Source organism: Anguilla rostrata, chromosome 8 (genome assembly GCF_018555375.3).
Source record: "Anguilla rostrata isolate EN2019 chromosome 8, ASM1855537v3, whole genome shotgun sequence".
Taxonomy (NCBI): Eukaryota; Metazoa; Chordata; class Actinopteri; order Anguilliformes; family Anguillidae; genus Anguilla; species Anguilla rostrata.
In genome coordinates this window covers 39,923,375-39,995,463 of record NC_057940.1, presented here as the reverse complement: position 1 = coordinate 39,995,463, position 72,089 = coordinate 39,923,375, and the positions used below count along the sequence as shown (strand labels likewise).

Here is a 72,089-nt window from a genome sequence, read left to right as displayed (position 1 = left end):
TGTGATGGACTTGCCTGGAAGAGAGAACAAGTGTATTTTCCCCCAAGGCACATGAGGGTGGTTCAAGGACCAAAAAATTCATCAAGGATCATAGCTGGAGAATTGTAGAAGTATTTGTTCATATTAATTGAGGGTGCCAGTAATTTAGGAGAACACTTTACTTGTCTAATGAAACTAGCAATAATCCAAAGTAATCGGGATAGATTACACCTTTTGAGTAATCCATCAGATTGTGTCATTAATGATTATGTCATGTGCTTTGTAATAGGTACCATATTAATCTCTCACTCGTCAACTTGAACTCTTACAGTACATTGAAAGGTAAAAGACAAAGTCACTAGTTGAATTACGGGGGCTGTGTCAGGTTTGGAATGTTTAATTGTAGTTCAGTGATACCTTTGTGCAGTAACACTTGAACTTGTTGCTGTAAACTGCCAGAATGTGTCACGTGTTTGTTTGAAGTCCTTTGAAATGGCACTGTGGCTGAGACCTGGAGTTTGTACAGTCCGTTTCAGTTTCTGTTTAAGTACCTCCAGTGACAAGAGGCCTCAAGAGTTAGCTTCCCTGATCATCCACTATCAGGGTGGATCGGAGGCCAGTCCCGCAGAGATAGTGGATTGGCGTGATGAAAGCGAAGATGCAGAAGTTTTGTGCCAACTGCAGCTATTGGCCAAGTTCACCCTCTTTATCAGTCAAAGCAAACAATCCTTTCCATTCAGTGAATCTCAAAACCTGAAAGGGGCCCTGCCATAATCAATAGTGCCCTATGTCAACTCGGAGATGCACCGAATCGCTCTGTCCTCATTCTGTTTTTCATTCATTATCCCAGACACACTCACACCCTCGTCCCCCAGCTGCATTAGCTTGATAAATAATGATATCTCATTTTCTGTGGTTAGATATTTAATAATGCATTTTCTCTGCCCACAAGTTTCCTACCTTTTCACATCTCAGTTAATACATTACGCTTTGCTCATATCTTCCTACTAAGCTGTGATATCTTTTTTTCTTTGATCTGATATTGGTCATAGGCCTGTCCTTCATCTGAATTGGATTGCATTTCTGCCAGAATAATTGCATTGCATCTTCACTTGTATAATATGATTGTTTTGATGTTGTATTGATTCTTGTTCATTTGTGCATTTAGTGCATTTTTAGGGGGCCAAATCCAAGTGGTATAATAATAATAATAATAATAATAATAATAATAATAATAATAATTATTATTAGTGTGGTTACCTTTGGCAATCACACTACTATTATCTCACATATTCTATTTTATTCCACCCATTCATTTGGACCACTACTCCTCCCAGAGATGTCGCACCACATACACATGCAATATGTCAAATAGAGCGGCTTCATCGGGAGTGGTGTGCTACTACTTTGTGGAAAGTTTCAGTGCACGGTTTCTGAAAAATTCAACTTTTTGTGGGCAATTTGAACCAACTGAAAAACAAACCAAGTCAAAAAAAAAAAATTACCAAAAGAAACATTAAGTTGAACGAACTCAAAAAAAAAACTAAAAATTAAGTTGAAAAAACTCAAAAAATAAAAAATTTAGTTGAAATTCAACTCAAATTTGTTGAGTTGGTTCAACTCAAATTTTTTAAATTATTATTTGTTTTTCAGTTGGTTCAAATTGCCCACAAAAAGTTAAATTTTTCAGAAACTGTGCACTGAAACTTTCCACAAAGTAGTAGTAGCAAACTCAATTTTTTTTGAGTTGGTTCAACTTATTTTTTTCAGTTGGTTCAACTTATTTCTTTGATTTATTTTGAGTTGGTTCAACTTAATTTTTCGAGTTGGTTCAACTTAAATTTTTGATTTATTTTGAGTTGGTTCAACTCAATTTTTTTGAGTTTGTTCAACTTAATTTTTTGAGTTGGTTCAACTTAATTTTTTGATTTATTTTGAGTTGGTTCAACTTAATTTTTTGAGTTGGTTCAACTCAATTTTTTGAGTTGGTTCAACTCAATTTTTTTGAGTTGGTTCAACTCAATTTTTTGAGTTGGTTCAACTCAATTTTTTGAGTTGGTTCAACTCAATTTTTTTGAGTTGGTTCAACTCAATTTTTTTGAGTTGGTTCAACTTAATTTTTTTGAGTTGGTTCAACTCAATTTTTTGAGTTGGTTCAACTTAATTTTTTGAGTTGGTTCAACTTAATTTTTTGATTTATTTTGAGTTGGTTCAACTCAATTTTTTGAGTTGGTTGAACTCAATTTTTTGAGTTGGTTGAACTCAATTTTTTGAGTTCAACCAACTTAATTTCAACTTAATTTTTTGATTTATTTTGAGTTGGTTCAACTTAATTTTTTGAGTTGGTTGAACTCAATTTTTTGAGTTGGTTCAACTTAATTTTTTGAGTTTGTTCAACTTAATTTTTTGAGTTGGTTCAACTTAATTTTTTGATTTATTTTTAGTTGGTTGAACTCAATTTTTTGAGTTGGTTCAACTCAATTTTTTTGAGTTGGTTCAACTCAATTTTTTTGAGTTGGTTCAACTCAATTTTTTGAGTTGGTTCAACTCAATTTTTTTGAGTTGGTTCAACTCAATTTTTTGGAGTTGTTCAACTCATTTTTGAGTTGGTTCAACTTAATTTTTGATTTATTTTGAGTTGGTTCAACTTAATTTTTTTGAGTTGGTTCAACTCAATTTTTTTGAGTTGGTTCAACTCAATTTTTTGAGTTGGTTCAACTCAATTTTTTGAGTTGGTTCAACTCAATTTTTTGAGTTGGTTCAACTTAATTTTTTGATTTATTTTGAGTTGGTTCAACTTAATTTTTTTGAGTTGGTTCAACTTAATTTTTTGATTTATTTTGAGTTGGTTCAACTTAATTTTTTGATTTATTTTGAGTTTTTTTAGTTGGTTAATTTTTTGAGTTGGTTCAACTTAATTTTTTTGATTTATTTTGAGTTGGTTCAACTTAATTTTTTTTGAGTTGGTTGAACTCAATTTTTTGAGTTGGTTGAACTCAATTTTTTTTGAGTTGGTTCAACTCAATTTTTTTGAGTTGGTTCAACTCAATTTTTTTGAGTTGGTTCAACTTAATTTTTTGAGTTGGTTCAACTTAATTTTTTGATTTATTTTGAGTTTTTTTAGTTGGTTGAACTCAATTTTTTTGAGTTGGTTGAACTCAATTTTTTTGAGTTGGTTGAACTCAATTTTTTCATTCTTTTTTAGTTGGTTCAACTTAATTTTTTGAGTTCGTTCAACTCAACTAATAAATTAAGTTGAACCAACTTTCAACTTACAACATTCTAGCAACTGCCTAGACCACCATATCAACTACCTAGCACACGATTTCTGAAACACGTTGTCTTCTTCCAAAATAGTAACACTGAATATTTCTCTAAGAATAATGTTTACATTTTGTATAAAGCTCTGTTCAGCACAAAGTTGACTTCACATTGGGGGCAACCACACTTCACTATTTCTGCTGGAATTGTCTAGTTATTATTAATTATTAATTATTATTATTATCGCCACAAGATCCTGCTCTACAATATATATATACTCAATGAAAATACTGGAACACATACACACACACATATGTAGTATATGTATACATATACATAATATCTATACCATAAAGTACCTTTGGGTAAAATATAGAGCAATCAGCACTATATAACAGATAACACTCTGAAAATTGAATAATCAAAGGGCTTTTTGTAGAATTTTTACTATACATGCTGTGTGAGGCAACAGTAATGTTTATTTTAGGAAATTACTCTCACATTGATAATAGGATAAAAGTGTGAAAAATGAATTACTGCTCGTGGGAGGCTGATAAAAGTTTTTAGATTGCTGAGATATCGCAAGCCAAATTCATCAATGGAACTGAGCATTAAAGGGATAATGTTAGGCTCTCTGTGGCATTATTAATGTTATCAATCACTATCCGATATAAGCACTCTCCCATTGTAGCTGTGGGTGTTTGAGGTCTGAATCACCAAATATTTTTAGAATACCTTAAGATATACAAACAAAGAGCTTCCATCCTGTTGATAACACATATTTTTGATCCGGAGTACTATTTTTTAACAAACACACTTGCTTCTCCCATGGAGAGATAAAAGAGTACAGATTGTATGAGGCAATAAGGTGATAACATTTCATGAACCAAAAACTGAGATTAGACTGACAGCAGACAGAAAAACACATTTTTGTACCTGAATGAACTCTTCCCAAATGTCACAAAAATTCTTCTCTCCTTAAAGATAAAAAACTATACGTGACTCATTGCTCTCCGTCAACACATATATGCCTTTGACATGATTGTCTATATTTCAGTACATTATGCTAATTTCCGAGGCAAAATGACTTTTCCAAAAATATAGGTGATATTCAAACCTTTAAGAGTACTATTTCTCTGCTTGATGATAAATAAAAGCAACTGGGCAGCTTTCTGACTTTTCAGATTGGAAAACAGATAGAATAGATGAGTAAATTTGACTGTCTTTCGTGGTTTGTCAGAAGTAAGAAGTTTGGAGTGTTGTGGGCAGATAGGCCCAGAATACCACAGCCATGCTGAGAGGCAGGTAGGGGGTTGGGTTTGGGGAGGTGGGGGGTGCAGTGCAGTGACGCACCAAATACTGAATTTAGGCCAGTACCACTACACTGGGAATAACTCAGATCTAGGCTATAATAAATTAATGCTAAGTGCCCTGTTGGCCAGGCAAGTTTCTTTTGGATGAAGGCAGGCAGTCCGTGGTTGCAGCGTATTTTTTTTTAACATTCGCAGCCAATATTGACAACGGTCAAACAGAATATGAGAAGGATAGCTTTGGGCCACACGCAATGGCTAGTTTTCCTCATGTCCCTGCCCTGTTTCATCTCAACTTCAGGGACCATCCTAGTCGGCATTAAATATTTATCCATATGGGTGCTCCAGGGGTAAAAGGAGGAGGGCTTCACCATGAAATGTTGTGGTTGACATCAACTGATATGAACTTCAAGAAGAAGAAAAACTAATAGATGAGAAATTGGGTGCATTGCGTTATCTCTGTGGGGAAAACCAGGATACTGCAATGAGCCTCATCTTTACCATTGGAAGGCAGGAAAGCAAACAGAGGAGGAGTAAACAACCTGAAAATGAATGTTATGATTGTCACTGGACGCAGGTAACAAGCAAAAATCCCTGACAGATGCCTTATATAAAAGCATGCAAACAAAATTGCCAGTTAAATGGAATGGGGGGTGGGGGTGTGATTCACATGGGACTATATTAAAGGGTCTAGAGGAAAAACTGTGGCCTGTGAACTGGACATAACTCTTGCAGGAACAAGACTTGACATAATTCAAATGTTGTGTGCAGGTCTAATCAGAATGACCGTGGGATAAATTAACATCACCTTGCAATTTTGATGAAAGATATTACTTCCTCACCCCCCCCCCCAAAAAAAAAAAATCTTAATTTGTCTTCTTCACTGCTCATCTATCCTGTTATCTTGCTTATTTATTTGCTGTGATACACTGGCAGATATGTCTAGAACTGCATGGTACCAGCTGATACCACATGATTAATTTCTCTGTGAAGATCTTTATGGTTTCATACTTTACAAAATGATAGTTTATGGTAGCTGCCCTTTACTTCAGATCCATTATCAAATTTACTTTACCATTGATTATATATGTATTCCTGAATCCGTACCAACCTTATTTTTTGAAGGCCTAGAGCAGTGGTGGCCAACCTTGGAGGGCCACACAATACTTGTTACTCAGTAAGTAAGGTTGGGCCTAAACTGACAGCTGGTTTTCAGTGGGAAAGCCTACCCAGTGGCTCTCTGGGATGGGGGTGGATCACCACTGAACTACACTCCTCTTTTTGCTTTTGAAATAAAGATGAAATTGACCAAAAAGGCTTACAGTAACTAATTCAAATATTTAACAGTTTTAGTGAATGTGATACTAATGGCTGTTGGGTTGGTAAAAAGTAATGATTGTAATAAGACAGATGTGCATCTGATCACTGACCAATCAGAGCGCAACTATCTCTAATTGCAACTTGTATGTTTATGTAAATGGGAAACAACAGAAAATTCTTGTATGTGCTTTATCAACAGTGCAACATGCTACTAACTGCTGACAGCAGAATGCTTGCTCTCTTAGGAGTATGGGTACACGTATTATGATGTTAAGCACATCATTTTTAATGAGTATTACTACCCATTCAGAAGAGGTAGTTTTGGACAGGATGAAGTAATTTTGTTTGTTTAATATGTGCATTTAAAACACGTGGAAACACAAAAGCTTGCAGCCATGTCTCACATTCAAAAGTATTTTTGCATGAACACTCAAAAACTGAACTATTCCTAAGGATAAAATATTAGCCAGGAAAATGAGGAACCTGTCTCCAGCAAATAGAACATGATAATACGATCAGTCAAATCTTATCCCGTGTTATTACTGAACACAGTGTGGGCGTTGCTGCGGCTTGTTTCTCAGAGGAGCTTATGACAATGTCTGGACAAAATTCCAGGATTTGAAAGGACAGCTCATATCAGATGCTGCGGACGTCCAGGCTTTGCTGTGAATCCTGGAGGAGGATCAGAGCGCAGCACTGAGTCCCAGCAGACCACCCCGAGACTGGACTCCTCACTTCAGTTTCACTGCCTGTCGTGCTTGTTGATTACAGTCGCAAATACCCTACCATTGCTGAGCACCTGGCAAGTACAGCACAACACTAATGGAGAGGTATGGCTGTGCTGAATTGCAGTGTAGTAGCAATACATTACATTACATTACATTACAGGCATTTGGCAGACGCCATATGCATACAACACCCTGTTTAAACCACCTCAAATCACATTTGGCTTGAAGTCCTGGTTTGACTCTTTTTAACTTGTCGATAGTCAATTCCAAAATCCATCGGTAAAAAATAGGCAGAAGGAGAGATGCCAAAATGGGTACTTCCCCCAAAACAAAATGCTTAGATTTCATGTAGTATCGTTTGCACGTGTTTCATTAAAACCGGAAATTGGGTTTTATTGTTGATGCCCGTTCAACTCAATGCTGTTAATGACTGGTGTTTGTTTACCACTCTATAAACATAAAAGGAAATACTTCCGGCTACTCTTCCAGCAGTTGTCAAGAAACAAGCATGCATGTGTTCTTGGCTGTGTGTTTTTAGTCTGAACATAACTATAGACAATTGCATATATCCAGGAGACCCAAACAAAAAGCCAATATTTTCCACCATACTGAAGGGCACCTTGAGATCACAGCACACAAATAAAGGCTATTGTTCTTATGTCATGAGTTTCCTGAGTCGTGAGTTAGTTTCTTGTGTCAACAGTGATTGCCCAAATATAATAATGTAGGATTGCTGATCTACCGTCATGCTTCTACTGTCCATAGCCAGTCCTTATCCATGATGAGCATATAAACCTAAACTGACCCTTGATCAGCACTCCTTATGCTTTATAGCGCTATTGCACTTTGACAGGGATGGGCATTTTTAATCGCCTTCACAAACATTTCCCATTATATGCTGCATATGCTGCTCTATTGTATCCTTAGGGTGCTACAGAACATTTTGCCATTACCATGGAAACGTCATAACAGTCACTGTTGTCAAATTTTCTATTTTACACTTATCTAGAAATATGTGCACTCTGTGGGTGGGATGAAGGGAATTTGAATGTGAGAAAAACCTGGCTAAATATAGCAACTGCATAGATCCAGACAGCAGTAATTAGAAAAGAAGGTGGATTTTCAAATGTACCCAAAAGACATTCAATTATGAAACTTTTCTGTTCCTAGGCTTGTTCATTTGCAAGAGAGAACCTTGCTACCATGTGGACCTGCATGGCACGTTGTGGATCTGTATCTAAAGAGGATAATTAAAACCACAGACTTCCAGAACTGCCCTTCACTGTATTCATCCATCCATCCATCCATTATCTATACCAGCTTATTCATGGCCAGGGTCATGGAAGGTGCTGGAGCCTATCCCAGGACAGTTTGCCAGTCCATTGCAGGGCCACCATTCACCATTTACTACCCCAGTTTAAATTTTAAACAATCTGAAAAGTTACATATATTGGACAATCTAAATTCTTAAATATGAAATTGTCTCCTTGTTCAGACATTTAGAGGAATCTGTGTTGATTTGTGCTGTTGTTTATTTTTGCTTTCTGCTTCTTGCTCATCTGTGGAATTATCTTTTTGCAATTTTGTCATCATTCCAGAATAATTTTTACATGATGCAGTCTGAAAAGCTTTCCGTGGGTGCTGTGCTTTGTGAAATTAGACAGTGTGTTTATTCACAGATGAAACAAGAAACAAGAGAGAAGGGAAAAATGTTACTTGGACAGACCAGTGAACAGTTACAAGTGAAAAGACAGCTGCTTGCATGGCATGCTCTACAGTGCTTCATTTCCAAAGGCTGGGCTCCGAAGCTATGTATCTCTTAAATTTAAATAAAAAACTGCTAATCTAAGTCTATCAGAGCCTACAGGAAACAATTAGACAGGAGAAATCACTACACTGTATAATCCCTTACTATAAAGGGGTCAGTACTGACTGAATAAGTATTAAAATATTAAAAACAGACTATGACTTGAAACATTTATTGGAAACCTGTGTCTGTGTCTGTCAATATATTTATCAGGTTATTTAAGCTAATTAAAATCCAATAGTTTCTTTAACAAGGGAAGTATTAAAGGCACTCTCTAGCACAGTGGTAACAAACCCTGATCCTGGAGATCGACCAGTTGGTTTTCATTCCAGCCCTAACAAAGCACACCTAATTCAAAAGCTAGCGATCTCATTGAGCTGCTAATTAGTAGTCAGATGTGCCAAATTATGGCTGAAATGAAAACCTGCAGGACGGTAGATCTCCAGGAACAGGGTTGGTTACCACTGCGCAAGCAAGTTAGCACAAGATTTACTGCCATTTGAACATAACGACTGTGGCATTTGTGTGCATCTTTCTGGTTCTGGTACTCAATAGTACTGTTTGCACTCTGTTGTACAATCTATAAAACATAAATTTTGCATTAGACTATGGATAAATATATAGATCCAGAGAGTGTTTTCAGCAGCTAAATACATTCGAATTTAAACAGCAGACTTTGAATGCCACTAAAGTTGATCAGGCACTAAAGTTGTGCTGTACAAAAGGTGGGCTTAGCTTCAATGAGGTTGATTTGGACCGATGATTCTATGTGGCCCTACACTGGTTCATATTGACTGTTACATTTTCCTATAATACTTTTCAGTTATTGCTTATACTGTGTAAACGACCATGTGTGTCCCATAACAAAATTCCCATAAGAGTATTTGAAACGGTATTATTGATTGACACATTTGACAACATGACTCCCCGAAAGCATTCTCTGTTCCCCACTGAAGAGGAACCAATCTGAGGCCTGCATATGAATATGCTAGATGTGGTGGGCTTAGGGCTAAATGTGAGAAAATGCATCATTTTTGGAGGCTTGCAATTTTTTAAAGGAATGTAATGTTGCAGCCGGTAGCTGTTCCAATACAGCGCAGCTCACTAGTAGACAGGACAGCTGAATGCTCACATACTGTGGATGCAGTCATGTATCAAACATATGAAATTGCCATGATTTATGGGTCTAAGAATCTATGTATGATGACATTACAAGTTTGATGTGTATGCCAAATGTGTAGCCTAGTGGTAGGGAGTTTGATTGGCAATGGTGGAGTTGCTGGTTTGAGCCCCTGGTGGACATGTAGGGACACTGACTTGGGTCTGGAGAGATGAAGTTAGGTCCCTACAAGAATGAACACTGCCATTGGGCCCTTAACCCAACCAACTGCTCCTGGGGATTTGTCTCTGTTCTCTTTCTCTCTCTCGCTCTCTCTCTGACTCTCCAAAAATATACATATATTTCTTATTGAATCCTGGAAGATTATTTTTGGTGAAGACAAAATATTCCCATGTATTTGGAATATGCACTGTAGAATGTGATACAAATATTTTTGAAAGCAACTTCCTCTCCTCTCCCACATACAGTTTTAAAAATATTTTCCTTACTGATTACAAACTATTACTTCTACTCTCCTTATGACAAGAGAATAATTATAATTTGATTGTAATGACTCCCAAGTGAGTGACTAAACAAGCTGTAGGTTCTCTGTATTTTGTATTTTTATGCTAAACCAACAAGTGACCCAAGACTGTCTTGTAATTCCCACTGTGATATAATTGTTACTCTGTTACAAACACTAAATCAACCCTTTTTCATCCCAGTGAAACTGATGTTCTGGAGCAGTGTATCATTTTTGCAACCTTGAGCATTCCTCAAAGATGTGATCTCACGCGCAATGGTCAAAATGTACTTACAAAACTGACATTGTTGCAGGGAACGGGTTTTCAAATGTATCTTTTAACAGTAGCCATGGGTTGGACTGTATAGGTCATGTGTACAGTGCAACCATGGCTCAAAAATACAATCTATGAGTACATTAAAAATCTAATTTAAAAAAATACTTCACTGTTTTCCATATTCCTATATGTATCGGTAACTGTATCAGTTGTTAGCCTTGTTCCTACTTATTACAGTAGTTTCTGAACCCAGAGTTCCTCTTTGCACACTCATCATGACACCTAACAATACTTTTCTACATCCTCAATGCTCTTTGTACTGGTTCACACCATAGCTTGAGTTAAGTTTTTTCAAAAAGTTTTGCCCAATTTCAAATGAAAACATTGGCTCCCGTTAATACAATTACAGCGCTAATTAGTGTGTTGATCAGCCATCTTCATAACTAAAAAATATGAAAATGTATAGCAAAAAACTAAATACTAATAAGTATTATTTCTCTAATTATCAGTTCCATTGTGTAAATGGGCGTGGGAAAACCAGAACCAACAAGTCTTTGCATCTCTCGCTCTCTCTCTCCCTCCCCCCTTAAATATATTCTTTAAGAACCAATCCAGCTAACATCCCCTGACTGCTTAAATAATTTAAATATCCACAATTCCTTGGTGTTCTTAGACCTTAGATTTAGTCTGGCATCCTCAAAGCTAATTAAACCATGTGTGGTTAATGTAAAATGGCATATGGCAACACAATGAAAACTTGCATTTTCTACAATATTTTCTTCCCTGCCTGAAATGACCTGCAGGCTTAATGCAAAACATCCATGCTGTTACTTTTCACCATTGTTCTGCCTTATCTAGATAGCCTAAACACTATCATATATACAGTAAACAGTATTAATTCAGTTTGTTCACAATAATCAAAGAATAGCATGACCTGTTACATGGCAGCCAACAGCAATAAATAACAGGTCAGGCATAGTCTATCAGGATCGTCAGCTATCTTGGCTTAATTCTGCCCGCTTCTTTGCGATATAGTGTATACCAGGGCTGCCCAACTCTGGTTTTGGAGATCCACCTTCCAGTAGGTTTTCATTTCAACCCTAATTTAACCCACCAGATTCTACTAAGTAGCAGTTTAACGAGATCTCCAGCTGTTGTGTTTTCTTAGGGTTGGAGTGAAAACCTACAGTTTACAGTAGATCTCCAGGATCAGGGTTGGGCAGTCCTGGTGTATACCTTGATTTCTTGTTATTGTTGCTATCCTATCATTTTAATTAGCGACTTGCATAATTACAAAAATCTTCCTCATATAGGCCTATTAACAAAACGCAAATGAAATGTACTGAATAACAACTTCATAGAGTTCCAAGTCGGAGCATTGAGGCAGCTAACTGAATAGATTGCTTGGTAGTATAGAGACATGCCTTATCTCCAGTACAGCGCATAGTTAATTGGCAAACGTTCTGTAGATCAACCTTTAGTAAGGTAATCTCCCGCATTATATTCAGTTATTCGTTGTTAACCGGTTATCCGTTTAAGTGTCATCAGTGCACTCAATATTTTGAAGGACTGCTAATCTGCCGTTGTTCCTTAATTGTTCCTATTATGTTGGAAAAATACTGGGTTCACATTTGCTTATTTCTGCGCGTGGCTTGCGTACTTTGCGCGCATTTCTATTTCGGTTTTGCTGGGCTGTGGCGCTTGAAATCAAATTGACTGATGTTTCTAACTTATGCGTTAAAATAAATTATATCTCAAGAAAAACTTAAAATACAGACAAATGATATGTTCACTAATGTAAAACTAAAACCACTATCCGTGCCCTGGTATATCAGTAGCCTAAATACAAATAATTTAAAAACAAATTATTTGTGTCGCGTTTCCTCATACAAACTACCCAATGCTGTCTCAGCAGTTACAAAGGCATACGCGATTTTTCAAGTAAATGTAGTTTTCCAAGAACAATATATGTATTTCCATTATTGTCTCTGTAGACTGCTCATGTTACAGTTCTCGTAAGGTACAGAGAGCCAGGAACAATTTAGATCTAACCTTGCGATTTTGTCAGTACCGGGAAAACAATGATCGCAGTGTCCTCGTGATTTAACATTGTAGCGCAAAGCCTGCGTTCACTGCAGGAATGAGAATGCCATTTCAGGTAAGATTAAACTGAATCCGGCAAGTGACAGAGCATGGGCACGTGCCCTGCGCAATTGAGTTCAAAAGGAAAATGAAACGGGCAATACTGCATTCTAAATTGATATTTTAAATTTCAAACATGAAAGCTCTTGCAAGTGATCGTCTGCATTACGCTCGTACTTTGAATATGTAAATACACCACTTTCTAAAACCAAGAATCTACGAGCTGCGCAACAATGTAGAAAGCATTGTATGAGGCATGTCACACTGTAGGCGCGGACCAGAACCGTAAGTGCCCCGCCGTTGCTTCATAGAGACGCCCTCATTGGTGGGCAGAGAATGATTTGTCATTTCTTTGCCTTCATGGGAATAATATGGGATCACATGATTCTCCGAAAACCCCCAGTTATTATAATATGTTTATGAGTGGGAGTGGTCGGTTGAGGTGCGGGGGAGGGGGTGGGGGATGCTCGGAGAGAGGCAGGGATACCCGGGGGAGAGAGACGGACCACCGCAAGCACGTCCAACAGGAGAAACTACTGTACCGAGGACGTTTCTTAAAATAGAACGATACATGCAGAACCAATCTGAAGGAGCGTTCTCAACTGAGGACACTCTAAAGAAGATATAACATAATGGTTCTAAATGCTTATCTGTCAACGGACAAAAGCTGTAGCCTATATTAAACACTTAAGGAAACGTTTTTTTTTAAAATCAAAGTGCCTCTTTATATCTTCTGGAAAAAGTAACACTATTCCACGTTTAGATTGTTCCAATAATATAAACGAGAAACCTCTATTTTCTGTTAATTTCTTTGTATCCAACTTCAATATTTTCCGTCAAAACAGACGTCCGAGTAATTTCGATGTGCACACTTACGCCGCGTATTGGCTGAGAAGACAGTTGAAGGAACCAACAGGAGAATAACGGGGATTCTGTGAATTCTGGCTGGAATTTCCCCCTATCTCTCAGGCTTGCTTGAATCTGGATGTGGCTTGCACACCTTACGTACGGCGAGGATCTAAAGGGTCGCGAGGGCAGTTCATTCAAAGACAGGGTTTGTGTGGGAGCTGTTTAACTAATGATTCGTTATTCATGTTTGTCCTTGGTTTCAAAGGAGAGACATTTACTCTTGTTTTCCCTCTTCTTTATCCGTACCAGTTAAATGAAAATAGCCACTCGCCCGGAATCGGAGACAAGGAGTGAATTTTCAGCTTTTTTTTTTTTTTGAGAGCCTCTCCGCGTATGATTCCTTCTCGATCTAATTCACTGTAGGAACATCGCCTCTGATCATAGACCCCCCACGGCGATCATCCAGTAAGTTCCAATGTTCAGATCTTCTGTTAATTTCCCCTTTAACTCTTAAAACTCATATATGGTCGCCAAATCTGCAACGTGAGAGCCATGACTTTATGAGTTTCCCCAGTTTATTAAACAGCCTTATGGCGTTGCTTCGGATTTTCACAGTTTAATTTCAGTTCGTGGAAAACTGAGATTTTGCTTCCTAGGGCGTGTATACATATGGATGAAACGGCGACAAACAGGTTGGTGCTTACTGCCAGAAACTTCGAAAAAGATGTAGCCTACAACGATACTCTTCCTGCCACGTCTTCTTTCTCCTGGACCTGATTTGTTTTTACCAACTCCGGGGGATGCCACGGGCTAAAGCTGAAACAATTACATCAAAAACAAACCGACACATATTACACACGTGATAAAAAAATAACCTGAAATCGTTTTCATTTCGATCCTTTTCATTATACTGCAACATTGACTGTCGTATCACGAGAAACGTGGGCAATCTCTTTCCTGGTCGTTGATGGCACTACGCACCGAGAGGACTTGGTTTGGGCAGGTCTTGCGCAGAGTCTCTCGGCTGCAGGGCACCTGGTCCCGGCGATCGAGCAGTCTCTTGTGTCTCTCTTCTAACCAAGAACAGGATACGGGAACCTGTTACAGGGACCATAACCGTCCCCGTTGCTCCGGTATTCATCGCACTCATCATCACCAAAACCACAATATCTGTCCCCCTGGTTCCAATCGCTGCCAGAGCTTTCCTGACTGCTGCGCCTTTTTGGACAATCCGAGGGGACATGAACCCCTCACTCGCCGGTTCCTGGTGGCCATGAAGCGGCAGAACGTGCGGACCCTGTCCCTGATTATCTGCACGTTCACCTATCTCCTGGTTGGGGCGGCGGTGTTCGATGCTCTGGAATCGGATTTCGAAATGCGGGAGAAAGAGCAGCTTGAGGCCGAGGAAAAGCGACTCCAAGGGAAATACAACATAAGCGACGAAGACTACAGCAAACTGGAGACTATCATTATGGAGGCCGAGCCCCACAGAGCCGGGGTTCAGTGGAAATTTGCAGGCTCATTTTACTTTGCAATTACAGTCATCACCACTATAGGTAAGTTTGCTGTTAAAGTTTGCTTACCTTCAGTTACTTACGCGATTCCTACGTACTTTTGACATGAGTTAGAAATAACTTTTATATGCTTTTATTGTGGACGTTGAATTTAAGTGTCCGAGTCATAAGGCGATATAGCTGTACACTATACATGCTTTGCGACGTGTATTAAATCGTAGCCCACTGGACGGTGCATGGACCTTTTGCTGCAGCCGAAACCAACGTACAGCGTAAAGGACAAGTGGATACTTAATGTGCAACACGTATCAAGCTCACATACTGTCTTGGGTACTACCGTTTTCTTTGCTTTGTTTGGCGTATATTGTTTGTTCCCAGAAAGAGGAGAACTAGTAAAATAGTCCAAAAGGATGTTTGAAAACACAATATTCAATCATCCTGCATTGCCACCTGTCGATTTCATGTATGAGCCTGCAAAATCAATACTAATAACCTACATCATAAGTTTATTTGTATCTATATGAAAAGAGATGTAAATTATTACGTGGCAGTTTTAAGGGGTAGTGCATGTGATATGTTCAAGAACAAAAGACGATGTTCACAGATTTATGTAACTACAATCACGCAGTTTAGAGTATCCACCCTTTTATTCTACATCATTGACTTATTTCGGGATTAGATAATTTAGATACAAAAGTTATTTAAGAAGTAACCAACTAACATTTAATTGTATTCTTTATTCCAGAAACGTATCGCCAAAGCAGACCTGCTTTATCCTAACTTGAGTTGCAAGAAAAAAGGCGAATTTCTGTCTTGTTAGTTTCATTTGCATACAGTTAAAACAAAAACGCCACAATCCTGTGTCATTTTGTAGGTTCTGACATTTTGTGAATCTAACTAGTAGGCCTAGACGATTTGCACGGTCATATGCATGACATATCCTATTAGACTGTACCATACGAACTGCGTGGTGCTGAAGAACAGCTCCAGGATTTTATTTCGCCGAGGACCACATTAGGTTGCAAATGAGGTCCGGAAAGCCTCAAACATAGTTGCTATTGTGAGGTAGTTCTTATAACTTGTTCGCACGAGGACACACAGTATCAAACTGTATCAAACTACCAAACAACGATGGAACACTGCAGACTGCCACCGCTGTGTTTCAACGAAAAACATAGGTCACAGCGTTAAATGGGAACCTGGAATCTAAAATCTAGACATGAATAGCCTACCTTCTATTATATAAACATCCACTTCATCTCGTTGCTGGTATTTGAATGATTAGCCTAGTGTGGATGAATTAAAATGAATCAACAGCGGCTGATTTTGCAAAGATACTTAAATTAGGCCTACGTTTTTTATACATTGAATGCCCACAGGTGTTCTTTATAAAACTTCCGATTCAACTGAGAGCGTGCGGCTTTCCATTAATATGCATATAACATCAATAGACATTTAAACACGTTTTTTTTTCATCGCAGTTACAATTAGCTATAGCATATTTAGCCATTGACCGGGCAGCAACATATCTGACAATTTTTAAACAGGACTTGAATTGTTTTATTTATTTATTTTATCTCTGTAAATAAAAATAAGCATAGGCTACAGGCTAGCTATCGAATGTCAATACGGTCTGAAGTAAACACAATATTTTTGCAAGTTATTCAAATTTTTATATACTTCTTATGCTTTGGATAAATTTAAAAATGAGAATGAACGAGTATTTGGCATCGTGCTCTCCATTTTTGCGCACAATTCCTCCTGCCGAGTTTGATCAATATGCAGACCAGTTGTTGCTGAATTGTGGTGGAGGGATTTGTCAGAAAAAAAGTTTAGAAGAAAGAAGTAATGTTCAGCAATAATTGGAAGAGATGCAAGATCGTAGACATTTTGTTGCTGAACATTTTATGTGATTACTACAGTGTATGTGTTAGTGGTGGAGGGGGTGGGGGGGAGGACGTAATACAGGCATTCCCCTTTTCAGCGAATTGTCAACTGTTTTCTTCGATTGCTCTTGGAGGCAGCCATCTGCGGATGACGTCATGCTACTTGGTGATGTTAGGCTGTAATTGTAATTCGATGAGTCAAGGCCACAACACGTACTTCTACGAGTGTTTAATTTCAGATTACAGATGCTGTGGCGAGGAAGCAGCTGCAGCATTCGTAACAATCTTTACAAACTGCCACTACACTTCTGAAATGAAATACTCGTATTATAACTGTCAGAGAAGAACAGTTTTTCGAATAAGCAGAACTGTTCCTTACATTTTACCATTTTCTGTCTTTAATTCCTCAATATTACCGAATAATGGAGGGCTACTGCTACTGGGACTCTGTGGGTCTACACCTTTTAGAGGACTAACACGGGTTAAATATGTTTAACGTGTGCTGGTGTTATGGCAAATTTAAAATTATATAAAAACTGCAATCCCGTGCGAGTTCAGGCTATATAAAGCCTGACAGGACGAAAAACACTCACCCCCTGAACCAGTGAAGCAACAAGTCTCAATGTTTGTGCGTCGACCATGAAAAGATAATAAAACAGTTTGCTATTTAACATAGTTATTTTTCCTCATTTCTGATTTCCTTTGATTCTGTTCTGAAGTGCGCCGAAGTAAATAATGTTCATTTTGTTAAGACTGAGAGGCGTTTGGGATTATATGAGGCGAATGTTTCTTCTGCGACATACCTTCATGCCTTCTCTACCTTTTACTTGACACTTTGTAAGTCTCGTGCACGAACACCGTCTCCTTAGCACAGTGGTGGCGGACGTTATTTTTAAACATTTCCTGACCACGGCTGAAGTTACAGGTTCTGGTGCATTAATCTTATTAAAGTCTGAGATACAACTGCGTAATTCAAGGTAAACTGTCTTTGTATTGATTTTTTGTTGTTAGTGTTGTTATTGTTTCGAACAGCTCTCTTTCGATGTCATTTTCTGTGCTATAGTATTTATTATTATCTACCTCTTGTGCGGAAACTTCACCTGTGCGGGGTTAAAAAAACATCGCCTAAGGGTGCTCTCAGTAGGCTATCTAATGCGGAGAAAAAAGGGGGTTTAGGTTTATCGGCTATCGTGTTTTTCAACGCAAAATTAACATAGGCCTAATACCATCGAATAAATTCTGATTTTTGAAACAAGGAACGACCTGTTTCATAATCAATAACAATAACTAACCACAAAAAGAACATAGCTGCAGTAGACGATTCAAACATCATCCTTACTTCGAGTTGAAACGAGTAAGTACAGGTTGTTAAGATATACAACAGGCTACTTTACCTGGTGTTTGTGGTAAAATAAATAAATAAATAAAATCACTAGACACAATCTCTCATTGGTCAGTTTCTGAGAGTGTACTTTAAATTTTGGTCGTCACTCTTCATGATTATTAATTAATATTTTGTTATACAAGACATCTATTTAGTACTCTGGCACTGTTGGGCCTTATGCGTTACAGCTACACTAGACACAGACAATCAATTACTTCTTGAGAAGTCATTGCACTGATTGTACAAAACTCACCAAACAATATTGAATAATTGCTTTAATGATACACTACATTCCAAATTTGTGGTATTGCTTAATACTTAGCTTGTAACCACAGGGTTGCAGGTTGGACATCTGGGTAGACAGCTACTGTCATATACTTAGCTTGAATTAAATTGATTATATGTTCTACAAATGTATCATCTGTGGATGAGAGCTGAGGGCCTCACTAAAGATGCTGGCCTTGACAAACAAATGATTCAGGGAAATTTCAGACTAGTTCCAGTATAAACAACAGGAAGCTCAATTAGAGATTAGGCCTATGTTATTCTCTCTTGCTGTCTCATTGGACATCTATGAACTAACAGGCGGTATTTGCTTCAGGTCAGTGCAGTAAAATTTCCGTTGGTCACAACAGATGGCTGGGACAGGTACTGGAGTCTCTTTTTGTCCTGAATGCTATGGCATATGTGAAAATCTGGGTGTAACTTCTAAACAGTATATTAAAGAAGTGAAAACTTCATATGCTGCAACATGAAAATCTATAGCCACACAATTGTAACCAAGTGACCAGTTAGCTAGCTGGTATTATCCAGAAATAAGAAGTGGACAGACATATTTTGAGATACACTGTATTTCTCTTAACTGACCATGCAGTTGTCTTCAGAGCTGAACTTTCTAAACAAAGCCGGAAGCCAAACATGGGTCCTTAATACAACTTTATTTCACTACATTTTTAAAAAATCCATCAGTTTGATCTCTTAATTCTTCTCAGTTGTATTTGTGCAAAGGCCTCAGTAAACTCAGGACAGTGAAAATGCTGCATAGCACACGCAGAATTTTTCTTTAATCTCTTCCATCCACCAGCTGAGCTACATGTATGTAGTCATTGGTCTGGAGGACTACACTTCTCAGTCACATGATAGTCCAGAAGATGTGTGATGAGACAAGGGGAACCCTGTTGACCTAATCCTCCCTCTCTTTGCTACGATCAATTCTTAGTGGCACTGTGGACCTCCCATCTATAGTGGGCGCTGGTACAGTTTGGGTCTGATTAAAGACCATGTGACTTGTCCCTACACCAAGAACACTGCCCCCTAGAAAGCCCAGTTCACTCCCTTAACATGTAGAAGTGGCAAAAAGATAATAGTATTTCTGCCATGTTCTACAAATTTCTGGTTATATTTCATGTCATTGTGATGTACTTTTGTTACGTTTCTTTGTTTTTGGTTTTTGGAATATTGACTGAATGGTAGTGATTTAATGTGCTCCTTTTTGACCTTTCTTGTCTAAATAAGCTTTGCTTCTCAACAATAAAGATTAAGTTACCACCACTACCACTGCCTCTGCTGCTGCTACTGCTACTACTACTACTACTGCAGCTGCTGCTGCGGCTGCGACTACTACTGTTACCAGAGGTGGATAACCCGGCTTGAAAGAGTAAAAAGACTGGCCATTTATTTGCTCCACCACCATGCACTAAAACAGCTGATTCTAATTAGCATAACTCTTCAGCATGATGGGAGAACTAATTATTGTAACCAGCTGGTTTAGTGCATGTTGGTGGAGCAAATACATGGGCAGTCTTTTTACTCTTTGAAGCCGGGTTACCCACCTCTGACTGCTACTACAACTACCAGGCTACCGCTTAGTAGAAACACTAGAAATTTGAAGTTAAAATACCTCCTATCAAGACATATGATTTATTGGATTTTGAAGGCGTACAATCAAATGACTGTACACACAAAACATGCTTTCTTCTGTCATCACTGCCTTGCGCTATACATATATATTTTAAAGTAAATGGCTGTTGTATTGGAAAGCAACACAGCATCAGGTGGAAACAGAAACTCTGTGACCTTTAAATGGGGAAAAGTGCTATCTTTCTGATAAGCTTCTGTTCCTGCAGTGGATTATAAATAATGAGTCTAAATTTGCCTTGCCTTTATGAGTTAAGCATTACTATATGGCAAATCATGGTTATAGTTTACCTAACAAGCAATAATGGATACCATACACTGTACTGTAGAAAGCTGAAACCCATATAGATAGGTTTCTATATGATATGTTCCATTTTGACACGGTTGTTGGTGACACAGCAGTGGAACATTTATTTAAGCTGTTTAGAACAGGTTGGCCCCACCACCTCACATTGTACACAGTTAAGTTACACCGTGTCATCTATTACCTTCTGAGCTTGATCCACGGTCTTTAAATAGACTCCGTTAAGTCTTGGTGCGGAATTAATGGCCTGTACGTCTAGTGACTAATCACACTGGGATTTAACCTGCTGCCCCTACTGATGAGGACAAAGTACGAACAGTTACGGCCCTACAAGGCGTACTGCCTCTTTTAATTCCCCCCCCCCCCACCCCCCCACCCCACCCCACCCCACCCACCAATAATTCCCTGAGGTCCAATCGCGAGGCTCCGAGCATGTCTCAAGCCCTTTGCCTTATCATTAAATTCAGGCACAGTCCTCGCTGAAAGCTTTGCCGACATGCCAGCTATGTAACCCACAGGTCCGTGTGTCTCTCTGTGTATATCTCTAAAGCCAGAATATGTATTTTATGGCCGCCCATAGTGTGCGAAATCCCCGTGCACAAACGTACTGTGTAAACAGGCCTTCACGATGTGACCCGAGCAGATCTGTGTGGGTCGGTGCTCAGACATCAGAAATGGTGAAACCCTTACATACACAGCTGACCATCTGTGATGACTGGACAAAATCAGTTTTCATCACACAAAAATTCAAAGAGAGAGAGAGAGAGAGGGGCTTTACATGCCATTGGCTGTTATTGCAGTCAGGGACCCTCTCTCCTGGCGATTACTGGTTGAGTTCAATATGACATCCTATTTGAGGGTTAGTAACAAGCACAGCCGTAAGCAGGAAAGCATTCTAAATATGAGAGTCTACTTCAAAATCTTAATGCTAAACCCAAGGCCCATTTTATATTGGAAATACAAGTCTCTTCTTGTTACTCTTCTGTCTTCTTCTCATTTTTGTTTTAGCATAGCAGATTTGTGCAGTACTAGCTACGATGCATGATCACATGAATTGAAATCACACATTTAATGCCACAATATTTTGGCGTGGCAGTTACAAAGAATACTGAGCCAAGCCATGACTTTGTAATGAAATATATCAAAAAATGAGAGATTATAACAGAATTAAAATAAAACAAAATAAAATAAAATAGTGCCAACGAATGTCAATATTAAACAATGAAGGTGAGACAGTGGGTATAGAACTTCAAAGATTAAATAGAATGAATTCATAATGTACAAACAGTAGAAATGTTAGAGGTGAATGTTTAAAATTTTTTTTTTTTTTTTAAGAATTGTACATGAAACAGGTCACAAATGATCCATCTCTGTTTTGTCCACTGGAGGATTCTCATTTTCTCTGTTAGAAAACAGACGTTTCCCATTCAAACCAGTCCTTTTCATCTCTGCTGAGTCATCCTGTTTTCAGGTAATGTGGCTAGACTGTGGCATTTAGTATTCATAAAGATGATGTGTGGAAGAAAGTGCTGGTGAGGAAAAGAGAAGGTGTCGAGGTTATGTACAGCGGTGTGCTTTGAAGTGATGTTCTCAAAATAATAATCTATGTGACTGACAAGCCAATGAATTAAAAAGTAACACAGAAACAGGGAGAGAACAAAATAGCCACGTGACCCAGGGAGCAGAACAAACGACTGTTTCTGCTAAAAAAAAGGCATTGTATATTTCCATCATGTCTGCGGCACTAAATTCACTCTTCCACTCTCCAGGTTGCCAAGCGTCTGATATCCACCCCTTTCAGTGATTAATTGCTCTCACTGTTTTCCAGGTCTGGGGTTTGTGCTTCTCTGGGCAAACCCATGAAACCCTTGCCAAATGCCCAAAAACAATCATGCTTGCGGATATGCTCTTAGTAGTTTTTCTTTGGCATCATCGTGTCCTTCAGAACTCCTGCACATTCACAGCTTCTTTGCTTTAACAGTAGGCATCTCAGGAAGAGGCCTGCCATTCAAACTGGGCTCAACAATCTGTTAGCTCATGCAAAATACAGCCTAGATTGCCACTGTAAATAAAAGCACAGACCGCTCATCACATAAATAAACTTGTCCATGTTTGCTTTCTTCTGCCTGTCTGGCAGTCAGATTGTATTTGAGGCTTATAGATGACAGATGTTATTTGAATTTTTATTGAATTATGTTAGACATGCTGTGTAAGGCGTCTACGGGAAAAAGGATTGAATATTGTGATCATATAGGTGTTTGACTTTTGAGATAAATGAGCTAGGATGAGAAAGAATGATATCCTACCCCTTTGAATGATGTAGAATGGGATATTGTTTGTATGTTAGGTCCTCTGGTTCTACCTTCTTTTGATGGGCTGACCACAAATGTTGTTTTAATGGACTGTGGTTTCCATTCCTGAAAATCCACTCAGGCAGAATTGTGCTTGAGTGCAAAGTGGCATTCGACTCTGGGTGTTATTGTATGCAAAATGGGTGTGGTTAGGTTAGAATAAAGCCGAAGCATCGCTTTGCCTTGTAAATTGCAATGGGCTGCTCACTCTTCTAGTTCGTAGGCCCATGTACTGTAAACAGATACTTAAATATTTCCTGAAAGTCAAATGTGCTTTTGGCTGCGATGAGAGCCAAGCCCCTCCCATGGAAACAGTACCACTGTTTGTGTTGCTCTGAGAAACTGTCCTGCCATTGTGTGTTGATGAAGGGGGCGGGGGCAGCCACCCCTGTGAACCGGCACAGGTGCCGCGAGTCATGCACCCACCCCCCCCAGACCGAAGACTGAACCGCTTGCACCCGTCACTTGACTCCCGCCTGCGAATCACCACCTCCCGTGACGTTTTCGCCACGTTCTGTTTTTTTCTTTTTTCTTTTTTCTTTTTGCCATCTGTCACGGCCCACATTAGAGTGTCTTCGTGTTCTTAATGCATTCTTCTGTCACTTGTTTGCTCTGCTTTTATCCGGAAAGGTGTGGTTATTTTTAGGCATTTTGCCGGGCTGTTCTGTCGCTGAACTTTTATTACAGGTCCGCCTGAGAACCTTTGAGTAGCAAAAATGTTCGGTAGCCTGAGCCACTACAGTGAGCCATTCCAAAAAGGCAATGCACTATCAATCTGTTTTTCTGAATAATATAATCATAAAGCCTGCCTCCATAGCATTAGCAAGTAAATGTAACAGATGCTAATGTGCAGGGGTTAGGGTTTGATAGCTGTGTATTCATCACTGGTAATGCATCTTTGAAGAGAGCCAACGGCAGCAGCAAATATGTACCGGGCTCTCCGAGCAACACGCCACCGTTGACCTTTGTCTTTCGGCTGGCCCGATTATGGCATCGCTTCGGAGAGCGTGGAGGTGGACCTGGTGACTGCACGCAGAATCGCGGCTACTGGAAGCGTCAGGCTGAAGCAGTGCCACTGCGAGTCAGGCCGGGCGGTGCGGTCTCAGAGAGCCGGAGGGCCCAGGAGCCCCTGTGAGACGCGCGCTTGCGGGAAGCTCAGCCGAACGAGGACCGACGGGGCCCTCCAGCGCCGACGACTCGGGGGCCCCTGCCAGGTAAAGACGGATTTTGTTTTGTCAGGTGACATGCCACCGGTGCGCGGGACAGAAATGCTCCAAATCCTCAGTGCCTTATCCGGCTGGCGGGCCGGGCCCTCTTTGCTGATGATTGACAGCGCTCTGTGGGAGTAGCATTTTTGCAAGCCCTCTCTCTCTCACTCACCAATCCTGTACACAGACTGTAATCCTGAATGGATTTATTTTGTGGTGAGTGCAACACAGACAGATTTGGCAGTGCAGCTGTGCTTTGATTTCTGTAGGGACAGCATCCGCAGCACAATTACAACCGATCTCCCCTGAGAAGGGGGTACACCTCCAACAACAAGTGGGGCCCAGCCTCTAGGATTAGTTTGATGGCTTGGATCGTAAACGGGACTTCTGCAGACCATGTGCGCGATGCACAGAAATCTAACGTCTGTACACAGAGAAAGGATCCAATGAGGGATCGAGGACAGGGAGGCGTGGTCCATCACAAACCAATCATACGCAGGCTCTCTCACAAAATTTTGTCTTTGCCCTTTCACAGCCTGCGATTTGCTCTCTGAGGTCCCTAATTTATTGCCCCGCCACAGCTAACACGCACGAGTGAAGCTGGCCTCGTGAAGAGGGTTTTTTTCCCCCAGAAATGGACAATAATGTCTGGAGAAACACTGTAAGGGATATTTGTTGGAAAAAGGGGACGTGAAGTTCAGTCAATATTACTTTACAAAGCTCCAAGTCAATTATGCTCATTCTTTCTGGCAGGCAGGTTACAACAATTTGCTAAGTGGAAAGATGATTCTGGAAGCAGTGTCAAGATTCATTTAGATAATGACACACACACACACACACACACACACACACACACATATATATATATATATATAGACATTATCCCCCCCAAAAAATGTATTAATTTTCATTCCCCTGTGTACATTCTGTGGAGCACACAATGTCTCTTCCCCACTTTCATTTAAAATTGTTATGCATAAAAAGTCCTGATGTGTGCACATTACTTCAGATGCATTCCTTTGCATTTCAATAACTACATCATTCTGCACTCTGGGATTAAAAGCAGATTTACTAAATGAATTATTTTCATGATGCTAATGGGGTGCTTGCAATTCAGGGAGATTGTAATTCATTTACATGGTTTAACAAAACTGTGCCTGATCATTGGTAATAAATTAGCTAATGCTTTGTAAAACAGGCAACGCATGTAACACATGCAATTAAGCGGTAACTACTAACTACAAAGCATATTTTCTGTTTTATGCTACTCCAATTTCAACCTGGAAAAAGTAAGATCCCCAACTTAACCCATCCATAACCGTAAGACTGAATCATGACCCTAAGCCAAAAACACTACACAGTTAAAATGTTCAGTGTTAAATTAACTCTTACAGCATGTAATGTGGTCCCAATTCCACTATAAACTTTGTTGAATTAACACTGGACATGTTACTGTGTACCTCCTAAGTCTGGTTGAGTGATATACCTATATACTTTTACTCATGTACTCACTCTCACAATGCCTATGTACTCAAGGATACCAACTAATATCTATTGGCAACAGAATATAAAAGATGATTATTCCGGTCACAATGTTACTGTGAAAATAGGGCATTGGGCCCTAATGTGGAACAGGATTGTCGAATCAGCAATCTAAGTACAGGTACAATATAAACTATTGATTATTTCTGCTAATGTTGCAATTAAGGGTTTATGAGGTCCATAAATCTTCGGCATTCCAGGGCAACACTGCCATTGCTTACTACTGGACTAATGGTAATAATACCATGCAGTGAGTTTGCATGATGCATTCTTCTGTATCCCCTGAGCGTGTTACATTAATTAATATAATTAACAAAACAACATTTTTAAACCTTTCTCCCATCCACTAATCAGAGATTCAGTGAAATGTTCTCAATGCAGTGGTTCACATGGGCGGGAAAAGTGTACCATGATTAATAATGCATAAAACAATGCGGTTATTACTTTTAAATATTGATCTATGCCTTTTAAATATGCATAATGTAGGACATTTCAGTAATGAATAATCCAGGATTTAAAAAGTAGTGAAGTTAGATGTGCTGGTGGAAGTCTGCACAGCCTTTTAAACTTTGTGAAGAGAATGAATTTGTTTGTTGGATCTATCTATTGTCATCTTGTTATAAAATGCATTCAATTTGACTTTCATTTGTATTGTGAATGCGTTCAGAATTGGCATTCAGAGCACAATTCGTTCAGTGTTTTGTTATAAAAAGTCAACATAATCTTGCCTCACCATTTTATGTATTTGCATTTATGTATTTTTTGGATGTATACTACACGGTTTGTACATATTTTGGCATCACGGATTTGGATTTCTATCCCAGATGGAGTTAAGGTTGTCTCATTTTTCAAACACTCAAAACCCTCCACCACACGAAGAGACCAGTAATATACTTGCTATTGCCATTTATGGCATGAATGCTATGAATCTAAACTGACAACATAAGTGTCCATTGCACTTGCAGAATCTGTAGTTCTGATGTAAGAATGAAGAACTTCATAAACCCCCTAATGGATATTGCTTGGAGAAACCAAACCAGAGGTTTGCTGAACATTGATTGGTTCAAATCACTGAGTCACTGACAATACATAAAGTCTCCACCAGTTCTTACAGTACATTCAGAAAGACTCACTCTCCCACTATCACTTGGTTGGGTTGAGGGGATGTACATGCGTGTTTAAAAAGAAACAAGTTTCAGGGTCACAACAGTGAACCCACCTGTGACATGTCTGGAAGATCTTTTTCTTTCATTCAAATGAGAACCATGTTCCCCCCAATTATTACCCAATGAGCAAAAACTTGAATCTAGACACCTGGGGGAGGGGAAGGGGGAATCTAGGTTGAGAGACATTTTGACAAAAATGGACTAGATTAATCCCAATATAGCTCAGGTTTTTCCCCTGAAATAACCCGACTACAGTCTAGTTGGCTAGGAAATTCTCACCTTTCAACCAAACGTAGCCGAGTTTTCCCCTGAACACCAAGGCGGTGTTTCATTCGCTTTTTTACCACAAAAATGTGGTATTGTGATGAAATTTCCCTCTTGTGCAGTGTTTATCCGTTTTGGGCTGTATGAAAACACAGGACACAATCCAAGCCATGACATGTTACCTCGCTCGCTAATCCTGAGATTAGCCAGGAGCTTAATGATTCGTGAGTTTCTCCAAGAGTGCCTGGGAGTCTGGGGCCAGAACTCTCCCCGCTTCCGGTGTCACTTCACATCCTCATCTCGCAGCCGGTCTCACGTCATCCTTGTCATGTCCAGTCAGGATACCCATAACCCGCCTGAACTTTTCCCACGTAAACAGCACCATGTTTAGGTTGCATTTCTTGTTTTTGGTGCCCATTGTGTGGTGCTTTCAAAGGAGGGATCGGGTATTTGTCATATTTGTGTTTTTTTTAAATACCATCTAATGTATCATAGAACTACAGTGAGCTCCATAATGTTTGAGACAAAGACATTTTTTCTTGATTTGACTCTGTACTCTGTACCACAATTTTTGTGATTTGTAATTGAAAAATTCACATGTGGTTAAAGTAAAGTTTCTTTTTTGTACACTTTGGTTTCACCATGTAGAAATTGCAGCAATTTTATAACCCCCCCCCCCCATTTCAAGGCACTACAATATTTTGGTCATTATAATAATACTATGTTAACAAACTTTATGAAACTATTTGTCGTATGTTCTTTGCATGTAATGACTGCTTGAGGTTTGTGATCCTTCCCTGGTGATGCTCTGCCAGGCCTGCACTGCAGCCATCTTCAGCTATCGTTTGTTTTGGGGCTTGTAACCTTATGTTTTCTCTTCAGCATATAAAAAGCATGTTCAGTTGGATGCAGATCGGGTGAATGACAGTTAAGAATTTTCCAGTTTTTGGCTGTGAAGAACTCCACACTGCTACTTTAGCAGTAAGATTGTGATTACTCTCTTACTGTAAAGTGAAGCACTGTCCAATGAGTTTGGAGGAATTTGTCTGAACTTGAGCAGATGTGATGTTTCTGTACGCTTCAAATCATTCTGCTGCTGCTATCAGCAGTTACATCATCTATGAAGACAAGTCAGCTGTTGCCTGTGGCAGCCATACATACCCAAACCATAACAACCTACCACCATGTTTTACAGATGAGGTGGGGAGGTCTGCTTTGGATCTTGAGCAGGTCCCTTTGGCCTCCTCACTTTGCTCTTGCCATCACACCGATACAAATGAAATGAATCTTGGTGTCATCTGTCCAAAATACCTTTTTCCAGAACTCTGCAGGCTCTTTTAGGCACTTCTTAGCAAACTGTAACCTGGCCATCCTGTGTTTATGGCTAACTAGTGGTTTGCATCCTGCAGTGTAGCCTCTGTAGTTCTGTTTGTGAAATATTTTGTGGGCAGTAGTTACTGATACATCCATGCCCACATCCTGAACAGTGTTTCTAATCTGTTGGACAGGTGTTTGTTTTTTATGGTAATATGGTGAAAATCCTTTGGTGACCAACTTTAGAGGTCATCCTAGGCCTACCAGGCCATTTGTGATTACTTAATGATGTTCCAAACAGTTTGTGGTAAGCCTGAGGTTTAACCTATGTCTCTTTCTTATTTTACAGCCTCATAATGACTTGCTTGAATTTCATTGGCACAGTTCTGGTCTTCATGTTGACAAACGGCAATAACAGATTCCAAAGGCAATCAAAAGCCTAGAATCAAGACTAGACTCTGAATGATCTCTTATACCTGTACTAAAGTGAAGCCATTTGTCCTAAAAATTATGGTGCCCTGAAATGAAGGTTCATTATTCATTATTAACTGGCAGTTCATTATTATAAATTGATATGGAAAAAATTGTGTTTTAGATTAAATAAAAATTAGTTCACGGTATTTCACAACAATTTCATGAACAAAGTAAGCACTATGTTTTTTTTTTTAGTTTATAATAAATATTTTTCAACCCTTTTTTGCGATTCAGTGTTGTGCATGAAATTAATTGCACACTCACAAAAAATGAACAATGTTCAAAATGCCAACTGTGGTTAAACTTAAGAGGCCTTAACCTCTGACGGAGAAAGAGAAAATACTGTATTGAGAGATAAGCAGCTGTCACTGTCAAGTACTGGCTGTGTACCCCTGATTCACAGTATCTGGGAGGTTTATCTTAGTACAACAGATAAAACCCTCTGGTCATATTGACTGGTGTGTAAGGATATTATGGGTGCCCTTCCTTAGCTGCTCTGTGAGAGCATCTGTGCAGACACACCTGCTGTTAAAATGAAACAAGTAATCTTGTTGATAATTTTGTTATTTTACAGGGATTTCACCTTTGCATTTTTCGTCTTTCTAGATTCTTTGTGGAAGTTTCAACATAAAGTTGAAGTCCTGCTAGGGTATAGAATCAGCTTTTCTGGTTCTGTTCTGTAGTTTAAAAAAAATGTTGGCATATATCTGGATATTAAGGCTTTTTGAATTTTGGACAATTATATAATGACTATCTACTTGAAAGAGTAGGGGTTATATTTATAGTTTTGATTTCTAGTTTTGATGGAATTGAACTAAACCTGAGCTTCTTAACCATCTATCACATAGTGCATTATGTTTGCCTGTTAATTTTCATAGAACTATTATTTGACAGCTCGCTGGTATTGAAAAAGATTAAAATAAATAAATAAAAATAATAAATAATATAATAAATAATAAAAAATAAATTAATTAGTTGCCTGTCGTGATTACGTGTGATATGTTCTTTCGGTAACAAAGGCCTCAACAGCACCCTGAAAAAGTGGTGCTCTTCCAGTGGACTCTGACCAAAGGGGAAGCAAAGGGTTAACATCCATCACCACAGGGAGGCTGAGGTACTGTTAAGACTTGTGCCGGCTGCCTGTAATCAGATATGTGCACATAGCCAGTCCACTGCACAGAGAAATTAGCCTTTGAGGTTACCTTATTTATTTTCTCACAGTGGGGCCCTGGATGCGTCTTGCCTGCCCTTGAGGCCTGAAAAAAGGAGAAAAAAGAGAAAATATTAGATGTGGTGCTTCACAGCCGTGGCGCTTGGTGGACACATATGCTCTGCTGCACACCAAAATCTAAAGGAAGAGTATGGCTAAAACTGTGCTCACAGCACCACCTGCAGTAAACGGCAGAGACTACCATGCAAGATGTGCTTTGAGTGTGTGTGTGTATGTGTGGGTCTTTATGTGTGTGTGTGTGTGGGTGTGTGTGTGTCTGTGTGTGTGTGTGCCTGGATGTGTGTCTGCGTGGGGATGATTGTATGTGTGTCTGCATGTGTGCGTGTGTGTGTCTGCATGTGTGTGTCTGTAGCCTTGTGTCTGCGTGTGTGTGATAGTGTGTATGTCTGCATGTGTGTGTGCATGTGTATGTGTCTGCATGTCTGTGTCTGTGTGCGTGTCTGCGTGTGTGTGTGGGGTTGTGCGTGCGAGTGCATCTCTGTGTGTTGATCCTTCAAACAGTGAGTTTCTGGAAGATGTTTATAAATAGTAAATGTATAATACACAGTGAGGGTAGCCATTGAAATCTGGGTAAACATTTTCTGGGTTTCAAGTTCTGAATGGCATTTATTTTGTATTTATTTTATTTTATTTTTTTACATGAAGGGGATACACCTCATTAAGCTGAAAGACAGTCTAGTTTAAAGGATGGTGATATGTCCTGCCTTTTTACATTGGGAATTGGTTGTTTTTGTCACTGTGTTTGAATAGTGATGAAGCAACTACTGTGAACTCCATACTGTTTGGGACAAAGACTATTTTAGATTTGTAATCAAACAATTCACATTTTTAAACACCCACCCCCCCCTCCATTTCAGGACACCATAATGTTTGGGTGATATCAATGTTATGTAAACGACAGTAGTCATGTTTAGTACTTCGTGACATATCCTTTATATGTATTGAGTAATGGCTGCTTGATGTCTATAACCTGTAGACTTCACTAAGTGCTGAGTATCTGGCGTTGCTCTGCCAGGCCTGTATTACAGTCATCTTCAGATCCTGCTTGTTTTGGGGGCAAGTTGTGTTGTGTTTCATATGCTGAAGACAAAACCAATTTGATTCAGATCAGATGAATGACTTGGCCAGTCAATAATTTTCCAGTTGCTGGCTTTGAAAATCTCTTTTGTTACAATAGCAGTATGTTTGGCATCACTGTCTTGCTGTAGGATGTCCAAGTCCAATGAGTTTGGAGGCATTTGTTTGTATGGCCTCAAGTTCAATGTTTCTGTACAGTTCAAAATTCATTCTGCTGCTGCTACCCACAGTTACATTATCAACAAAGTCAAGTGAGCCAATATATGTAGCAGCCATACATACCCAAACCATAACACCCCCACCACCATGTTTCACATATGAGAGCGATGGGGAGGTGGGGTGTGGGGCTGCTTTGGATCTTGGGCAGTTCCTTTTGGCCTCCATACTGTGCTCTCGCCATCACTCTGATACAGGTCAAACTTGGTCTCATCTGTCCACAAGCCCTTTTCCAGAACTCTGCAGGGACTATAAATCAAAAATTGTGCAGTACAGCCCCAAATCAAGAAAAAATATGCCCTTGTCGCAAAAATCACAGAGTTCACTGTAGATTACAGTATGCAATATATATTAAAATCAGCAAAGCGTGGTCAAAGGTCTCTCCTCAATTAATCATACTTTTTAACATTTAACCTTATTCCAAGCATTTGACACATTTCTTATAATAAAATGGAAAATCAGAGGTTTGGTTTGTTCGGCACATTAAGATGATATAATTTGTGAAAAATAAAACCAATAATAGACTGGACTGTGTTCATGCTTTAATGGAAACATTTTTTAATTTCCATTTTTATTTTAAAGAGCATTATTGTGTAAGACATTTGGCATCAGTAAAAATTTAAACTTGCATCCTCAGTTCAAAGGGCACATTGCCAGGTAAAAACCAAATCAAGCAAGTTGTCAAAGTGCTGGAAATGGTGCGGTGTCTACCCCCCTTCCCTTTTAAGTGGTCTGCTTTTTATTAATGCATATGTTTATGTATATGATTCCTATAGATGCAACATTCCCATCCCGCACCCCTCACGTAACAACCCCATGTCCACCACCCACTGACACACAAAACTACTATTTAGAGTGGGGAAAGGGGAGGCATGTAATGGGAAAGAAATTATCAGACAAATAAACGAAAACCTCAATAAAGATGGACAGGATCTCATAAGATACATATACAGACAAGAGACAATCATTTAACTAGTGTTATTTGTTATATGGAAACCTGGGTTTGGATATCTCTATTACAAATTTTTATACAGACAAAGCAAACAAGAGGAGCAAAAAATGTCAGATGGTAACTGTCTCTTGGGAGCTATGCATGTATGGTTTGTCCATTCAGGTCTATTTGGGCAGAGAGATTTTTGTATGGGGTATTTCTCTTTGGTTCAAGTGTGAAACTGTAGAATTAACTCACCAGCAAGAATCACTGAATCGTGTCCAAATTTAACATTTTTTAATGAACAGTATTTATTATTTATTATTTGATTTTTGGAGAATGCTTTTATTATTTTTATTGAAATTTGGTCTGTGCACACTTGACATATGTTCTCACCCCTGCGGCTTAATTAACTTGAATTTAAAAAATGAGAGATTTTCTTTTTTAGATCATTGAGAGAAAATATGTACACACGAGCGCATTATTGCAAAAAGGAGCGCCCTGTTGCTGTTGCACTGCTGTCGGGCTGCATGTGTAGCGGGCCTGATGGTTCTTTTCTGCTGAGGAGTGAAAGTGAGAGAGAAGGTCAACTGAAGGGCAACGGAGACAAACGAGCCAGGGACGGCGAAATCAGAGTGTGCGCCGGGCTGGAGAGCGCATGACCGACCCCGGTTAAGTCATCAGACCCCGGGCGAGGGACACCGCGCCTCTCATACTGACCGCCGCCGTTTTCCACGGTATAAAAAAAGGCGAAAGGCTCAGAGTCCGCCTTGCGCAACGTTTAACGTGGCGAGTTAAAAGCAGCCCTTAATTGACAGTTACCAGGAGTCGCGCGGCTAATCTCTGCTGGCCTCCATTTGAAGGCGGACCAACTTCAATGTAGCTGAGCTTGCAAGGTTTCTTATTAAGGGGGGGTGGAAGGAGGGGGGCAGGAACAGAAAAGCATTGACACAGAGCTAACGGCTCTGTCTCCGCGCGGGCCGCGCGCTAATCCTTGTTGCTTAGCAGCGCCCAGAGACCCGGGCGCAGCGCGGAGCGTGGAATATTACTAGGTGGCAAGAGCCGCCTCGTGTTCACAAGAGGAAAGCATCGGCGCTCCAGCTTATTAAAAGAAAGATGCTAAAAAGTGGGATATCACAGCAGGGTGTGCTAATTTCCCCCATTATAAGCCCTCTCCTCCGCGCTCCTCTGGCGATGGTTGTTGAGGAACCCGCGGATGAGATTGCCCAGCGGGGACGGCACCTGAACGACCACCGGGGCGGATGAGTCGCGGGAGCCGCCTCGCCTGAAAAGTTCAAAACCCGGCGAGCCATTTTCCAATTGGGTGACCGCCCCCCGTGGCGTAAATCACTTAAGCGGGGGAGCGTCTGGCCGCGCAGAGGGGCTCAGATTGGGGCGATTCGCTCACCGGAGCCGCTCTGATTTACGGGGCCGGGGGCCGGTCTGGCTCCGGGTGATGTAACGGGGAGCGACAGGCGGGCGCTGTTATCGACGTGCGCGCGTAACCTTCCGCGCGGTCGCTCGCTCGCCCCCCTGAGATCGCGCGGCGGCGGCGGCGCTGGGCGTGTGGCCGCTCTTTGTTCCCGTCGCTCTCTGCTGTCGCTTTGGTCAAAGGCTCAGATCAAAAGGGGGGGTTAGATAATCCAGGCCCCACCGGGGTATTACAGACTCCCCTCTTCATGTGGAAGGTTATCGTCCTTGTCAGACAAACACACCGTGGAGTCAAGGGGTGTGTTTTCTTTCCTTGATTACAAGCTGAAGCGATACGGTCCAGGGCCAAGGTCCACCAGCTTACATTTCATACAGTAGTTTGTGAGTCAATCCCAAATTGTATCAATTCAAAATTCTGTCTCGTAGAATGTAGGATGTGGTGTTAGGTAAGCCTGCAGCTTTCTGTAGTCTGTAGAAAGAGGGCACCTACAGTACTTGGATGTTTCCACAGATGACCAGTACGTTTCCATACCTTTTGTAAGAAGTTGCACAAACTTCACTGCTCCACTGATACAATATTTACTTACATATTTACTTAGCTATCCCTGCATATTTCTGAAGATTTTATTAACAAAAAACATCTATTTCAATCTGTAAAATAAAAATGTCCCATTATTAAGCATACAATACACATTTGGGCTAATTATTAAAACATGAAGGGGTGAAAATATAACAATATCATAGCAATATACAATTACATAATTACATTAATACAATAATATACTGAAAAAAATCTTCGGTGTGGTTGTGTTGCGTAATTGTGTCTGATTGGCTGGATTCTTGAGTAGCACATTATTGTTTGTGTTTTTTTCTGAGCTGTGGAACAAATGTACTTGTCTGAGAACAATGTTATAAGTCATAACATGCCAATGCAGTGACCTAGCAATAAGTGTGATGCATTTACCTGTTAGTGCCATTTTTTCTTACAGTATGCAAAGCTTTATTTCCTGATTGGTCTTTTGTTGGACACTAGTCATTCTGGATGAGGGATGGGTGATAGTCAAATTTCTCTGCCACTTGGGTCCACTGTTGGTTTAGGCAACTAAATTTGCACCCATCCTGAAATATGTACGCCATTTTCCACAGAGCATTCTAAATGAACCGTTACCTGCCTAGCTTGCAGGATGTGTATTGCATATAACATTTGAAAACATTTGTAATACTGTGTACTGTCCCAGTATCTTATAGTCTCATTTGCATCTAATGGTTTCTTTGCACTTTGCCAGCTAGGTAGCTGTTGTTTGCAATCAATACATATTTCTGACATTGAACATTTATGTTTTTGGCCAGGTCATTGTTTGTTGGAAAACCCAGTTGGTAGCTCATGTTGACTTTTGCAATACATTTCACCAAGTAAACGTAAGTAGATTTATATGTATTGTATTTTGTACTGAAACAATACTATTATCTGCTACATGTTGCTCACAGTGCAAGATTTGGCTTTCATCTTATAAGAATATTGTGGAAATAGTCTTAAATTTGTATTTAAGTATTAATTGATATTAATAGTCAATGATGCTGTTCCAAAAGTTCTATATTTAGGTTTCGGGTCATATGCTATTGAAAGTGTTTTGAAACCCTTGAGCTTTCACCAATTTAGATAATTTGAAACAGCAAGTTCAGTGTGTTATAAAGCACCTCTCTCAGCTGATAACAATCTCAGTGGGATCTGAAACAGTGATGAAACATCTCTCTGTCAGAACAGGACAAAAGGTAAAATATATCATACTATAAATGTTTGTGAGTAATTAAAATACTGAAATGCTAAGATTTTGAACAAAAATGAATCCAAGCATGCAATATGTAACTAATTATATTTCCAAATGTAACTAATGATGTTCAGTGGGGGGTATCATTTTAACACAATTTTAGTTCATCACTACATTGTAATTCACAGAAACGGAGGTCCTTTGTGGCAGGATCAGAGAGCAAATATTTGAATGAAAAGTACAGGCAGAACAGAGAGTTGATTTAATAATCAGATGCAAGAACAACTTCAGAGTGGGACTGTATGTATATGAATGTGCGTGCATGTGCATACATAAAGCATATGTCCATGTATGAGAATGTAGAAAGCAGTATAGTTTTAGTTACTACTTTACTATTGTTTTTAGTTTAAAAAAAGAAAAACAATATGATCTTATGTCTTGACACAACAATTGAAATTAAGATTTAATTTTACAATTTGACATGCATATGCCAAAATCAAACCCACTCAGTTTAACTAGGGAAAATGTTAAGTAATATATAATATTAGATTTAATTACACATAATTTGCACTATATTAATGCTTGCTGGGACATATTCATATTTTTAATTTCTATTGGCAGCTACAACTCTGACACAATCCTTATTTTGGTTTACTGTGAGTTAAAAAAAGATTTAAAGCCATGACTGACACAGTTTATCACATTGAAAACCCAATTTAGGAGTTAAAATGATTCAAAATCACTTTTTAAAAGGGGGAACTAAAGGAAAGTTTGATGTTATTGTATTGCATAGAGACTTGGGCTATATGAATGGTGGAAAGATCAATTTACCATAAAGAACTGATTGTAAGATAAAGTTCTCCTTTAACCGTGTACATCATTAAAATTAAAACAATTTCATCAACACCCTTTTAATTAGCCCCCACTTTTTTACCCACATATAAAAGTAAAGCAAACAATATTTGACTTGAAATAACTATATGTTATAGCTTACAGGTTTTCTGTAATTGTACTACCATTTTAAATGGTTGAAATGAATAATTTCAGCATCAGTTGGTTGGATGAATCGCATCGATAGTGCTAATACAGTGCCTATAGACAACCATACAGATTAACCATATAGATTAACCTTATCAGCGGTTAATTGTGTCTCTCATAAAAACTATTTGTTTTCCTAACATGTGGCAAAGAAGGAAAGAAAATATGGATGGAATCTCAACAAGTGCACCAGTACCTACCTACACACGGATGGATTCTGTATATTCTACATATGTGTGTGAATGGATACATTGCAAACTAAGACAACAATAGATTGGCAGTAGGAAAAAAAAAACATTAAGTATGGTATGGAGACCAACAACAAGGGGGATTCATCTGTCAGCAGAGCACAAGAGAGCTTTGAGCAGCTGATAGATAATCATCCCAGAGTTGACTGATGTATTTTTGAGTGCAAACATTTCACCACAAAAACTGAATAACCCCTAATCATGTGCATGTTTCTCAGTTAGCATGTAAACAATAGCGGGGCAATCAACTGCACAAAACAGCTTAGGCAGACATACATTTCCCATATGAAAATACAGAGAAGATAAAGAAAGTATGAAGGAATTGGTTAAGCCTGCTGAAAGCATGTTTGTGGTCACAGATGAGTCAACAGATGGCACTGACAATTATGATTTTCACATTTTATTTGTTTTGCAAGGAAAATCAATTACACCAGATTTGAGAGTTGTCCTTGCTGACATGACACACCTTGTTGTTGTAAATTACTGTTCACTCGCAGATGGTATCATAAATGCCTGTTGGACTTTGATAAGCATTTGAACAACGTGAATTAATCTCTGATAATGCAAAATACATGCTGAAACCATGCCAGGAAACCCTCAAAGGCAGACCTTTTAATCTGCAATGGCCATTGTTGAACAACTAAGAAATTAATACTTATCTTTGGCTCAGCAGATGCAAAACTATCAAAGCAACAAATAGCTAATGCATCAAAACATTTGGAGAAGTTGTGGAGAAACTGACAAGATATTTACAACCGTGATGCACTCCAAAAGAGACCAAGTTTGTTCACAAATTCCTTAAACCAAGTTTAAGGAAAACCAAATTCCCCAACCAAGTCTGCACACTTGGCCAAACCAAATCCCCTCTGGACTCAATCCCAGAATTATTCTTCCGAACTAAACAACTACACATTATTTACACAATAAAACAGCACTACAATGACACTGGGCACAGAGGCGAGAAATTATTCCCACAATTAAGTTAAATTACAAAGTTTAAAACTTTGCTTTTAGTTTATTTTTAGTTCTGTTTTAATACATTATTTCACTGACCTACCTCAGCTACAAAACAATTCATTGTAATGAATAACCATCAATTTTTCTTATTTTTTTTGCAGGTGATATAACTGCACTTTTTATGTGTGTAGGCTACTTCCAACAGATTAAATATTCAATGATAGTTTTTATACAATGACAGTACAAAAATACGCAACTGCCAAATGTCTGTGGTTCTGTTAGCCACGCAGAATGCAGTATATGGCAATGTGGGGATATTGCTGTCAATCATGGTTGAGTTGAATATCAGCGAAGATGATGGGGAGATGGCTGTGTACAGTATGACAAACACGTGCGATCAAAGATTGCTTTATGAAGTTCATGCAAAGGGATGACAGAACTGCTTGTAAATGGTGATGCTGCTTATCCACTGAAGGAGATGAATACAAGAAGTTACAGTCAGTAATGTAAATATTAAATGATAAATAAACCTATAAATTGGTTATACTTTTCAAGACCCACAAAGCAATGTGTTCTGTGGAAACATGCATACTGATTTATTGCACATATGAAATTTCCTAATCACTATTCAAACTTCAAACTGTTTTCAAATTTTTTTGAGACCTCATAGTGAAACCTAAGTATTCTGCTGTGCCACAAGATTTGGTTCTAGGTGCTCCATGGTTTAATCAACAAGGTAAAATGTGTTTAAAAATATCCTCTATATTTCTCTATTTTCTGACCATTTTCAGATTTTTTTTTCTTCCGTTTGTGATTACATGAGCTGTGTGCAAAAAAATCCCTTAAAGATGCATTCTGTTAAAAAGCTGTAAAGTTGACCAACCTGGATTTAGTGAATGAGAAGGTATCAAAAACAAACATGTTCAGTCACCTCCATATTATTACCTCATATTATGCCATACCACGGACAGAGAACTTGGCAGGCACAATGCATGCAGAGAATACAGACAAATGTGTAATTGATTGATTGCTAATGTAGAGAACTACAGATTAAGAAGTAGATTCAGAAAAATGAGCAACATTTATCAAGTGACAAATGGACCAGAATATTGGTAGCAGCAGAAACTAACTAGAACAGAACAGAGGCCTGTATTTCTCGCTGTATCACAAGAGGAAGCACGGATAAAACTCTGGTGCTCAGCGTCCAGTCCTGCACAGTTCATTTTGTATTATAACATGATATAACTATATGGAAAGAACCTGTCAAGTTACTGTACCTCGGGTGTTGCACAGAAGGGCTACCCAACCCTGTTCCTGGAGATCTACCGTCTTTAATGTTTTCACTCCTACCTTAACAAAACACACCTCATTCAATAGCTAGAGATTGCTGAGCTGCTTGTTGAGCTGCTATTTAGTAAAATAAGGTGTGCCAAATTAGGATTGAAATGAAAACCTACACAACTGTAGACCTACAGGAACAGGGTTGGGCAGTCGTGTTGTACAGAGTATCGTACAGAGTGGAGTATAGTCAGGGCCTTGTCTAACATACCTGTGGCAAAAATGACCGTATAATGTTTACAATGAACGTTTCAATTCTTATCCTGTCCCAGTATGAAAATACTTGTGGAACTTGTAGTCCAGCAATGCTTATTCACAGTGTGGTTCCTTTGTCACGGTTCCTCGTGGAGTTAATATATTTACAGTTCAAGAACATCGGCAGAGCAGGCTTTTGAAAAGACACTTCAGAGCTATTTCACAGCATGTGCTCAGAGGATGAAAACGAATGGGATGTTCTTTCATATGATGAACTGTATTGCTCTTTTTCCCCCAAAAAATAAGTGTACAGTATTACTTTCATGGACCTGCTATCACCCGATACTTGATTGAATTTCTACTTGACTGCAAGGCAACAGAGGATTAAATGACATCTGAAAATGCTTGTCCATGTATGTCTGAAATAGTTACATACTGTATAACAGCTGGAATTAATAATGTTACTACACTGGAAGTATTCTATAATTGTGACATTAAAAATGATAAGTGGGAATTTATGTTAAATGCAATGCAGTAGTTGCTGGTGTTATTGCTAGAATTTTATTATGTGTAGAATGTTTTACAAAACAATTATGGGAAGTAAGATGCTTGCTGTTTACATTTGCACAGGTTATAAAGCTCTCATTATGATATAAAGAAGTTGGAGAGAGTACCTATTTGCCTTTTAAAATTCTGCAGTTTTTTAATGCCAGTGAAATGCTAATGGGATCATTTGTTAATAGTCATATATGCAAATACAGTATAAATATATAACCATGCTGTAAAAATATGGCTATACATGTGAAAAAAGCTGGACACACATTAATTGATTATACAGTTGTTGATTAAATCATTTTTTCTGTGGTAACAGCACAATTCAATTCTAGATTTCTAGTACTGGGTAGGACATGCTTTTGCCTCCAGGACATGAATTCATTCTTAACATGAATTCAGCAAGGTCCTGGAAACATTCCTTAGTGGTCCATGCCAACTTAAGGTGTACCAGGAAAACATTACCCACATCATTATGCCACCACTACCAGCCAGCACAATTGACAAAATGCAGGATGGACCCATGGATTCATGCTGTTTATGCTAAATTCTGACCCTATTATCTGCATGTCGCAGCAGAAATAGAGTTGTCAGACCAGGTGTTGTTTTAATAATCTTCATTTGTTCGGTTTTGGTGATCAAGTGCCCACTGCAGACTAATCTTGCTGTTCTTGGTATTCTGCTGCTGTAGGCCATCCACTTCAAGGTTGGACATGTGCATTTAGAGATGCTCTTCTGCACACCACTGTGGTAAACAGCTGTTATTTGAGGCATGTTAACTTGAACAAGTCTTGCCAATTCTCCTGTGACCTCGCTCATTAACAAGGTGTTTTCAGCCAAAAAACCTGCTGCTCACTGGATCTTTTTTGTTTATAGCACCATTTTCTGAAAACTCTAGAGACTGTAATGCGTGAAAGGAGGGCAGCTGAGATGCTGGAACCATCACATCTGGCATCAACAATCATACCATGGTCAAAATTAGCTTATACCATGCAGCTTGCCCATTCTAATGTTCTGGTCGAACAAGAAACATCTGCCCGCTTTATATGTTCACTTGTTGCCACATGATCATCCATTGATCCAAGGGCTTCAAATTAGAACTGTCCTGCTCAGATCATTCATTTGCATTGATTGCCTGCTCAAATCAGGTGCCTGTACTCTGTTTGCAGGAAATGCGGCTAAACTCTGGGCATCAGGCACAGTTCACCAGCTGTACTATCTGCAGTACTTAATAGTTGCTCCCCAAATGACAGGCAGTGATGAGACTACCTTAAAAACATGGCTAGATGCTCACAATTGTGAGAATGTAGGAAAGGGGGGGAAAAAAAAGAAAAAAAAAAGAAAAAACTTAAATTAGGCTGAAAACCCAGTAAAAACCTTTGTGTCATTTTCCATTTAACCCCATTTCATGGTTATTTTTCTGGACTCCTATGTCATTTGCTTGTTCTGCAGTTGTTTGAACAGGTAATTTATCATTCTTGTCTGAGGCCTGAGTGTTCCAGTAGGGGTTGTGTTCAATTGATTTCTCAGTTCCTGCCTGAGGCTAAGGTTGAGTTGTCACTAATACACTTTCTTTACTTTCTTGGTTTTAAAGGTAGAGAGGACAGTGAAACAATGACCAACCAGATGCAATTAGACAGTAAGTCGACTACCTAGTACGGCAAGTACAGGCAAAGTTTTCAGGCTTTATAGTCAAAGACATTACTACACGCCTTCTAGAAAAAAAAACAAAAAAAAAAGAAGCTTGATAAACTTGCCCAAAAAAGACTACAGAAAACACCATTGCTGATATACTGCAGTTTTCCCATGTGTTGAAAATCTGGAACATTCTATCACTCATAACATCCTTGATACCTTACATTTGTACTTATGAACTGCCCTCTTAAATTCAGACCACTAGTATTTGATACAGCCAGCACATGGTGTGTTGCAAGCTGTTGCACTGGCAAAGTGCTGTTTTAATCATGGATTTTGATACACCTGAACTTCTCGGTAATTTTTTGACTCCCTGTGCGCCAAAGTGGGAGGAGAGCCACTGCTGAGGTGTGTGTCAGTCAAGATCAAGCAGTACACTGCAATTCTGGTGTAGCTCATTACAATTTTGGTGTCAAGTCTTGTCTGCGATTTGCCTGCTCAGACCATGTCTATGCCAAAAGTCGCAGCCCAGTGTATGGCAGATTGCTAATTTTGGGGATTTCCCATACAATGCATGAAAGATTATAGACTATCCAAAAACATATGATCCACAAAAACTTTATATCCTGTCCAATTTGAATTTGATACAAGTCCCACAAGCAGGAAAAAAATATTCTTTACATTTCGTTTATAGTCTCTTTTTTAAAATAATTTTAATTCCTGCATTTATTCTTGTTTTTAATATATTAAAGCTGTTCTTATACTGCACTGTGCTCCCTGTGTAAGGGTTGGGGGACGGAGACCAAGCGCAACCGAACAGGGATCTTAAAGCGTCTCACTAAAAGCTGAACACGCCACAAAATCTCTTCCGAGATCGAGGAAGGGTAAAGATAAATGCACAGAAACGACTACTACCCCACGGGAATATCCCCACTAAATAAGGGAACCTCAAAAGGAGTACTCCAAACCAAGGGGGAGGAGTAGATAGGTTCTCCAAAACTCAGAATGAAAATAAAATAAACAATAGCCCAACGGAGCGAGCTGATGCAGACCCAACCTCCGTAGTTCAGAGAGAGAGAGAGGACTAACTGCACAACTCGCAGAACTGATCTCCTCCTAACTCTCTACCCCGTGACAATCCTGACTAAAGGAGTCACGGACGTGTTAAACCAGATACCTCCCTTATATAAGTTTCACGCAAGAAATTATTAACGCCTATGGGCATAATTCTTGGACGTGAATATTAAATATAAAGGTACGAAGCGCTGAAAAGCACTGTTTGGTTACCAGTACTGGCTCTTGTGTGTAGATGACACTAAAGCGCCGTCTTTCTGTGAACCCACACCTTAAGTAACGTTAGACAGGCGCTGCAGCTAACGCAATCAACACACCTGCTGAGCTCTGAACCAATCAGCGAGGAAGGGGTCTGTAGGCAGAGTAAATTCTGCATGCGTATGGACCATTAACCCAAACGACATGACAAACTCTAATTAGAGAAGTAGGGGTGGAGAGGAATAGAACAGAATGCTCAAGCCACCCAAAACCATGACACCCTGGGGTGCTGTATTACATTCTTTTTCTTTTTCTGTTTATAATGAGAAAAATGACAATAAACGCAACTTTTCATTTTAATTAAGTGACTGTAGTCAAAATGATAGCTACAGTACTGGCACAAATTATGGATAGACTGAATTTATGATAATGAGTTTGATGATTAATGCAACATTTAGCAACAATTTCTTTTTTGGCATAATAAATGTAATATGTAATAAATGGAATATCAACATAAAACAAAAATTAAGGAATAATTAGTGATGGAATGTGTTGTAATTTTTTAAATTTCATTTGAGCAACAGTTTATACTGAATAATTTTACTGCTATGAACAAGATAACTGACATTGTCATAATCTTCCCTCATCAAGATAATGTTGTCATTATTTCTTAGTTATAACATAGTGTGTTTAAGCTACAGATTTAATGGGAAATTAAAACTGGCCTGTAATAAATGTTTAGGCAATGTTATATTGAAATTCTGATGGAAGAAAAATGTAAAGAAAATGGAACAAATTTCTCTTATTTATGAGATTTGTTCGAACTCCTTTTAAAAAAAAGTTACAGCCCAACTTTTCCGTTCCAGCAAAAGAAAATCTTGAGAGAAAAGTCTTTTTAGTATATCATTATCCTCATCTTCCAATACAGTGGTAGACTATAGAAATTGGACGTGTGGATGGCTCTTAAAGGGAGTGCAAAGAGGTCATTTGATTGGCAATGAATGAATCCACTGCAACACACCCACTGATAATACATTCAGCATAATCCAGCCATTTTCCACCTCCTTGCCTCTGGTCTTAAAAATATAAACATTCAATAGCCAGTACACCCATGCATTGCACCACTGACTGCGCCCATGCGCTGCGCAACTCTGATTCCTGAAAACAGAGCCCATAGTGTTGTTGGAAGGTCCATCTATGGTCCCAGCAGTGGCAAAGGCCCAAAAGTTTTCTTTTGTTTGTATCCAAACATAGCACCTAGTTCCAGTTATAGTTCCAATTATGTTAGGCAAAGTCCAGATGCTTGAATTTGCTGATTGCTCTCAATAAAGACTTTGTTTGGTATGAAGGAGTTATTTTATGGTTAATGTTTGTTAATTTTGAGACTTGGGTAACCCTATATTTAACTAAACCCTGCAGGTCTTGAACTGTGATCCTTGGGCTTCTTCATTGTGTCCTGCACTGTACGTGGGGGCAGCATTGCACTTGTGTCCTCTTCCTGGCAAGTTTGCAACTATCCCAGATGTTCAAAACTTTTTGATTAGTGCTATAACAGTGCTTATATATAAAGCGGCATGATTGCCCATTATCTAATTTATAGGCAGTTTAAAGGGAATACACATGTACGGCATGCTATGTAACACAACTATACACAGCTTACCTGATTGCTTCAAGAATACTGGAAAATTCACACAAAAAATGTATCAACATCGCCATGGTAACAGACATTATTAGAATGGCATTTCTAAATACCCCAGAAACATTTTTGAGCAAAGGCCAACAAAGAAATAGACACAGTACCACTTTTGCAGGAAAGGCAACAGTGCTGTGTTCCAGTACTACAACCCTCTAATGGATTTGTTCTGATATTGGTGTTTCCTATATTTTAATAAATAGCATCTTCTCCCTCTTCTGATTTTGTATGGCTGGTATTTGCGTGCCACACCCACTTAGAGACATTAATATTCACTTAAAGTCACATAATCCCTACCTGAACACCTGGCAGTCTGGGCAAATGATCCCTTTTACTTGTCAGATGAACAGAAAGAGAAAAGACAGGAATACAAAATGACAACGAGAAGCCTAAAAATAAATATTTCATTTTCATTCTATTTTCATTTTGACACAAATCCTCCTCTATATGAAGAAAAATATATTTTCGTTATGTTTTTCACAGTCTCGGGCTTACTGCTGATGCGTGACAGACACTGAATGAAACACCAGTGGTGAACTCAAACTGTACCACATCACCTTTACAGTAGCCGCTACTTTGTAATGTCTTTTTTTCACTCAACCATCGTATTACATGCTGTGAATGTTTGCAGTCTTGCGAAATCACATTGTCAAATAACAAAACTGCATAAACTCCTTATTATTATTATTCACTTTGCCAATTACCTTTTACATCTATAGCCTATTGCAGTTCTAGCATTTCCTGGACATTACATTACTTGGCAGGTCTGACAAGTAATTTTTTTACAGATTATTAATGCAGGTGAATTTAGGTCACTTAATGACTTGGGGTAGTTATTGGTTGGACTGTGTGGAACTAAACCATCAAAAAAATAAAAAATACCACAGAGACCAAAGTTATGTGACAACTCAGACATCAGAGGGCATGTTCGGTTGTTGTTGGTGCTAAGGCATACACATATTAGTGCATTCTCAATACATTTTTGTTATGCTTAGCTTGTTGGTAAATGGCTGGCTAGTGCTTGACATGTTGGTAAGCCAAATGACTCGCTATCTAGATAAATATTTATGATTAAATGATGCTGTTATGTGTGCTGTAATTTGTACTTTGTAATTTGTAACACGTCTGAGATCAAAACATCAGTTTAACCCAGTTAAACTTAAACTTTAATCGACCTGTTTCTTCAGTTGACAGGGGAATTGTTGCCTATCTTTGAAAATTACACAGAATTCTTGCAGCAGCTGTTAATCTTTTCATTGCTTCAGCTCGTCTGAGAACAAAGGCTGGCACGAGTAGTAAATTCCAAAAACATAAATTCCTATCATAAATTCATTTTTTGCCCCATTATTAATAACCAAAATTGCAGTTGAGTCTTTTCCGCGAATCCATTTAAAAAAATTCAGTAAATGAAAGGAACGGTTTATATAAATCATGACTCATTCAGACAGATTGTAGCCGAGTGACAAAAGCACAACAGCTTTTGATTCCCTTGGTCATGTCCTCAGTTTGAAGCCGCGTAGTGAAAGAGGATATTAGAGCTGAGTTATTTTGAAATAAGCTGGGGTCCTGTCAATAAAGCACGCTGATAGGAGCAAGAGTTCACAGCCGCTCAACAGGCTGCCATTACGAGCTGCCCTGTTCAGTTCCATTCAAAAACATATTCTTTATTGAATTTGATTGAAATTGCACAAACAATTACTTGGGGGGGAGGGTTTCACCAGTGTCCACGGGGGGGTTTAAGTGAACCATATGACTCGGGTCTGGATCTGCCAAGGATGCCTATAGACAGAGTTCCACACAGGACCAGTCCCTGAAGGGGCTCAAGGGAAAGATCAATGAGTAATGAATGTGAATTCACTAGATAGATACTTTCAGTGTACAATAAATATTGCAAGTACATTTCTTGCACTCTAATACGTAATATTTTCTTATTGTCTTATGACCAAACAGAATCACTAAAACCCTTGTGCAGCTTAGTTTAGCTAAATATTGTAAGCTTAGATTAGGTAATATTATTGAAGTCACAATACATTATTTTGTTGAATTTCAGAAATATAGAACATTTTCGAAGATTTGTCACTTAAGACGTGTTTGAGGAATACAGAGCTCCTGTCACCAAATATTAAGGCTATGATGAAAAATTATTGTTCGCATAAGATATTAAATATATTGGTAAATTTGCATACTGTGCTTAACATGAGAGCAATAATTATGTGAACACACGCTGTGTTTTGAACATTTAAGCATCTTAGAAAGCAGAAAGTATGTCAGCGGATTTAGGCACCACTGTCACTGTCAATAAAGTTTGAACCTTTTGCTCAGATAAAAATAGACTGCATCAGTATCAAGATTTGTCAGTGCATATGTTACAAAGCAGTAGGTGTTCATGCATTAAAACGCTATCCATTCTATGTAATTTTATGTATTTCTTAAAAATGAAAACAGGAATAGCTACAAGACTAATTGGTTGCTATGTCAGACGTCATGTCAGACGTCAGACGAATGCTGTATTCGGGAAAGCACGAATAATGCGATGGAAACAGATATTTCTTCTACCTGAAGTTGCTCGTTATTATTCGGATTCGGGGGAAAAAAAAAGTCAGCTCCATGTCAAGTTCTCATAGCCTCTATCTAACGTTACACGGGCAGAGAGAGAGAGAGTATCTGGAACTCCGGCACACAGCAGCTGCCTCGTGACAGCGAACCTATCATAAAGCTAGCTGGCATTCAAAACCTGTTTCAGAGGGTCTTAGAAAGACGTTATGTCCTCACTGCGCGACCACACCATTTAAAAAGCAAGACCGTGCTAGGGAGATAAATTTGACTCACTTATGGTTTCATGCAGTTTTATTAAATAATGCCATGACAAAAATGTATGGTATACATGGTATAAATTAATTGTCTGGTATAAAATGAGAAGGAACTATTTTTTCTTGATAGAATCACTGTTTTCATAGAACTACCAACCAGAGTTTTGCTTGACAAACCACAACGGTAAAATAATATACCCAAATGCCCGCAGAAGAATATTTCACTTTCAGCTGATTAAATCTATAAAAATCTATAAATATAAAAGTAACCATATATAGTCATTGTTGGTATCACTAACTCTCTCTCTCTCACACACACACACACACACACATTCCTAACCCTAACCCTAACCTAAAACAGCCTCTTGAACTTGCGTAATTTTCCTCATCTTTCTATCCTTGTGGGGACATTTGGTTCTCACAAAGATGGTAATACATGTCCACACACACACACACACACACACACACACACACCAACAAACTTTGAGCCACTGCGCTGCAAAACATTATAGTTCTGTGCATCAGCCATTATGTTTCTTCAAATCGATTCATATCATTGTGGATGATAGCCACAAGATAAAAATTCCCATTCTGTTTGCAACATAGGTGACTTTGATGACTAACTAGTCGTTTAATTTACTACACATTATTGAGAAGTGATCGCCATATTCTGTAGTCGCCCCCACCGAGTCAGCGCACAGCAAGCAGCGAGCTGAGAGCTGACCATTCCCGGCTATTACTCAGGGAAACTCTCGCATCGAGGAGGAGGCGGTGTCAGGTGCGGGAGCTAGCGAGACAAAAGCCTGGTGTGCCAGCTGGATTTCTTTCAAACCCCTGCAACCCATACATCAAAATGAAGCTTAGAACCTGTAGTTTTAGCTGTATGTGGGGTTCAGACAGTTCATAAAACTTAGTTTAGAAATAAAAAAACAAAAAAAATATTTAAAAATAAAAAGAGAAAGAGATGAAAAGTACAGTATGAGGATGTGGAAATATATTTCATAATTAATTATATGCCAATGTTATTTTTTTAATTTGATGCTTTGAAGGCACAACAATTGCATTGCTAATGAATATTAGATTAGATACAACATTTGCCCGATTTTACGTGACTTCCGGTATAAACCACGCCCACTTCTGGTCTTCTGTCCGAATACAGATACACAGACAGATAATTTTGTTGGTTGAACAGATACAGATACAGATACAAATAATGATGTCTCTGCACACCCCTAATAGAGACCCTACGTGTCATGGTGTTTCAGCTCTGTGCATGGGGTCATGCCCTTACAAACAGCACTTGAATGTAGAATAGCAGTTACACCGAGCCCCTAGGTCTAATTGGCCTACATATGACAGTGCAGATCTAAAATAGATAAATAAATAGAAACCCGCTGTCTTCACTTGCACTTAAGTTTATTCGCTACCCAAAATGCTACCCTGGGATGGATAAAATATCACTGACATGTCAAGTCATGATTTGAAACTACATTGCTGGGGCACCCACAGAAGCTTTTAATTTACAGATGATTCAGCTTTAGTGGGCTATTGTTCAGAGCAAAAAAGAAAAAAAAAGTAAAGGGAATTGTACTTGTACTTTTAAACCATGGCTCTCTCTATTTTTGGATATTATGTTATCTAATAAATCAGCTGAAAGTGAAACAGTACTGTGCTGGAAATATTCTCAGCTTGTTAAAAAATCTCTTGCCTCAAAAATAACTTAAGTTAATAGGATTATAGACGGTCCCTTCTTAGCAAGCATACAGTATATCCTTGTGCTTTTTTTATTTGGGGGCTACATTATGTTTGTAGATCACTGGTTGTCTGTGGAGATTAGAATGAGCTTGTTTGAGGGATACGTTCCCAAATATACCCCTTCTAATTACTCCAGTCCTTGCTAAAATAATTATTTACAATTGATACATGTGGTTTCTGAGTCGTCCAGGGCCGGCCCGTGGCATAAACGGTCTATCCGGTTGTTTAGGGCCACATCCGCTAGGGAGGGCCACACGACCACGAGGGGGGGGGGCACATGATCCAATGTTTATCTAAGGTAAATAACGTTATTCTTGCAATTACGTTATTCATCCCCTATCACGGAACTAGCGGTATAAATTTTAAACGGAATGGCAACCGAACATTCTATAACAATGTAATGTAAGAAGGATTTTACCAAGAGTATCCCCCCCCCCTTTCGCTTGGCCAGATTTGCTTAGGGCCACCAAAATCCTAGGGCCGGAGTGGTCCACAAAGTTTTGCAGCGGCTGAGAAGAGCACTATGCCTCATAGTGCAGACACATTCACATTTTTAACATTTCAAAGTGTATGGTCAAATACAAATGCAATTATTGCATGGTTAATCATTCTTATATAAGTTGCATTTGTACATATTAAACTAGAGCCACACATTTGTGGGTAGTTATTTGGGTTTTATGTTCTCATCAATAAGAATTGTTTTTAACCTGGTTTTTTCCATTCATGTTAATTTTTGGAGAAGGGATGATTTTTGGAATGGAATTGGGGATTATTATGACAGTGGCCTTAATGTGACCCAGTAAGAATCTGTCAATCAATATTAAAGCACTGTACATGACGAGGCCATTTTTATTCAGATTTTATTTGACTCATGGCTGTGTGTTCATCAATATATTCATACATTTTGGAGAGATATTTGCAATTTGTTTATTCTTTGGCCTTCAGTCTTCATTATTGTTATTGGCAGTAAAGTTTAATCTGGCCAATCCTCACCCTTTTAGGGGGTGTTCTATTTAAGGCTTTATACCTCTGGATGTGAGCACCACAGAGACTTGGGAAATGGCTTCAATGAAGCATGACACTTGTACCATTTACAATACTAACTTATTTGATTAGTTTATATTCATAATGTAGGTACAAATAAAGCGCCAAGATACTTGACAGATACTAATACCCCATATTATGTACAATATGATTACAATAAAATAATATTCCAGAATCAGAAAAATGAAATGTTACAAGCAGTAATATGTACATATATGCCATGTTCGTATGTGTCCTTGCTAGACTTAATGCTTCCTCCTCCTCTTCTGACCCCAATCTATGTCAGCATGGTGAGATTTTGCTTTAGCCATGCTAGTGATTTGGCAAAGCTAGTAAAGTCATTCAAAAACTGATGGGAAATAAATGGTGCTTCAATGATTGCTTGTGTATTCCTGTTAGGTTACGGTTGACTGGACAATGCTGGGCTGAATCAACCATTCATACTGTTGTGTGGGGCTCTCAATCGTTATGATAAATTTATTGAAACATGCCATACACCGTTGGAAATATTGTACTGTCCTCTACTGGATAAAAGAGTTGTGAGTTATCTATCAAGCCAGAACACACTTAAAAGAGGTATAATACTGTAAAAAGGAAATGGGGTTTTGTGCATGGCCGATGTAAATGTGTACTCTGAATTGCTATTTGCTTGTTTAATTCTCAAATAAATTGTTCATGACAATAAATGACCCTTGGGTCTTGAAAGTATATATATTGATAGTAGAACAAAATGGTGTAATTGAACAAGAATTATTTCACCATTCAGTTATTAGGATTTTTCACAGCTGTATTGCCATACCTTCCGACTATTGTTGGCTTTATCTTGTTGCTATGACAAAATACAAATTTTTAGTGGTGAAAGAATATTTTTATGAACTTCCACATAGAGACTATTGTCCAGTGTGTCATGCTTGCATGTAGTTGCAGATGAGACAGCAGGGAGTGAGTGCTTGCTAAATGGACAACCTAATTGACCACCAGGGGGCTTGCACAAAGGGGTTAAGAAGAGTATTTTACTGCAATAGTTTAATGACAACAGTCATTCCATGGCTCAAAAAAAAAAGAAAACTTCAAATATCTTGAAAATTCCTGCCAAAAATAGAAAGTTTATATGTTTTCCTTAAATCTATTCAATAAGCATATATAAAATAAATTTTTTCAAGCATCCTTTAATGTATTTGCATCTAATTGGAATATAAAGAAAAAATGTGCTCATTAAAAAATAATGGTAAAATAATGTGAATTTACATTTGGAACCAGCTGCCCTGTGTCAAGCTGCTATGGAAAGGGTGATCATTTCTGAAAGAACATACAGAACTGTTAAGCACTCTGTGTTCCTGGGCACAGTTGTCATCATCAGGTAGATTGCTAATAATGTTACTAAAAACTACACAAGGTGTTTTTGGTGGACAGCCATCTTACAATTTTCTTTCTTCTTTTAAGAAGAAAATCTTTTTTTTAAAATGCAACGCAGCATAGCAATTAACGTCATTGGGCTCTTAAGAAAATTGGAGTTGGATTAACCTCCAGAATAGATGTAGAAAAAACGTTGCTTAGAGGGACTAAATGACACTTGTGTTGTAATTAACTCGGCAGTTGAAGATATTTTATACTGAGTAATAGAAGTTGAATAAGGATGTTCACTGAAATGTTGGCTAGCTTTGTGGAGGAAGGGTCATTGACGAATAATAGCCTTGTGAAATATTTTTTTTCTCTTTTAAAAAAAAATCACTGTGGTTTCAGAGCCATGCAGAAACATTTTGAAGAGCAGGTGCTCAAGATCAGAAAAGGGCACACTAACCTAGAAGAACAGTTTTAAGACACTATATATTCCGTACAAGTTATTGTACAGAATATATTTCACCAGAATGAATGTTTGAAAATGAATGACAGCAACAATAATAATATGAACATTATTGTTTTTTTTATCTAATCAAAAGGGCACTTGGGGCAAAAGAGGCAGGTGGCACTTGGAGCCACCTCCTCTGCACATGCCTGTGTGATTTCAAATATGACCAAGGTGATAAAATAGACAAACCTAAAACAGAACAGAGTGCACCATAGTTGTCATATATAGAGCAATCTTAAAGGCATTAAGTATGACTGTTGTTCTTAATATACAGTATAATAGGCATATAATATTAAAGGCATACATATTAATTGAAACTAGTTAACAACTCATTCTTATCATTTCCTAATTTGCTGCCTGGTCATGACAAACTCTTCTTAGTCACGTGCCTGTTTCTTTCATACACTATATGGAATAATTGTCTCTGTGTAGAAAGGTGGATGTGAGGTAGGAAGGTGTCCCTTTCAAGTTCAAGTTCAATCTGTGGACCAATTGGAAAGTAGAGATGTGATGTTATGGACTTCAGTAAAATAAGAGGATAGACACGTGTTTGGTCAAACAATGGCCTCAATGGCTTCACATACATAGGCCGTCCATGCATTGCCTTAATTGCCACGCATACTGTACATAAGGCTTTCCTGGAAAGATACTGTACGCGCATGGAATGCCGTGGCCACCCAGTTCACCTGATGCTAATCTGATACAGCATATCTACATCATCTGATATAGCATGCTGTGGGCCAATATGCGCATTGTCAGATAGTACAACCGTGTTTTACCAAAGCCGCTCTAGTCAAGCTGATGCCACATTGGGTAGGATCACTGATAACAGGTCATTAGGAACGGAAAAGATATATAAATAGTCTCAGATAAATCATCCTAATGAATTTATTTATTAATGGGTCAAGTAAAAACCCCAGCATCACATGCAGTCCTTTCTTTACCTAACAAAGCCTTTCCAATTGGATTCACTCAAACACAGATATTAGTTAAATAATATTTTCTTAACATAAATGAGAATATTTATTGGATGTTTCTCACTATTTTTATTTTAAGTTTATTTGAATATGTTTGAAACAGATGTTCAATTAAAAAAATCCCTTCTGTTTGGTCATTTGTGGTAAGTGTGGTTGTGGTTTCATCTCCCTTTTTGTTTGGGGTGGGGGCACATCAGGTGCCACATCACATGGTTTTCTATTTTGTCAACGATTTTTGTTTCAAAGGACAGTATGGATGAAATAATTCACCTGAAATATGTACCATCATTTTCTGGTGCCAGGTCCTGTTCAATCAAAGCCCTGTTCTATTTCTGACACAATCAGCATGTCTCTGTTCCTGAATTTTAATTGCCACATCTGTGCGCTCTCTGATTTATTCACAAAGGTTTCTATCAGCAGTAAGTATTTAGCTAAGTGTGATATCTTCATAGCGGATGGGATTAATAATGGATACATTTCCACTGTTCTGTGTACCTTTCATGGGGCAACTTAACATTAAGGGGTTTATGATATTATAAAATATTTTGCTCAGGGGGCACTATAGTGGTGGTTTATAGGTGCACACATAACACACGATTTCATTTTACCATTTCTCCCTACTGCCCAAAATTCACTGAACCATATTATACAGATGAGAAAGTAATACTTTAAAACAGGCTGTCTGTGACATAGAATCAAATTCACATACACCTTACTGCCGTCAGAAAATAATGTTCATAATTACTGTGATGACATTATTTATCTTGAATAAAAATGTAAAGAAAATGATTGCAGAAAGTACTCTCAAATTAAAAGATTGTCATAATAATGATTTTCTTATCATTTCTACAGTTTTCAGTGTTTCTAACCGCAAGTGAGTTATTTATTAGGAGTTATTTAAAAAATAAAAGGGTGCTTCAGTGATTCTCTGGTGATCACCACACATTTTATAATTAAAAAATCTGATCAATTATCAATCAGTTTTTTTTTTTGTTTTTTTTGTTATATGTTATATGTATATAAGCTAACATTTATTACCCAGATATATTCAAGCAAATAGGTATATTCATTGCCTAATCTTAGCTAGCTAACATCGTGGATGTCAGGTAGCCTCTGAAAAGTTGTTCAGTACAAAAAAAGATGGATCAGTTAGTCCTGTGCTTTTCAATGCAGGTTTTTTCAACAGATGCTTTACCAGTTAATAAGAATTTCTTTAAGACCAAATGTTGCACATATATAATCGTCTGGGTTCATCCTATTCCCAGAAATACTGGCAAATGTGACCTCTCTTTTGTAAGTAGCGTTCTGGTAAAATGTTTATTGATGTAATGCCATTCAAAACTTTGCTTCTTCTAATGAGATCAGCTGAATAGGTGCAGGAGCATTACTATTGTTTTCTGGGCATGTTGCTATTAAGCAAGAAGACATGTGTAACCAAGAGTATTATACGGGAGGAGATTCACTGTCATAGGAAAGTCTTGTGTGGGAGTCACAGCTGACACCTCCTTGTTATTGTGGACGCGCGCTTTTACAGCACAGTGGAGGGTAGAAGCAAAGAGCTGGTCTTCATAGGATTCCATTAGATGTGGTATCCAGTTTAATGAGCGCAATAATTATTTGTAAATGGACTGGAGAGATCGGTGTTCGCCTCAGCCTTTCCTACTGCTGTGGACTACAATGCATTTTGTCTTGCTTACAAGGGCAGCAGTGTGAGGAATTGAGAATCAATTTCTGTATCAATTAAAATTTATATTTAAGGAGCGACTTGTTAGGTGATTTCGTTTGATATCGGAATAGCATACGCACCCACACACACCCACACACACACACATACACAGGTGTGCATGCACACACGCAAACATACACACTTGCACAGACACACACACCTGAGGTTTAGTGGTATCTGTTCTGTCAAACAAATGGCTATGTTCCCTTGACAACAAGAGAATGGGTTCATAATTACAGGACAAGCACAATAAGGCAGCCAGAGAGAGCAGTGCTGCAGCAAAAACTGCAGCCTCAAACCACAAGATCAGAAACAAGAGCAGGACAGCACAGAGATGAGAGGAAAACAGAAACAGTGCCCTCCAAAAGTACGATAACAGTAGATTCAAACTTGTTGTTTTTGCTTTATACTTAAAACATTTGGATTTCAGATCAAAAGATGAATATGATACAAAAGTAGAGACAAGCAGCTTTTGTTTTATGGTATTTTCATGCATACATCCTTTACCATTTTTTACGGAAACATGTTTTAGTAACGAGTCCCCACATTTTCAGCTGTGCAAAAGTGAGACTACTGGTGTTAACGCTTGCTCAGTTGTTTTCTTTTTATACATATACATAAAAGAGCAGCGAGTCTATCTCTGTTCTAGACTCTATTTTTTAACCTGTGGAGATTGTATTTGGAGTTAGAATGCATATATCATCATAAAGATCAGAGAACTAACGATGGCTGTAAAGCAACTAATCTTTAAGAAGAGAGAACAGAATAATCATTAAGAAGGGTAGTGTAGCACAGAAACTGGGTATATCAAATACAAATACAGCAATTAGCAAATAACTTGAATCACCGGTGGAATGGTAATAAATTCTATACAGGTTGGCTCGGGAAAACAACTGCAGTTAATGACAGACAAATCCTACGAGCTGTGACGAAAAACCCTAAAACAAAGGTCAGTGACATCAACAGCAGACTCCAGAGGGCAGGTGTGAAAATGTAACAAGCCACCATATGCAGAAGAGTTTGAGAGCAGAATTATAGAGACTACAGGTGCAAGGTGCAAACCTCTCTTCAGCAGCAGGAATCAAATGCCAGCTTAGAATACAGCGGCAAGCCACAAGAGACTGGAGCAAAGTTTTACGGACAGATGAGACCAAAATAAACTTGTACCAAACTGATGGAAAGCAGAAAGTGTGGAGAAAGGAAGGAACAGCCCATGATGCAAAGTATACTATTTCATCTGTGAAATATGGGTGATGTAGTGTCATAACTTGGGCATGTATGGCTGCTTCTGAAACAGGCCCACTCTTATTTTCTGATGATGTAGCGGAGGATGGCAGCAGTAGGATGAATTCAGAAGTGTATGGACAGATTTTTTACAAATAAATTCCTCCAGCCTCATTGGCCTGCACATATTACAGCAAGACAATGACACCAGACACACTGCCTACACAAACAAAACATTCATTACTGGGAAAAAGCATAACGTTTTGGACTTTTCAGACAATTAACCAAATTGAATTGATAATTAGATTCAGCTGATTGAACACAGCCAGGCTTGATTTCAGCCAGCCCTGTTGAATCTAAACCTCCCTCATATTGAACCTTACCATCAGAGTGAAGTAGTCACCACAAAGTTTCTTCAAGTACACTGTTCCACAATCAAAGGAAATTTCAGAAGAAATTATAAAAAAATCTGTTGCAGTATATCAGTCTGGAAAGGTTTACATAGCCATTTCTAAGGTGCTGGGACTCCATCAAACCATAGTGAGGCATTATCTCCAAATGCAAAACACTTGGAGCAGTGGTGAATCTTTCCAGGAGTGGCCAGTCTGCCAAAATGTCTCCAAGGGTGCAGCGACAACTCATCCAGGAGGTCACAAAAGATTCCAGAAAAACATCCAAAGAACTGCAGACCTGTTTAGCCTAAGCAAGGTCTGTGTTCATGACTCCACAATTAGAAAGAGACTGAGCAAAAATGAGATTCATGTAAGGCAGAAACCACTGCTAACTAACAGAAACCTCAACGCTTGTCTTACATTTGCAAAAAAAGAACGTGGATGATCCCCAAACCTTTTGTGATAATGTTCTATAGACAGATTAGTCAAAAGTGGAACTTTTTGGATGACACAGGTCCCATTATGTCTGCTGTAAAGTACAGCATACAAATACCATATTTCACCATAAGAACATCATACCAGCAGTCAAACATGGAGGTGGTAATTTGATGGTGAGGGGATACTTCTCCTCGGGACCTGGACAACTTGTCATTATTGAAGAAACCATCAATCCTGCTCGGTACCAGAAAATTCTTAAGGAGAATGTCCGGTCATCTGTCCATGAGCTGAAGCATAATTTGGTCATGCAGAAAGACAATGATCCAAAACACAAAAACAATTTCACATCTGAATGGCTGAAAAGAAAAACAAAATGAAAGTTTTGGAGCGGCTTAGTCAAGTCTGACTTGAACCCAATAGAGATGTGGTGGCAGGACCTGAAACAAGCAGTTCAGGCTCAAAGACCTACAGGTTTGTCTGAAATACAACAGTTTTGCAAAGAGGAGTAGGCTAAAATTCCTCCACAGTGATGTGAAAGACAGACATCAAATTATAGGAAGTTTTTGGTTGCAGTTATTGCTTCTAAAGTGCAATCAATTTTTAAGTTTAAGGGGGTAATTACTTTTTTGCACAGGTAATATTAGGGTTTGATAACTTTCTCCATAAAATAAATGAAATAATAATTTTTCAAACATGTGTTTTGTGTTTACTCAGGTTCCTATTTGTCTAATATTACATTTTGTCTAAAGATCTGTAACCATTCCACGTGACAAGTATGTAATAATTCAGGAAATCAGGAAGGGGGCAAATACTTTTTCACAGCACTGCATACTATTACTAGTTTTACAGTTGTATGATCAATGTATTGATTCATAAGAAAAAGCACCAAATAAAATAAATAAATTAAATGAAGAACTTTCAGTTCTCCTGTTTTGCCCTCTTCTCAGTCTTCTGTGTATTCTACATTGGAGCTGGGCTGAAGACAATGACTTTTTTTGTGTGCGAAACTACCACTGAAATAGATGCCTTCAGATTACTTTGATCAGTGGAAAGTGTAATCACTTGATCTGTGGAAGCCCCGTATCTTGTCTGCATTAAATTTAATGAATCATTCACATGGGAGAATTTATTGCAGCCAAAACAGGGTTACGCGGTGAGTAAATAACATCTATTGCACATTTTGAAAAAATGAAATCATTGCCGACTTACTGTTACTTCGATGCACATAGTGCATAAAATGTGAACGCCTACATGCATGTCAGTAAATTGCAGTGAGGGACCCGTACACACACTTCACTTTTCTACGTATGACGTTAAAATCTCTTGATAATCCAGAATAACATGTCAGAGCCGCATGTATGACTGACTGCTTGAGACATGAATTGCTTTTCCATGTTTGAGCTTTGCCCTTCGCCATCTGAATTAAACGCGGCTGAATGATATCTAGTATCTGTCTCAGAGCCCTCTAAATGCAGAGGTCCATGGCTGCTGCCCCAGGCTTCCAAAGAGGCAAAGAGGATTAAGTTGATACCTATCGTGCTGATTCCATTCAGCAGATAGCACAGAAGGCCTTGTGCAGACTGTTTGTGTTTGAACCCTGTAATCCACAGCAAAGCAACAAAAACAGAGGCCGCCCGCCCACGTTGACTACTGTGAGCCGCCTCTGCATGCTCATCACAGCTTTGACTATGAATGACAGCGCCGGTAGGAGAAACTTCTATGAGGGCGTGCGCACGTTATGGTGCTCCTTATTTTAAAGTTCTTCACACATTCAGACCTAAAACTAATTGGAAGGTGCCATTAGATATACGTATTCATTGATGTTTGTATACGTGTGAATTGTCTTAGGTTTTCTTTAGGACATGTGAACTCGGTTTTAAAACTCAGTAGGGTCACTTATAAAATATGATTTTTGTTTCTACAATTACAGGTGGCAAGATAATTTATGAATGCTTAATCACTTCACAGGAATTCTAATAGCCTTAATAATCGATACTAATTATCCTGCTTAATGACTAGGGCTTGTGAGAAACAACAGTTTGGCAGAGACATGGCTTTAAGTATTAACAAAAATAATTGGCATGTCACACGTGGACTTAAAACTGAAGTTGACAAAGTTTTATTGGATAAAAAACGTTTTTAGGAATCAGCGATAACTCTCTCCTCTTCCACAGTAGTAGCTTATTCTGTACATGTGCTTGAGAGTTCAGGGTAGCTGAGATGACTGAAGAGGAGGGTGTCATTTACTCCAGAGTTAATTAAACAGACAACACAGACGATGATAGCATTAATAATACCATTTAATTACAGCACTCCAAGCATTATGTCTCCGGGGAAGCCATCACTGTGTGCAGATAAAGGAGATCAGTGGCCATTAAGAGGCCTGCGAATCAAGGGCTCTGGGAAATAAAGAGCTTGGCAGATCTACCTGCACATTTATAATAGCTGTGAGATGGACATGGTGGATCAAGGCCCCTTGATCTGTGACATCTGTGAGCTTGCTGCACACACCTGTCTGACCTCTGGGACACTGTTTAGCTGACACTTCAGCAGTGGCTTTACCATGGTTTCTGTTACTGTAGTGTAACTGTCATGTGACTGTCGCCTGAAGGCATGGGAAAACAGGATATTTTGGAATGGAAGGAGGCGGTACGAATGAAGATAATGTGAATTCCAGACACTGCAGATGTTCTGTTGTTCTGGCATCAACTGCGAGTAATGCCTCGTGCACACTGCACGATTGTAGCCAGGATTTTGTGTCGCAGACTAATTTTCAAGATCTTGAGAGAGTCTCAACAAAAATCCCATATTTGCTTGATCGGTGCACGTGCCCGTGACCAACAATCTTCTAATGTGACATGGTCAGAGACTCACCCGATCCAGTCGTAAGCCCATCTGTGACTCTTGCGAGAATATTAAACTGGCCTGATTTTATCTTAAGTCTTAAGGCATGGTTTGTGTCTAGCATGTGATACACAAACACTCTTATTTACACGCGGAACCGTCAACGGCCAATGAGCTTTCGGCATGTAGCTTATAGTTATTGGGTTATATAGTAGACATGGTGAATCAACTAGAGGCATAACTGCTTTTGCCATGTGGAGTGATTTTATTGAGCTTTAATATAATGATTCTTGTGTCTGAGGGGGAGATAAGGTGATATACTATCATTGCTTTAGCCTATAACATGGTTAGATCAGATGTGATATTTTCTTTGTTTACATCAGCTCATCCCTGTTCTCCTCAACTAAAGCGAGACTAAATAGTTTATCGAGCTCGCTATCATTTTACCTATAACTCTCTTTGAAGGAGGGACAGACTGTGCTGTCCCTGTCTTGCTAACCATCTTCTTGTCTTTTCTTTTTTTAAGCAGTGTTTCCACACACAATAGCACACAGACAAGTGCCACCGCTATCTGCTGTCAATTGTTGTCATCCATTTTCATTTTGCGGGCAAAGATCCTTGAATGCACATGCACTGCACATGTGCTCTTGCGACAACACAGCACACAGAGATCTAGTTTATCATGAATCCTGTAGTGTGTGACCCCTTGTGATTACCAGTCTTTTGTAAGTTGAGTGTTTCTAGGATGAAAATACCAGCGATTTTTAGGGAAGACAGTCGTTAAGTGTGACATGCTTGCCGTTGTTAGGATTTTGTTAGGATTTTAAAAGTTGTGTAGTGTGCACCAGGCATAAGACAAAATGTAACAGTGCAGAAATGGTCAAAGATACACTGTGAATAGCATGGGCCAGTGGCTCAGAGATGAACAAGTTCCTGCCATGCGCAGGAGGCCTGGCACAGCTCTGGTGGTTATTGTCTCTTGATCAGCCAATCAGAAGACTGGAAGCATGATTTCCTTTGGGGGATGAGAGGGTAGCATTGAATCTTTCCTTAGGGGAGAATAAATAACAGTGTATCTAGATACACTGATTGCTCTGCCAGACCTTGCGTTTGGTCTGTTGAAAATGGTTATGCAGTTCAGACACTTAAGAAGGAATTCACACACTCCGCTTCACAAGTCAGAGTCCTGTGGTGAAAGTAACTTTCTCCATTACCATATGAAACACTGAATACAATTTAGCATAATGCAATATAACTCTGACTTGTCTGACAGCATTTTTGGCTTAGCTGAAAACTTGTAGCTTTGTGGCTTTGATTAAGAACCATGCAATAGTGCATCAATTATGCGATAGTGTTGGCCAATTTATGAATTGAGCCTCTATTTCATAAAAAAACAATGCTTAAAATATATTGCACAGCATTATACATATTATGGATGAATCGTAAAGAAATTACCTGGGCATCCTAACAAAATTTAAACTGAAAATTTAAAATGAAAACTGACCATCTGTTCTGCACCTTTTTGAATTGTTTGAATAAAGCTTAATCTCCACTTAAACTACTACACGATGAATAACTAAGTTGGGGTTTTTGGGTGAATAAAAGTTTGGAATTTGACCCCCAATTTTGGATGCTCAGACATATTTTTTTTTGCCATTTCCTATCACTGTGATATCCGCTGTCATTTCAAGAGAGCAAAGATTAGCATGTATAGTTTAAAAAGCATGTTCTACCTGTGCTATTACTTTCCACTCTGCTGTCCACTGCGCAGCCGTTGTGCTCAAAGACTAGACTACATACACAGGTGGTTTAAGCAGGCTGTAAAATACCCCTCCTTGAGAGGCAATACTATTATTATTATTATTATTATTATTATCATCATTGTCATCATCGCCACCATCATCATTATCATCATCTGGCCTGTATGGAGTTGGATTAAACTATAAGAGTGGGCCAGATGTTGGGTTAATGCATTTCACAATATTAATACCAGAGAGCCATGAAGAAAATGATTGGTGGTTCGAGTATAAATGATTGATAAGTGTATGAATCGAGGTAATGAAGAGATTGTGTGGACTCCATCCCTTGCAAGTTCAAAGCGATATGAATAATATTCATATTTCTAGGTCGCCTTGCAGCAGTTAGGTGCCACAGCTTCGTAGCTGTCAGCAAACTTTTTGGGCAAGCATTAACAATTCAGAGCAGTTTATGGTAAAATATCCCTGTCAGTGTTGTGCAGGAAATACCGCAAAACTAACTTGTTTTACGACAGTTTAGCAAGTATAGCATGACTGAACATATCGAGATCTTCCTTTTTCCAGTATTCCGACTGCATGCGGCACCATTATGTGTGTATATGCTCAGAAGTTTGAAAAATCTTAATGTAACAACTAACAGCTTACTTTTAATCTGTGACAACTGCCATTTGGAAGCACTATTCTTAAAAAATAATATGAATCTATCATCAGATTGTCTGAAAAAATAGTTGTTTGTTACCTCTGCAGTAAGGATAATTAAATGACTTTCACAGGCAAAAATACTTAAGGTTTTGCTAAGAAAATATGCATACACATGATAATGTTGTGATGTCAGTCTTGTCCTATCAGACTTGGAGCTTGGTTACTGGGAGTGAGTGCGGTTAAGAAAATGTATCCTGTGCAATTACTTCAGGGCAGGTTCAACTGTTGCTTGAGCAATTTAGCAAGCAATTTACCGTCGCTAAAATCTAGGCTAATTGTGCAACAGCTGAAGGATTAAGGTGCTTTATGCTCAACAATGAAGCCTTCAATCTAAATGCCCATTATCTCATTTAATCCATCTTCTCAATCTAGAGCTAACCAAGTTTAGTACCGTGAAGTCAGCTAACTGTAAATAATTTTGTTTGTGCAGAATTTATTGTTTGTTTTTCACAGTAATTAAATTGGCAGCAGTTCTCAGGTACTTTTTCTATAGATTTTTGTAATTATTACTTATATTGCAGTTCTCTTTAAGAAGGTAAAAAGCATATCATGAAGCAATAAGCCTTTTTCTGTTAATTCTGTTGGCAAGTGACAACTGAATTTTACATCTAAATGTTATGGGCTGGAATATGACCAGACAGTTCCGGTATTTGATGACAATCCATTATCTGGTGTGTTTAATGGACATTAGTGAATTAAACATTTGAGTCAATGTAAAAGATACTGTTAATGTGCTATGTCTTGTGACACCAACAGAGAAAATATATCTAAATCCATAAATTATCTGTATAATTTGGTATCTGTTAAATATCAACACCTTGACATCATTTGTCTCCAAATCACACACTTCTATAGGTTGATATATTGATCTGTCATTAACAAAATATCTTGTTGCAAAGCTTTTGTGTATGTAAGCCTCACATTAGCCTATATCTGCGATAAAGGCTGGCCTTGTTCTGGTGATGTTCTATGTATTTGTCAGATTGTTTCTTTCACATTGAATTATGTTATGCTTGTTTATTTTTAATCCCACATGCACAGCAATGAGCTGTAAACAACAGAAGGAGAAGAAACTTGCCTATCAGCTAAATTTATTGTTAGGTCACACGTATCAATTGGAGGAGTTTTTTGGGGGGTGGGGGTTATGCTGCCAGACCTTTCTGTTGTCTTTACATTAGCTCATTTCTGATTCATCATTGGAAGATATGACTGTCAAATTAACCAATGAAAGCCTCATAATTTTAAAGCATCATTGTCCAGGACACTTCTGGAGTTTTTTCAGGCATTAGATTTCTCACTATAGCTGAAGTCTCAGGTTGCAATGGCAGAATTCAGATTTCTGAGCATATCCACTTGATGGGACTTAGCAAAATAGACAAAAAAAAAACAACAACTGTTGATTACCCCTTGTTAAAAGACTTAGTACTGCTATACACAACCAATACAGTTCTGTATCCAACCAATGAAAATGTATGTGTTATTAAAACTATGTTGGAAAAATACATACATTTAGAAAATTAATGAATACAATGAATGAATGTTTTATTCATATTTATTTTTATAATTAACAATTTAAAAAATGAAATATTCTAGATTCTTTACTCATTGTTTCAAGGGTGGGAGCAAAAAGGCACATCCTGTGGTATTTATTTTTACTACAAATATACAAATTCTTTATGGAGCTACAGTAGCATAAAACAGGAAGAGTAAATTATTAAATTATGTACTTTGATCAAAAATTGCCTAACTAAGAAAAGAAAAATGTAATGTAATTTCCACATGTTATTTTAGATTGTGGGGAATTCAAAATTGTATTACAAAAACACAGATACTAAATAAATAGGGGTGTGATTAATATGATTCCTCCAAATGCGTATGCATATATATATATATATATATATATATATATATGAGTTTCTGAATCAGGTGGGTTAAACATCATTGTGTTATCATACAAATTGTTGTTGGGGTATAATTATCACAGGGACAGCCAAAAGGCAAAGGATTGGCAATATAAGGTGAAATGGGTTCCTCACTGTGTCTACTATACAAATTATAGTTTCAGACAAAGCATTCACTTTAGGAATTGTGGCTGGTGTTTCCCCACCTGTCAATATCAACTTATATCTTTTAAGCTTCCTTCTGGGGGTTTGAATTGCATGTTGTCCTTGAAAGTAAAAAAAAAAAAAAAAAGTTCTGGAAAAGGGTGATTGAAAGTCCTTGAATTTCCTTTGGGAATGCCAATATGAGCGGACCTGCTTAGTCACTGTCTGTGTATTGAGGCTGTTAGTTCTAAATGTTAAATTTCTTCTGCTTGGACCAGAATGTTACATTTCACAGAACCTGTCACCTTTTTCAACCCTTACAAGTTTGTAAAAAGATCATGCATTGTTATTCCTTAATTCATTCATGAACTTGTTTATTCATTGCCAGGACACAAGAAAGTTATTTTGAAGTATCAATCATTTGCTTTCCAGTGTGATATTTTTGTATTGCTGTGAAATATTAATTTAAACATTGCTGGATTTAGCATGCTAGAAAAGTGTAACCCTATCAAACACCCTTAGCAAGAACAGACAATTACGGCTACCAGACCAACCTGACACAACCCATGGTGTCAATCACTTGGGAAAAACTACCTGTCATTATCAAGAACCTCTTCATGTGCTATATTTTATACTGCAAGTAAAGTAGATTATGCTGTGCTTCAAACCACAGGCCTCAATGGTCATTCTGCACAATAAAACTTTAAAGACCAATATCTATTAAAAAAAAATAGAACTACTTGTACTCTTACACTTCTGTAGAAAATGTTCTGCTTCACATCCCATAGGATTCCTTACTCCTTTTACAGTATATATGTAAGGAATAAACCACGACAGGCTGTCCCGTTATTGGAAAATAATGTACGACGGGGGTGGCGATGCGGCCGAGGCGAAGCCGAGGTCACTTAACCACCGGCGAAGTACATTATTTTCCAATAACGGGACAGCCCAGAGGGGTTTATTCCACTTATACAACTGGTTACCAACAATGACTATATGTGGTTACTTCTATATTTATAGATTTTTCTCGACTTCGATTTATTTTTTTTTATTGACAGTTGAAAGTGAGATATTCTTCCGCAGCCGTTAGGCATATTATTTTGCCGTTATCAAGCAAAACTCTGGTTGGTAGTTCTATTTGCACCGTTGTTAAGAAAAAACAACTGGTCGTTAATTCTATTAAAACAATGATTCTATCAAGAAAAAATAGTTCCTTCCCGTTTTATACCATACAATTAGCACCAATTTTGGTAATTTTTGTCATTACATTATTTAAGAAAACTGCATGGAACCATAACTCAATCAAATCCATCTCCCTAGCACTGTCTTGCTTTTTAAAATTCTGTGGCGGCGCAGTGTAGCCATAGCGTCTAAGACCCCCTGAAACTAGATTTGAATGCCAGCTGGCTTTATGATATGATTCATATGATATGATTTATGATTCGCTGTCACTTGTCACCTAGCCAATTTAAAATTTCTGGGTTTTAGGTCAAAATGGTCTCATGGTATGCTTGTTATCCCAGCTAGCTAGCTAGCTAGCTAATTATTGAATTTTATTCAAAACAGCGGTTATAAACACAACCGTTCACAATGATACAGAAGAAAATGCGTCACATAGCCATGAGTTAAATACGGAACACCTATTCTACTGTGCAAATAAGGGACGATTCCGTATTTAGCGGGATGGTTGGAAACCCTAAATGAAGCAATCAACAGTAACTACAACTGTGATTCAACGTTGCCATCAATTGTGAAATTGGCCATTGAAATGGGAGGGGATGTAACAACAATTCAAAATTGAAAGAATAATGTTGCTGTTTTAACTGCTTTAGAATGCTGGATTTTGTAACGCATTGATTTTAGAACTATTAAAAGGCCGAGGTGTCCCTTTACTGAGAATTGATGCCCACCCTTGGACCAATCAGAATCGAGTATTCACTCAAGCCGTTGTAATCAATAAATAAACTGAAGACAATGTGTAAGCAACAAATCTGTGTGCATATGAGTGCGTATATTTGGGAAATGACATCACAGGGCCGAAGGTGAGACTGAAACCCCTTGTGTAAAGGAGAAAGATGAACAAACAAGACAAATGCTAAAACTAAATTTCAAATAACAGGAGTTCCATACACAGGGGTATATTCCACAGCAGATACAACCAACTATTGCCTTCAACTTGTTTTCAGCTTAGTGATATCCTATATGAATTTCAATTTCATTCCCATCTGCCCCTTTTCGTTTTAAAATATCAGCATTAACTTCTTTAGAAAAGCATGACAATGTTCCTGTGTGAGTCAGCAGCTTTGGGCTGGTCCCGCAGACAGATTCTAATTAAGCTAAAAGCTTCACTGGCTTCTCAACCAATCTGTTTTTAACAATAGCTCCAAAGTTACCACCCCTTAGCACTGAACAAGGGAGGAAAGTTCTGACTAATTAAACTCCTCCACAGTCCTAGAGCCTGAACAAGATGAATGGGGTGCTCTGTACCTGCTCTGGCAAGTGTGGGAGGCCCATTTTAAGTGCTTTGATTATTTACTCATTTTATATGCAAAGCCGTGTAGCAGAGCGTCAGTGCTAAAGACTACTGTACAATAAAGCTGGACTGCAGCATTGAGAAGTAGACTGGCATGACATAATTCCACAGTCTTTATTTATACTGGACAGGAATTCTTCCCACTCTTCCTAGTCTGTTGAATAGCTCTTTATGAGAGAATGTGGATTCAAGAAACGAAACCAGGGCAAAGCCACCACATGCTAGCAGCAACTCACTGATCTGAATCGTGTTTAACTGCTTCTTTGGCTAGCTCAAGCTGGTCAATGATTGACAGTCCGTTGTGGCTTCAGCCATTTTAAGGTTCATGAAACCTCACCTTCCCATCACAGTTTTGCTCATTTGCCGTTCCCACCAAGGTCTAACCCAAGCCCTGTTTGCCTCTCCAGATAACAGCCCCGTGTCTCACATTTTTGTTTCCTTCCCCCCCAGGATACGGGCACGCAGCTCCAGGAACAGACGCAGGGAAGGCCTTCTGCATGTTCTACGCCGTCCTGGGGATCCCCCTGACGCTGGTGATGTTCCAGAGCCTCGGTGAGCGCATGAACACCTTCGTCAAGTACCTCCTGAAGCGCATCAAGAAGTGCTTCGGCATGCGGATCACCGACGTCTCCATGGAGAACATGGTGACCGTGGGGTTCTTCTCCTGCATCGGAACCCTGTGCATCGGCGCAGCGGCCTTCTCGCACTACGAGGAGTGGAGCTTCTTCCAGTCCTACTATTACTGCTTTATCACATTGACTACCATAGGGTTTGGGGACTTTGTGGCCCTCCAAAAGAACAGGGCCCTCCAGAAGAAGCCCCTGTACGTGGCCTTCAGCTTTATGTACATCCTGGTGGGCCTGACCGTGATCGGGGCCTTCCTTAACCTGGTGGTCCTCCGCTTCTTGACCATGAACAGCGAGGACGAGCGGCGGGACGCGGAGGAGCGCGCCTCGCTGGCGGGGAACCGGAACAGCATGATCATCCACCTCCAGGAGGACTCCGGCCACGGGCGCTCGCGCTACCGGGCGGAGGTGACGGACCTGCAGTCGGTCTGCTCCTGCACGTGCTACCGCTCGCACGAGTTCGCCGGCCGCTTGGCCTCCCACCAGAACTCCTTCAGCTCGCAGCTGAACCCCCAGTACTTTCACTCCGTCTCCTACAAGATCGAGGAAATCTCGCCGAGCACCCTGAAGAACAGCTTCTTCCCCTCGCCCATTAGCTCCGTGTCACCCGGCCTCCACAGCTTCACGGATAACCACCGGCTAATGAAGAGAAGGAAATCCATTTGAGCCTTCGGCAACACCTAACTTTAACGTTATAAAACTTCATTACAAATGCTGCTCCCACCAAATCTCATTTTAGCACTTTTTGTTATATATATATATATTCCAGTATATATAAATTATGTTTTCTTTGATAAATCAGCAGAAGGTGGACAAAAACAGCAACTTTGACAAGACAAGAGACACAACCACTGTTCCCCTGGAAGACCGAGGGAATACTAAGCATGACGCATGGATAACTATCTTTCCTGAGGATTGTTGTTCTGAAAAGATGTCCACACTTCGCTCAATCCACTTTGGATGAGTCAGAGTACAATATTTTAATGTTGGTTTCATACCAAATATTGCACACTAAAACTATGGTCACAGTATTGTACAAGAGGAGGGGGGGAGGGGAAGGGGTATTATTTTTTTAAAAGGGAGTGTGCCTGTTTTGACCTTAACTTGAATTGAACGCAGTCAAGTGCGATTTCAGTGCCACAGTCAAAACAAATAAATAATCTCTGTGTCAGAAGCTAATTTAAAAGCATCAGGTATCATTTTCTATAAGCAATTATATTTTGAGAAGGGAAACTGGTTTCTTTGACTTCAGCAAATTGATCATGCCAAAATATTCTTGCCAATCAGAGTCATGCGCATTCAATATCATAAAGGGTCTGCCATGGTTGATTTTATTTCTGTTTTTTAACGCCACACATTTCATATATGTATGGTACATGTATCTAGAGGTTTGATTTTCAAGATTGTATAAAATATGAACATAGAAACGGGGGCAGCAAAGATTTTTTAAAAGCTTGCCAGTTTGAAAAAGTAAACAAATGCATGTACTTAGTAAAACTGGTATGCATATTTCAGAAAACAGGATTTAACACAATAGTAAACTAGCAATTGAATTAAATATTAAAAGCAAATAATCTTGGAATGATTTTTTAAAGAAATAGTTTGTCTATTCATTTTTGCCACTTTAAATAATTCCAACAATTAAATGTAATGGAAACTGTGTTACAATACTTGCTTTTCAAATTTTGATTAAAATGGTCTTATTTGTTAAATGGATGAATGATTTGTCATGGGGATGATAATAATATTTGCTCTCAGGTTTAGAAATGAATAGCCTTCTGTGTTCTAAGCTTCCCAAAAAAAGAAAAGAAAATTACAATGTTGGGTAGGGAAGGGGAGGAGGGGTGAAATTGCATTTAGATATTCTAATGCTAATGACTTCTTTCATCTGTAAAATAAAATATATATATACATATCAATTTATTTTTTTAAGGAGATACACATTTTCCCAGGAAAAGCTCATTGAGATGCATCATCTTATCAAGGGAAGCTATGTGTCGGATGACGACGACGGTCGGCCATCTTGTCAGCACAGCAGAGCGTTCTCGACAGCACTCCCCGCGTAAATGTAAACGGAGGCCGAACCGAGACTGCCGGACCTTATGAGCAATTCTGTAAGGATGTGGGGAACGAGGACAGGGCGGCCGACGGATTCACTCGCCATGTGTAGCACTCAACCATCTAGATGTGATTTAATGGGCCAAAAGAGAAGCACGGCACAGACAGTATTACAAATCACAAACCTCCGAAATCGACCGGTACTGGCTGGGTTCTAACTGTCACTTCATACATAACAATGTAGTTATTACTATGCCACTCTCAAATAATAACCAAGAAAAGAACTGTGAATAATTTTTAAAAAAGCATCTATTTCAAGATGAGCCATCAGAATAAGGTAGACCACTATATTCCGAGTTGGGAATTTGACAGTTTTAACAGGCCCTGTACTAAGCAGGTCTATTGCCATTGTTTTAAATGCAAATTTGTTCTGCTGCTAGCATACAACAGGGTTGAAGCCAAATGCATTTAAATGCAGGCTTTTATGATGACACAAATACAAGCATATACTACTCACTACTGAGGTTGAATGACTAATGAATTGATACAATTAATCTCACTTCAGGACATTCACTGGCCAGTTTGCCAAATCCTCAAAAAGGTTAATAAAATAATAATAATAAAAATAATAATAATATACAAACATTCAGAAGTATAAATAAGCCTGTTCTCAAAAGACTGTGAGTGATATAGGATGCCAGGAAAAAAAGTAGATCCATTACAGCTCTGTAATTTTCTGAAAAGGGGTTTTTATTTTCTATTAATTTAAGCCCTTTTGTAAATATGTGATTTTATAAATGACTGTAAAATACAATATTATTTGATATTTTCAAGATCAAGTACAAAGGCATTTACTTCAATTAAAAGCGAATGCAATTATATTCCACACAATGTCTTCTGTGCAGGATAATGTGCCTTTAAGAAAATGCATCTTTGGTAGTTTTTCTTAAACAAAGGCACATTGTTAATCCAGACATTTGATAACTCCCATTAATTTGTCCTTTCCACAAGAACAATACAAGTATTCACTTTTAATCTGAACACCAAGCCAACCAAAACTTCTGTTTACTAATGTGTGCAGATTATAAGAGAGAAAATTATATATACTTGCTCACGATATTTTGTGATCTTAAAGAGAACTATACAGTTATAAAGAGAGATTAAATTCAAAGCAAATCAAAAAAAAAAAAACTTTTCAGCCATGCTTTTGTTATTAATATCCACCACTACATGCTCCATTTGACAACTAATGCATGTATAGCTATAAATTGCAGAATTGCTCATAAATGCTTGAAATATTAGTTCATATAATGTAGATAATTGTTGTCATGGTTTTCCCCCCTAAAATGGGCTGATAATTCACTTGTTGTTCAATTGATGTTGCTTGCTGAAGACCCAAAAAACAAATCAAATAACACAGAATCAAGAATATTTAACTTAAAACAATTTCCACGAAGAGGGTCCTAGCCTCTGACATATTTGTATTAAATCTGGGAAACTTCAAGGCTTTGGAATTCCCTCAGCAAATTCCTTTAACTGTCTTATTCTGGTATCCCGTTGAATGAATTTATTAAAAGAGGAGGCTTTATCCACGGTTACATGTCACTGTAAAACACACTTTTTAATAAAAAAGCAATTTCAAATTTTTAACAGCTTTTGAATGAATAAATAATAAAATTGCATTCAATTATTATTACATCTTTATGGTGATCATAAACTGAAGCAACTAGACTTTGACTTTATTCAATTTAACCACAATACGTACTGTTCTTTAACATGGAATAACAAGGCTTACCTTTTTTACATTTGCAAACTATACACATATACTTTAGGTTAGCGGTCAATAAAACCATACCATATCTATAAGATGAAAAAAGAAGCAAAAACCTGTTACTAAGAGCTGTCTGTGGTTAAATTGAATAGATGTCTTTATAATCTCTCACTGTGGATAAAAAGTTTATCTCTTTCTGTGGATAACATGTAAATTGTTGGAATTTAACTTCTCTTTTTAATACTTATTTATTCATATATCTATTTAGTTCCTTATGATAATGCTGCATTGCAGCTACCTGCATGAATTGGAAGTATGTTTTGGAATGCTTGGATTAAGATGGTTATGAATCTTTCAATGTCCTATTTTGATTTTTTTTTTTTATTTCCGCTTTTGAGCAAGTGTATTAGAAACAGTATCCCCTTATGTATAGCTATGTTTTTTTCCATCAACAACATAATTCTTGCCTTGAGTGAAATCTTGAGACAAAGGACAACAGTTGTGACAAGAACAAAAGTGGTAAAATTGCACTACTTCTTGTTTCAGATTAAAACAGAAATGTATTTTAAAAACACATAACAGACCTTGGGACTATTTGTATCGTTAATTGTCTTTACCTGTCTTTTTTATTCCCTCCCAGATGTCTCCATTCACAAAGGGTCACAAATGATGGGAACCCACATACACTGTTAACAAGGAAAACAAAACAAACAACAACAAAAAAAAAAACTACATTCAACAACCACAACAACCTTGAATGCATGATTTACAAATGTATAGAAACCGTTACATCCTAGTTATATCAGAAACATCTACAAATCTAATTCATCCCCGATCCAAGGGGCTATCATACCTTAATTAAATACATCCCTCCACGTCTCTCTGATCAACATGCAGTGGTACTGATTCTCCCCCTTTGAAAAATTATTTGAAAACTTTGTGCAAAGAGTAAGTCATTTTATAACACTCAAGAGTGATGAGATCATCCCTGAATTAAGCCACCAAAGCTCACCAAGCCTTGAACCTCTGATTGTGTGCCTGGCAGTACTTTCAATTATTGCTCGCTTTGCATACCCAACTGTACATTTCACTGCTGGAGTTGGTCAATGATGGGGTCAGTGCTCAGGTAATAAATCCACTTATAGATTTATTACCCGAGTTGGACTTATGTCCGTGACTGCAGGCTGATGCCCACGGTGTTCGCATTGCACATTTTCCTCTTCTCCCGTCAGGTGGACAGATACCTTCAGGTTTGCATCTGCTGCATTTTTACACCCAAAAATGTGCCAGGACACCCTATACTACCAGCTGGTATTAGCATGCCTCTCCACTAATT

General features: G+C 38.6%; 1 protein-coding gene across 1 annotated transcript; it reads left to right on the top strand.

Moving 5' to 3' along the window:
- Positions 1-12,939: 12,939 nt before the first annotated feature.
- On the top strand, positions 12,940-71,463 carry kcnk9 (potassium channel, subfamily K, member 9). Its single transcript, XM_064348235.1, has 2 exons — positions 12,940-14,851; positions 66,749-71,463. Exons 1-2 carry the CDS (start codon positions 14,263-14,265, stop codon positions 67,588-67,590), a joined length of 1,431 nt encoding a protein of 476 aa, XP_064204305.1. The 5' UTR covers positions 12,940-14,262; the 3' UTR covers positions 67,591-71,463.
- Positions 71,464-72,089: the final 626 nt, after the last annotated feature.

Coding starts and splice junctions, on each gene's coding strand:
- kcnk9 (XM_064348235.1), top strand. CDS start 14,263: ATGGCACTACGCACCGAGAGGACTTGGTTTGGGCAGGTCTTGCGCAGA. Junction 14,852..66,748: donor TACAGTCATCACCACTATAG/GTAAGTTTGCTG, acceptor CTTCCCCCCCAG/GATACGGGCACGCAGCTCCA.